The sequence below is a fragment of the Camellia sinensis genome, chromosome 15 (genome assembly GCF_055761805.1).
Source record: "Camellia sinensis isolate YWXY chromosome 15, ASM5576180v1, whole genome shotgun sequence".
NCBI classification, from domain to species: domain Eukaryota; kingdom Viridiplantae; phylum Streptophyta; class Magnoliopsida; order Ericales; family Theaceae; genus Camellia; species Camellia sinensis.
In genome coordinates, this window is record NC_138975.1 from 135,127,451 (window position 1) to 135,199,539 (window position 72,089).

The 72,089-nt window shown below is 33.7% G+C and overlaps 2 long non-coding RNA genes and 1 pseudogene across 5 annotated transcripts in view; 2 read left to right on the forward strand and 1 right to left on the reverse strand.

Annotated features, from left to right (window-relative positions):
- The window catches only part of LOC114322774 (uncharacterized), a 14,288-nt gene extending 9,569 nt beyond the window's left edge, over nt 1-4,719 (forward strand). The window contains exon 2 of the long non-coding RNA XR_014356421.1: nt 4,510-4,719. This is a non-coding gene — a long non-coding RNA (uncharacterized LOC114322774). The remainder of the gene's footprint in view (nt 1-4,509) is intronic.
- An 18,934-nt stretch (nt 4,720-23,653) lies between these two features.
- LOC114298487 (uncharacterized) lies at nt 23,654-52,473 on the forward strand. 3 transcript variants are annotated; one of them, XR_014357378.1, is made up of 5 exons: nt 23,654-23,799; nt 32,287-32,449; nt 32,522-32,668; nt 37,335-37,430; nt 52,345-52,473. It is a non-coding gene; the product is annotated as an uncharacterized LOC114298487 (long non-coding RNA). The 3 variants fall into 3 exon arrangements; XR_003641924.2 differs by lacking the exon at nt 52,345-52,473 and adding an exon at nt 49,539-49,743; XR_003641922.2 differs by lacking the exon at nt 52,345-52,473 and adding an exon at nt 47,409-47,674.
- Nucleotides 52,474-63,048: 10,575 nt separating this feature from the next.
- On the reverse strand, nt 63,049-66,850 carry LOC114322781 (cyclin-D3-1-like; annotated as a pseudogene). Its single transcript, XR_014356347.1, has 9 exons — nt 66,753-66,850; nt 66,579-66,654; nt 65,915-66,133; nt 65,658-65,756; nt 65,366-65,567; nt 65,130-65,253; nt 64,229-64,944; nt 63,980-64,091; nt 63,049-63,191 (listed from the first exon to the last, which is right to left on the reverse strand). The product of XR_014356347.1 is annotated as a cyclin-D3-1-like (transcript).
- Nucleotides 66,851-72,089: the final 5,239 nt, after the last annotated feature.

Below are 72,089 nucleotides of genomic sequence, written 5' to 3' on the forward strand. Positions count from 1 at the left end.
TCAACATCCACTTGCTCATATGGAATTGGCAAGGCCAATGTAACTCCAGCGGCAGCAAGGGCTTTGAGCCACCCATGTTTGAATCCCCGATTCTCGAATTTGGGGACCTCATTTACGTATTCCTTCAAGGCGGCGCTCTTTCCAGCCTCTAGCGCCGTAGAAGCTTCAGATTCGGCTTTTTCCTTGGCCGCCTTCAATTCTTCTAACTAAGCATCTGCCTTGGAAAGTGCCTCATGGGCTAACTTGAGCGACTCCCCGCTCGCGTTCGCCCTATCCTCGGCTTCGGATCTGAGCTGGTCAGCAGTCCGAGCCCTCTCATTTTCAGCTTCGGCTCGAGCACTTTCCATTGCGGCTCTCATCGCCTCGAACTCAGCCCTACTTCTTTCACCTTCAGCTTCAAACTTTAAACGGTCAATTCTTTCAATGGCATCACGCTGCCGGCGGCGCTCTTTCCAGCCTCTAGCGCCATAGAAGCTTCAGATTCGGCTTTTTCCTTGGCCGCCTTCAATTCTTCTAACTCGGCATCTGCCTTGGAAAGTGCCTCCTGGGCTAACTTGAGCGACTCCTCGCTCGCGTTCGCCCTATCCTCGGCTTCGGATCTGAGCTGGTCAGCAGTCCGAGCCCTCTCATTTTTAGCTTCGGCTCGAGCACTTTCCATTGCGGCTCTCATCGCCTCGAACTCGGCCCTACTTCTTTCACCTTCAGCTTCAAACTTTAAACGGCCAATTCTTTCAATGGCATCATGTTGCCGGCGGCCTAGTTCGGCTATCCTTCCAACCGTCTGCAAAACAAGTTTGGATTACCACACCAAGCAATATCGTATGCAAACCAAACCAAACGAGCAAAAAAGAAAGTATCGTATACATACCAAAAAGGTCGACTGGGCAGCGAACGCTATAGCTGCCAAATCCGGCTCTTCTCGAAAGGTGACCTTATCAGCTGGTAGTGAAACTGAGGCGGCCAAGCTCAACGCCATGGTTGGATCCTTCATAGCAGATGCATCAGAGGAGATTGGCGTGTCTTTGATCTTTGGTTGAACAACGAAAGAGACAACCATGTCGGACTCCTCTATGCGAGGTCGTTTGTCAGCAGGGCTATTCTCTGAGCCGGCCTCTCCCTCGGCAGAATGTTTTTCGCCCCGCTCTTTTGAAACCAGTCGTTCTTCCGTAACCTGCTGTTCAGCCCCGTCAATCTCGGCTACAACAACTTGAGCCATTTCTTCTCTAGTAACCACTTGTAAAGATTTAACCGGGGTAGGCTCAGAACGAGCGGCCTCGGCTTTCTTTCGGGCGACCATTCGCTCGGCATTTCTCTTTCTCGCCATCTGCGTGAGATTTTCCCTAGCCATGCCTTCAGAAAAAGCACTGGGTAGATCTCCTAAGTTTGTAAAAATTTCTCCGAAGGAAAACTCTGCCCAACCTGGAGTGGACGGAGAGTTAGGCTGGTTAAGACCGGCTGCCGCAAACGCTGATTTCAGAGCTTCGTCGACCTTTTCGGCCTCCGCAGCGAACACCTTCGTTGATTCGGCAACTACTTCGACCACCGGCTCTAAGTCTTGCTCCGAATCAGAAGCTTCGAGACCAATTTGCCTGAGGGTCTTGAAGTTGGGAAAGACAAGAGTCGTAAGGTGTAGTTCGCCGGTTGGGATCGGAATGTCGTCCGCGGCCGAGAATGTAGTATAGGTAGGCTCGTACTGCAAGAGAATATGGGCGGCTCTTCCTTGCTTATGTACGTTTGGACGGCCAAAGTACTTTAGTGCAGTCTTAATTTCCGCAAGGACTTCGTCGTCAGCCAAGGTCAGAATCCTCTTCAACTTATTGTCTGTAAAAACAAAGGGTTAGACTTCGAGAAAAAGCCGAATAAAAGAAAGATCAACAAACAAGGAGTTATACGGTAACCTGGTTCACCCCTTCGTTTGGGAATACGGTCTAGGCGATCTTCGCCTTCGTCGAATTCCCAGTTGCCTCGGGCATTGACCATTACATCATCAACTTGTTTGCCAGAGCTGGCAAGCATCGTTACCAAGTGATGGTCGATGTCCTTAGCCCTGAGAAAATAGCGCCCGAGCTGACCGGAGGATTTGGCTAAAGCGTAGCAGTGCCGAATCGCCGGAATGCCAAGGTTGATCCTGAGATGCCGATTCAACTCTACGATTCCCATTACAATTCGAAAAAAATTCACATTGGGTTGCGAAGGAATCAAACCCCAATAGCGGAGGACGGCCCTAAGAAATGGGTGTAGGGGAAAGCAAACTCCGCCCTCCGCAATGGATAGGAGAAGAAAGACGATTGTATTTTGCTCGTCCCTCTCCATATCAAGGGTATTGTCCGTTTTTAGAGATAGATGGATATCATCGGGGATAGAGAAATGTCTTCGGAACCCAGAAATTCGACGCTCAGAATGGAGGTCTTTCAAATGCTTAGCCATTCTGGTAAGGACCCAAGGATATTCTAAATCAAAGATAAATACGAAAAGTAGGGTTGCAAAGAGAAGAGAAGAAAACTTACGAAAGGCAAAGGAGAAGACGGAGAGGAGTCGCAGAAAACGCGTTGGAAGAGAGACACCGACTGGCAATCCAGGAGGTTCAAATATTTGAAAAAGCATGCATTCGAAGGGACTGAAGTTTCAAATCGTAATAAATGCGAGAGAAGCACGAATGAGGCGGGAAAGCGTTGCAGTGACCAAAAAGCATGTACGTGTTCTAACGCGCATCGGGAAGAGGGTTAACCGCCGAATTTTTGACTGCCCAGACTAGAAGCCAAACACGTTGACTAATTGATGCTAGTGGGGTGTTTGGGGGGCAATTGTGGGAGCCGGATAATTGGAAGAGTCAGAAGCGTACTCTGGAATACAGATTTTACTCGGCTCTATCCTGCACGATCAGAATGCCGAATAATACAGATAGGCCGAATAGATATTGAACTATGGCGCCGAGTAAATAAGAGGATAATGAGTGAAAAGTGGGCCTGGCCCCGAGGCCCAGGAAACAAGTATAAATAAAGGAGCAACAGAATAAGAAAGGTATGTGAGAATTGTTGTGCTTAACTTAGAATACAAGTATTCTTGAGTGTGGAGACTGACTTGTCCGTCGAAGTGCTAATTCCGGCACCCCCGACCGGAGTGTTTATTCCTTTTCAGGTGACTATCAGCGGATCACAAGCTCCCCCCAGGATCAGAAGAGTATTTCCAAACCACTTCTCCACATGTTGTAAATGTAAATCATGTGTTATGGGTGTTTTGTTTTAAAGAAATTTCACCATTAAGGTATATCATTGTGTTTGAAAATTCTACATAAAATTTATGTTTCTATATCATCACTCAATAAGAATATATTAAGGTAGAATTTAATGATGGAAAGTTATAAAATGTAATCATGATGATAGAAAGAAGAAATGGTAGGAAAAATGACAAGATGGTCATTTAGAAAATTTTAAAATATGACATTAGCAATTTATGGGACGGTTTGTAATGATATTATAAACCTTAGGGAAGGGAATGTAATTTTTCAAATGTGAAGGAGAATCTGTATTAAACAGAAACTTTAGGAAGTGTCAGTGTAATTTACCCTTGATTTTTGCAAACGAGGCTAATACAATAATTTTATTTATTATTTAACAGTGTTAAATAACGAGGAATGCCAATGATATTTCAAAAAATTAAGGGGATGACAGTGTGATTTCAAATAAATTCAAGAGCTGTCAGTGTAATTTATCATATTATTAAAGACGTTGATGATAAAATCGAATTAAAATTTTGAACAATGTTTTTCTCATAAATATGATCAAGAATGCTCATTCACCATCTTCTCTTTTTGCAAGCTAATATTTGACGTGTTTGTTGTAGATTTTATAAGTTGATTATACTTTATTTTAATTTGAGAGTTTGTACCGAACTGTTTCATTTAGTTTCTGTTTATAGTTTATTTGACAAAAATAGCTTAAATAAACTGAAAAAGAAATAGATTATTTAAAAACTGGAAAGTAAACACTTTTAACTTTTACTTTTTTATTATTAAAAAAAACTATATCAAATAAGGTCATTTTAGTTGACTCTTTTATCACTTTTTGTACGTCTTTTTATAAAAAATTAAAAAATAACTATAATAGTTAACTTCTAAACTAATATGTATGAGAAATTAATTTCTTGTGTTATATTTTATTCAAAATTTTTAATTTCATATTTCCACACATACGTTTCATAGATATTGGTGAGTGACTACTTAACTTTTTTCTATAAACTTAGAAAGGGTGACCATTTAGATGGGGAAAAAAAAAAAAAAACCGTGAGGGTGAGTTTGTATAATTTGAAAGTAATTATTAATCAATATTACTATAATAAATAGGTGTTTTGAAATCATAAAGAGGGCGCCACTTACGTAGTCCTTTTTAAGTCCATCCTTGCATACAGTATGTTCTTGTAACAAATCGTTTTGTTAAAGGAAATAATTTTAATTAGGTGTTTTTTTTAATAAAAAAAAATAATTTTGGGCAATCTACATGATTGTTGCAGGTATGAAAGGGGATCATATGTTCCGAAGCGTTAAAGGAAGGAAGGTCGGAAGTCCACCTCATGGTCCCAGCCCACCAGCCTATATCCCGGGGCCGCCAGGATTGTGATCTTCTATATTATGTGGTTGTCAACGGATATGAAAAATTATCTCAATAAATGTAATGACTCTTTCATAATTTAAAATAACAATAAATTTGTATTTTTATTTTATAGTTATTGAATATGGGGTAGTGTTTGGGTGTGTAACCCACTTAAGGGTTGCATACTATATGCAACTTTTTAGGAGTTTCCTTACGGAAAACTTATATTAATTTACGTGTTTTTGTTAGATTATTTATACGAGTTTGTGAAAATTTACATAATTTTATATTTTTTAAAATTTTTATGAGATAACTTATGTGAATTTGTGTTAGTTATGCATTTTGTGAGACGATTTACATGAGTTTATGAAAACTTACGTAATTTTATAATTTTAAAAATTTTTATGAGATAATTTACGTGAATTTGTGCTAAATTACTTGTTTTTGTAAAATCACTTATTTGAATTCGTGAAAACTTAGATGATTTTGTGATTAAAGTTTTTATGAGTTCATTTATGCGAAATTGTATTAATTTATGCATTTTTGTGAAATGACCTGTGTGAGTTTTTAAATTAATTTTTAAAAATAATTAATAAAAGGACATATAGGAGCTGTTTGGTAGAGCTGTAGAAAAGTGATTGTAAATTATAACTTAATAGATTTTAGCTTATAGCTGTGAACATAAGTTGTTAACCTATTTGGTGCAGCTGTGGGATTATGGATTTAAACAGCAGAGTAGTGTTTAGTTGATAAGCTGTAAAATAACTTTTTGCTGTGTAATTATCCTTTTTGCCCTTATACGATATGAAAATGATTATTTTGACATTTTTTCAGTTTTAATTTTAAAGAAGTTATTTCATTAATAAAAGTTAATATAATTAGTAATACAAAAATTATTATTTTCATTAATAGTGTCAATTAGTATAAAATTATTTTATTTTTTCATTATAAATTAATTAGTGTCAATTTATGGCTTAATTAGCATCATTACTTTTTTTTATTTAATTTATTAATTCATATCAATTAATATACATGTATTTATATTAATGTTGTGATGCCATTACATATTATTTTTCTTTATATTAATTTCAATTAGTTATTTAATAGAAATTATAATATTTTTTTTAAAAAAATTGTGATTCTGTTTTTATTAAATTTTTTTCATTACAATTAATAATATAACAATTGTGCAATTTATTTCTTTATTTAAATTGTGCAATTTATATCAATAATTGTGAAATAAATTGTGTAATTTATTTAATGGATAAAAATTGCACAATTTATTTCAATATTAATTGAAATATTTTTTAAAAAAATTAAATGGAAGTAAATTGAAATAAATTGTTTTTTTTTCTTTTTTTTTTAAATTTTTTTTCATTACAATTTTACAAAACCCTAGATTTGATTTTGCTGGAGTCGAAGTTGGAGCCGCCGCCAGTGGTCTGCAAGAAACCCTCTCTTAACTCATCCATCTCCTCCACCACCACGCAAAACAAGCATCTCAACATCCACTCATACAAGTTAGAAATTGGAAAAAAAGGAAAAACAATCTTCCATTAAAACCCACAAAAATTTACATTTGAAATCACACCCAGAAAAACAATAATCTGGAAATACAAACATATAGATATAGATACAAATGATTGGAGGTAGAGGAAACTACGAACTCGATTAAATGGTATCCTCTGAAGCAACTTTCTTCGAAGAATCTCCATTGTAACCTTTTTGCCCCTCCACGAATCTCGTGAACTTGGCTCCTACGTGTATATATATAACACATACAATCCTCGTATCAAAAATCTACTGGTGATGTTCTTGTTCTTGTTATGTATAAGTATTCTTAATAGTTAGGGATTTGGGTCCCTGGGATCTCTGAATTTGCTTAATCGCTCCTTGGTGACGGGAGGCGGCAACGGAGTAGATCGTGCCCTAGCCACCGTCTCTAGTGTGTGAGAGAGAGAGAGAGCTCTAGAAATCGCCTCCTCGCCGGATACCTCCCGCGCGAAAATTGCCTCCTCGCCAAAAATTGCCTCTTTTCTCTCTCTCAAGTGAATAGTGTTTGAGAATATGGGGTTTATATAGTTGGGTTTTTGGTAATAGTTGAGATTGGCTAGGGGCATTTAAGTAATTTTGCCCCTCAATTTTTAGCTACCCACTTAAGATCAATCCAGAAGCACCCCGAAGGTCACTCAGCAAAAAATCACTTTTTTGGCTTAATTTAAGCTACAAAAAGTGATTTTAAATTTTACCAAACACACCAAAATAGCTTAAAATAATCTAAAAGCTAAAATATGTAGCTTTTAAGTTCTACCAAACAGGCACATAGGTTGCACACCATATGCACTGCACACCCAAAATAAATCCATTGTAATAAAAATCTTTAGTACAATTGCATAATAGGGAAGATCAAAGCCTCCCTTGTCACTACTCGCTTTGTAGTAAGGGTGGATATCAGCTCGTTAGTTCACCTAACTCATCTAATTTGGTTTTATTTTTTTAGGGTTTAAGGATGTTGTTTTAGTCCATAGAGTTGAGTTGGGCTAACATTTACAGCCCAATATATTAATGGGCTAGACTGAGCTTAGGATTTATACTTTTAACCTAGCTTGACCCTCTATTAAATTAATTAATTATAATATATTTAAATATATATTTTTTATTGGGACTTAGACTTTATTTTTATTGATTTTATTGAAACTCACATTTGTGGTGATATTTGATTGAATTTATTTTAAAAATCTTCACTTTATAGATAAAATCTTTCAATTTATAATGATGTCAGTATATTTATTTAAAAATTATAATTTGATTGAATTTATTATGGAATATTTTAATTTTTTTTAACATATAACCTGATAGGTGAGTTTGGGATTTATAATTATTTTTTAAGCTAGGTTTGGGCAGAAGTAGAGGCTTGATGTTAGGGCTGGGCTAGACTTGAGCAAACACAAATCCCTTATTATATAGTGTCGGTTCGGCCTGACGAATGACCATCCCTAATTTATAGAGCAAACTAAAAAAAGTACAAATATTAATTAAGCCCAAAATTTAATTGTAAATTATAAAGGGCGAATTATATTAACGGTCCCTATCGTTTAGGCTTGTGTCACTTTGATTCCTAACTTTTCAATTGTGACATATTTGATTATGAAGTTTGAATCTTGCGTCAAATAAGGACAATTGAAGATACTATTGCTTAATTTTAAAGGCAAAATTGTCAATTTAATAAATATATAAACTAATTTAACAAAAATAAATGTCAAAAAAATATTTTTAAATTTTTAAAAATTATTTTTAACCACTAAAGATAAAATTATATAAAATTGATAAATCTTTTAGACATTTATCTTTTTTTTTTCCAAATTAATTTTTGTTATGTGTTTGGATGATGATCATGTAATGGGTAATTGTTTTTATTTTCATTAAATTAGTTTTTATTTTTTCAAAAGTCAAATATAGCGACAACTTTGATATCATTATCAATCCAATCCATTAAATCAAAAAATTCAAAACTAAAAATATTTTCTATATTAAATATATCAATTACACATTAAATTCCTAACAACTACCCATTACACAATCATCATCCAAATACATAATAAAAATTAATTTAGTAAAATAAATAAATAAATAAATGTCTAAAAGATTTATCAATTTTACATAATTTTATCTTTGGTAGGTAAAAAAAAATTTAAAATTTTTAATTTTTTTTGATATTTATTTTTATCAAATTAGTTTATATTTTATCAAATTGATGATTTTTCCCGTGAAATTAAGCAATGGTATCTTCAATTGTCCTTATTTGAAACAAGATTCAAAATTCAGGGTCAAATATGTCACAATTGAAAAGTTAAGAACCAAAATAATACAAATTTTAAACTATAAACACTGTTAGCATAATTTGCTCAATTATAAATGTCCAAATTTATAGTAGGCTGTTCAAGTCACTTATTTAGTTCTCCTTTTCTCTAATAAATTTGCAACTAACACATTTGAACCAAACCCACAGTACTCCCAACATACAATAATATTAGTGAAAAATCATATGTTAGGTTTTTATTCTTGGTAATTCTGTTTGACAAAACTCCTTTCAGTTGTAGTTATATTTGATCTTTTATTTCAATGAGGCTTTTAGATGCGAATCCAACCCAAATTGCGCTTTGCAGAGATGTTTTAGAAGCTTATTCTTTCATGTTTTCCACTTCGCTGACTATATCGGGGATCGAGATGCTTGTTTGTTCGAACGGCCATTTGTGCACTCGAGCGGAGAATCTTTGGTTCCAGAAGTTTGAACTGTCTGCAAAAGTACTGGAAGTTGTGTTTTTGGGCTCGAGCGGAACTTCCTGCACTCGAGCGTCAATCTGCTCGAGCGGCCATTCTTGCGCTCGAGCAGATATCGCAAATCAATTTTCTATAAATATGTGGTTTCATCTGTTTTTAGGGTTAAGGCTTTCAGATATTCTTCTTGAATATTAGGGTTTATTTCTAGAGCTTCTTTGCTAGTTTCTTTGATTTTTTTTGAGTTTAAATCTGGTTTGAAAAGTATACATCAAAGGATTGTTTGTTTCGTTCAATACGAAAGAGAGTGTTGTTCTTCAGTGGATTCTGTGGAATTCAGGCCTGAAACTTTGGTGGATTCGAGAGTGGCTCATCATCGTGATTCGACATCGGCGTTGTGGATTCAACATTGGGTAAGACAATTCCGAGGTGAAGACGGGACTAGAAGAGGCATATAGGTGTGGATTTATTAGGTAAGTGAGAGTACACTTGTGTAATTCCTTTATGTCTTATTAGTGGATTGTTTTGTGGCTTTTGCCCGTGATTTTTTTTATCACAATTGGAGGGGCTCCAATTATAGTTTTGCCACGTCAAATCATTGTGTTGATTTGTCTTTGATTGTTTGATTGAGATTGTTACTTACTCGTTAAAATTAATACATAATCACAAATCAATATCTAGGGGATTTCTAAATTTTTCATCATGTATATACCTAGTTAACAAATGATGGTTGTGTATATGCAAACGATAATGTTTTAAAAATTAGACTGGTGAGCAAATCAAAAAAGGGATCAGGTGGACGAATTACCGATTCAACTATCGGGTTGAACCGAAATCAAATCGTGACATCATAAATATATTAATATAAATAATAAAATTTAAATTAAAAAAATGAAAATATTAAATTATCTTAAATATTTCTCTTAATATTTTTTTACTAAAAAATATAATAATATATTTTAAAATATTATTAATTTTAATTTTGGAAGAGGAAACCAAATATTAAATATTTCCTCCATATGATTTTAATTTAAACAATTTAATTGAAAGAAGAGCAAAAATCTTGCAGGGATATCAAAATTTTAAGTTTTCCTCCAATAAATTTGATTGAATCCTACATGGATTTCTTGAGTTTTTTTGGAAGAAATTTTTTCTTATAAATAGGTAGAGACTTTCATAATAATTTCAAACTCTTAATATGATTCCTCACAAGAAGAGACCTTTGAAAGAGAGTTTCTAATTAAAATCTTCTTTTATATATATACTAGCGGTAACCCGTGCGATGCACGGAAAAATAGACTATATATATTTTGTGTGATAAATAAATCATCTTAATTTTAAATTATATCTTAATAGCGACAAGCTGTAATATTAAGCCATCTAGGTAGATGTTAACAATAATTAACCCACAAAATTTTACAATAAAATTTGATATGCGTAAGAAATTATTAATTATAAAAATTGTTGAGAAAAATAGTATCACGATCACTTGATAACATAAATAACTTGTATCAAACTAAACAAAACATTAAAAGAGAGAAATTCTATAAGCTCAGAAAAGTTATCATAAATTTACTTGGACTTTTAAATCAATGGTATATATTATTATGTGGGATCAAATTATGAATAAATATCAACTTTTAATTACAATTTATAAGTAGTTTTTTAAAAATTTTAATCTAAGTTTGTTGCCTTGCTTATAAAAAGAACTTTTCAAACAAATCATTAATTGATTATATTAGCAACTCTCTATCTTTGATTTCCTCTATCAATGACACACTCATATCATATCAATGGATAAATCATTCTCCATAGTTTGAATAATACTTGCATAGTTCCTACGTCATTTTAAAAAAATTAATCAAGATAAGAATGTCATAGTATTATAAAAATTATATAAGCGAATAGTTTTAATCCATTTTATTTATAAAAAAATGATAAAAAATTATTTGAATTGTTTTTGAAAAAATATAACAAATGATAGCTTTAATCATTATATACCAAAAAATAAAAATTATGTCGGTTATTCAACAAAAAAATGGTTAAATACAAATAGAGTTATGAACATTGAATTAAATCATATGGGCTCTAAATTGATAGTATAATCTAGCAAATCAACTAATAATAACATAGAGATATTGACAACTATGTAGTACTTCCCTACCATCTTTGTATTATATTCATTAATTTCATATATTATATGAAAGTTTTATTCGTCTCGATCCTTCAATCAAATAAGGATCAAGAAAACAAATTTGATAAGAAATTGATTCTAAACTTAATTATTGAAAAACAAAAATTTCAAAAAAAGGATTTAGTGATGGGATTGAAAAAATACTATAACGAATGACAGCCTTATTAAAAAAAAATTTTAAAAAAACATAACAATGATCTAATGCAAATTATTTTTAATAACTAATAAAAAGAATCTCAAATTATTACCTTTTATAAATATAGTGAAGAAATTTAATTTTGTGAGATTTTTGTGCTACCTTCTCCCATGTAGCCTTTATTATTTCATTATTAATACTATTCTCATTCAGAGCGATAATTTTTTATTTTATTTTATAATCTTTATCATTTGATAGATAATAACGAATAATAAAAATTATCAAGAGAAGGTTAAGAATTTAATAGGAGATAAAAAGTTATAGATAAGAGCATTTCATAAGATAAAAAATTTAAAATAAAAAAATATAATATGTGATAAGAGAAAAATAATGAGTAAATCAAAATAAAGATTTAGATATATATGTTTTTTATAGATATATAGACTAACAAATCATATCTTTATCTAAATTTTATTATTTTAATTTTGGAAAATCAATTATTTAATCTTTATCTCTATCTGTAGGCCATGAAATTAATCTTTATAAATTAGTTATCAATTTTTATATGTTTATTTATCTATAAGTCATGAAATTATTTTTTTAAAATAATTTTAAAAGTTTTTATTTTTATCTATAGGTCATGAAATAAATTTTCATAAATTATTTATGAATTTTTATATGTTTATCTATAATGAAATTAATAAAAGTATGAAATGAGGGGGGGGGGAAAGAGAGTAATTTTTTTTTTTTTTATAAAAAAAATCAATTATTTAATCTTTATCTTCATTTGTGAGCCATGAAATTAATTTTTATAAGTTATTTATCAACTTTTATTTGTTTATTTATGGGAAGAAATTTTAAATTATCTATAAGTCATGAAATTAATTTTTTTTAAATTAATTGTTTTATTTTTTATCTTTATCTGTAGATTATAAAATTAATTTTCTGTTTTTATATGTTTATCTATATGGACGAATTTTGAAATTCAAATCTTTATCCATAAATAATGAAATTAATTTTAATTTTAATTAATCAAACAAATAAAAAATGAAGAAAAATAGAAAACATGAAAAACAATCAAAGAAGGTTGCCATGTAGGGAAGAGAGTGTTTTAAAATTATGAGAATTTAAGAATAAATATTTATGTTATTTTATAATCTTTATCATTTGGTAGATAATCACGAATAATAAAAATTATCAAGAGAAAGTTAAGAATTTAATAGGAGATAAAAAGTTATAGATAAGAGCATTTCATAAGATAAAAAATTTAAAATAAAAAAATATAATATGTGATAGGAGAAAAATAAAGAGTAAATCAAAATAAAGATTTAGATATATATGTTTTTGATAGATATATAGATTAACAAATCATATCTTTATCTAAATTTTATTATTTTAATTTTTTGAAAATCAATTATTTAATCTTTATCTTTATCTTTATCTGCAGGCCATGAAATTAATCTTTATAAATTATTTATCAATTTTTATATGTTTATTTATCTATAAGTCATGAAATTATTTTTTAAAATAATTTTTAAAATTTTTATCTTTATCTATAGGTCATGAAATAAATTTTCATAAATTATTTATGAATTTTTATATGTTTACCTATAATGAAATTAATTAAAGTATGAAATGAGGGGGGGGGAGGGAGAGAGTAATTTTGCTTTTTTTTTAAATAAAAAAATCAATTATTTAATCTTTATCTTTATTTGTAAGCCATGAAATTAATTTTTAGAAGTTATTTATCAAGTTTTATTGTTTATTTATGGGAAGAAATTTTAAATTATCTATAAGTCATGAAATTAATTTTTTTAAATTAATTGTTTATTTTTTATCTTTATCTGTAGATTATAAAATTAATTTTCTGTTTTTATTTGTTTATCTATATGGACGAATTTTGAAATTCAAATCTTTATCCATAAATAATGAAATTAATTTTAATTTTAATTAATCAAACAAATAAAAAATGAAGAAAAATAGAAAACATGAAAGGCAATCAAAGAAGGTTGCCACGTAGGAAAGAGAGTGTTTTAAAATTATGAGAATTTAGAAATAAATATTTATTTTATTTTATAATCTTTATCATTTGGTAGATAATAACGAATAATAAAAATTATCATGAGCAGGTTAAGAATTTAATAAGAGATAAGAAATTATAGATAAGAGCATTACATAAGATAAAAAATTTAAAATAAAAAAATATAATATGTGATAGGAGAAAAAAAAAAGAGTAAATCAAAATAAAGATTTAGATATATATATTTTTGATAGATATATAGATTAACAAATCATATCTTTATCTAAATTTTATTATTTTAATTTTTTGAAAATCAATTATTTAATCTTTATCTTTATCTGTAGGCCATGAAATTAATCTTTATAAATTATTTATCAATTTTTATATGTTTATTTATCTATAAGTCGTGAAATTATTTTTTTTAAATAATTTTTAAAATTTTTATCTTTATCTATAGGTCATGAAATAAATTTTCATAAATTATTTATGAATTTTTATATGTTTATCTATAATGAAATTAATTAAAGTATGAAATGGGGCCCGGGGGGGGGAAGAGAGTAATTTTGTTTTTTTTTAAAAAAAAAAATCAATTATTTAATCTTTATTTTTATTTGTAAGCCATGAAATTAATTTTTATAAGTTATTTATGAACTTTTATTTGTTTATTTATGGGAAGAAATTTTAAATTATCTATAAGTTATGAAATTAATTTTTTTAAATTAATTGTTTATTTTTTATCTTTATCTGTAGATTATAAAATTAATTTTCTGTTTTTATATGTTTATCTATATGGACGAATTTTGAAATTCAAATCTTTATCTGTAAATAATGAAATTAGTTTTAATTTTAATTAATCAAACAAATAAAAAATGAAGAAAAATAGAAAACATGAAAGGCAATCAAAAAAGGTTGCCACGTAGGAAAGAGAGTGTTTTAAAATTATGAGAATTTAAGAATAAATATTTAGAGGCTTTTGACAAAATAACTACATTTGGTTATATATATAGTATAGATAGATAGATATATATATGTATATATAAAATAAGAGAGAATAAAAAAAGAGTTAAAAAATATCAACCGATCAAATCTGCCTGTCAAATCCCCTTTTTTAAACCATGTGATATATCATGTTGTACCTTAAATTAATTTTTATTTTTTAACCTTGGTTTTTTTTTTTCAAGAATGGTTTGGTATATCTTATATTTATATCTTAACATGAAAGAATTTGAGGGGCTTGTCATACTCCACTTTTTATGCCAACGGATATCATTATTAAATCCTTTATTATAACACAATTTTAGAGATCATGCGTTGAAATTCAATACAATAACGAGTATAATTATTAAAGGCTCTCTCATTCGAATATGAAGTGAACGCGACTTGAGTTAAAAATAAATAAATTGCCTATAGGCTTATATCTTTTAAATTAAAATAAAGGGTTTAATCTTTTTACATCAATGGCATTCCGCCCACAAATAAAAGGCCCCGTGGCCAACATATAAAGAAGATCCTTGATCTTGAAATACTTCTCGACGTTCACCTAAAAAATAATTACCAACGTGAGATGAACATAAAGTTCAGTAGGGATTCCAATATGATCCTAAAGAATAACAACATACAGATAACTATGATCATGAATATTTTAAATCGTATCATATACATAATGTGATGGTTTATACAGAAATATACTTATATAAGAACTTTTCTCAAAATCATTCATTTTGTTTTCTACTACACACACACTCTCTCTCTCTCTCTCTCTCTCACTTTCTCTCTCTTTGACAGAAATATTTATTTATTTTTGGCTTATTTTATATTTTAGTGACTAATTTAGCACCAGCCAAAATTGCCAAACGAAATTAGAAAAGTGATGTGACCAAATAAAAAATAAAAAAATAAAAAAATGAGTTAAAATAAGGGAGGCCAAACAAACCCTTAGTTCCAAAAAAAAAAAATCCCTTAGTTGTGGTTTTGTTTTCTACTACACACTCTCTCTCTCACTTTCTTTTTCTTTGACGAACAGTTAAGCCCGTCTGTTTTCAGAGGTAGAATGGAGAGGATTAATAATGAGGGAATTAATACTGAGAGAATTAAGTAAAATTATATTTGTTTTGATGATAGTTGTTAGTGTGGAGATTGTTGAATGATTACCCTATAAAAGAAATATAAAATATTAAAACAAATGAAACTATAATTTTTACTTAACAAAAAATACAAAAACATTAAACATTAATGTTCAAAAAAAAAAAAAAAGCCCAACATGTAAAAAAAAAAAAAAAAAAAAAAAAAAAACTACTACTACTAAGTCGGAGGACTAACTTCTAATACCAACTCTCCTACCTCCATTTAAATCCCCTCACCAATCTCTATTCTAATCTGGAGACCTATCTCAATCCCCTCTCCATCTCCTAAAACAAAAACAACATTAATAGGTCCACCTCCATCCCAAACCCAATCTCTCATCTATCTCTTAAAACAAACGGGGCCTTAGGGTTTTGTATTTTCTCTCTCACTCCTCCGGCAGCGGTGATCTCTAGTGGTAACAATTCCAACGGCCGTTATCTCGATCAGCTCTGACCACAATTTCGGCTAGGTGAGCCTCTCTCTCGTTCTCTCTCTCTCTCTAGCGCATAGTAATTGTTTCTCTGAGATGGAAGTGTTGAAGTTGTGGGCAATCTTCACTTTCCCTCTTGTGTTCTCTTCATGAGTACAAGTTTTGAATTCCTAAAACCTGACATGCAATTCGAATGAACTCAAGGCACTAGAATGAGTTAGTGTAAAAGTAAATTGGTTATTGTATGAATGGATGCTTCAATTATAGAATGAATATATTCTTTGAGTCTTGATTGGGTTCATCGAAATTTAGTTGTAGTGATTCTATTTCTCCGATTTTTTATTTTTTTTCTTTCAAATCTAGTAGCACATTTTTTTTTGAGCTGTATTATATTTTTTTCTTCAATAACTAATAACTTATTTGATTTCCTCAAGATTATAAATTCCATTACTTCAAAATAAGCTTCTTAATTAATTAACAACTAGCCTATCAGCCATGCTATGCACGGAATAATTATAGATATTTATATTTGTTTTAATTTTTTTTAATATATAAATTAAGTTTTTTAAGATTTTTTATAAAAATAATTTAATAATCTTATCACTAACCATAGTGTACAGGAGAAATTAAAAAGGCTACTGCAGTAACTATGCACGGCCTGTATCTATAATTATTTGTATGAAAGGATTTTAAATGCTAATTAGAGATTTTGACCAAATCAATAAATGCAGGCATGTGGATTGGAAAAAGTTAATAAATGTTGATCAGGGGATTTTGACCAAATCAATAAATGCTGAGTTTTTTTTTTAAATCAAAAATTTTAAAAATTAAGATTGAGAGATTGGAGCTCACACAAGGCTTGGGGTTTAGAAACCCCATTTTTCATAATATATTTACAATCTATACTATATATTAAGCAAAAGGGGATTTTTAACCCCAAGTCTTGTGAGAGCTCCAACCTCCCAATCTAAATTTTCTGATTTTTTGATTTAAAAAAAAAACTTAGCATTTATTAATTTCTCCCAACCCCCAAGTCTTACACTCATAATAACATTTTAATGTATTAAGAACAAGCATAAAAAAAATTCTTTGAAATCAAACACACATGAATTCCTTGAAAAGTGCCAACACATATGATTATTATCCCTTATAATAACACTTTAATGCGTTAAGAACAAGCATAAAAAAAAATTGTTAAAAAGTCCAACACATATGATTATTATCAAAATATTAAACTTTAATATAATATAATATAAAAAAAGATATTTAATTCCTTGAAAAGTCTAACACATATGATTATTATCAAAATATTAAACTTTAATATAATATAAAAAAGGAAAAAAAGAAGAAATCCCAGCCTCCAAGTCTTACCCTCATAATAACACTTTAATGCATTAAGAACAAGCATAAAAAAAATTATTTGAAATCCAACACATGAATTCCTTGAAAAGTGCCAACACATATGATTATTATCCCTCATAATAACGCTTTAATGCATTAAGAACAAGCATAAAAAAAAAATTTCTTGAAAAGTCCAACACATATGATTATTATCAAAATATTAAACTTTAATATAATATAATATAAAAAAAAGACATTTAATTCCTTCAAAGGTCTAACACATATGATTATTATCAAAATATTAAACTTTAATATAATATAAAAAAGGAAAAAAAAGAAGACATTTAGATATATGATAGAATTATGTGTTATGATATGTATGATTTTTTGATTTGTTATACAACCAATAATGTCGACTCCAATTTTATTATCATATCATTTTGGGTGAATTTATGAGTTTTAAATATTTCTTCCGAATTCATTAAAAAAAATAAATTACAATGTGTATTTGTTTTCAACAGATAAATATAAAGCAAATATTAAGATAATTCTCTCATCTAAAAAAAATACTAAGATAAGTCACTGAACTAATAAAGAAGCAGAAGAAAATACGTACATATACAAATGACTAATTTTATTAATACATAAATCATACTCTCACAACAACTGATCAATTTTATTAATTAGTAAATCATTAATAAATTAATAATTTTTAATGATATGAAAAAAGATTTCAGTTAACCATTTTGTTAATAAATAAATTATTAAGTCAATTAATAATTTTTTAATGATATGAGAAATATTTTTCAATAAACAATTTTGATAATTTATTATTGCATAGGAGATTAGTGTTTTTTTCTTTCTTTCTTTCTTAATTTTGATAATTTATTATTGCATAGGAGATTAGTGTTTTTTTTTTCTTTCTTTTCCTTGAGTATTGTATTAAATTAAAATTTATTACAAATGATAGTTATAATTTCTACTATTATATGACCAATTCATATTTTAAATAAATTTTATGGTATATTTGTAATTTGTTAAAAAATAAAAGATTTATGTTTCATAATTGACCAAGAACATCCCAATCTAAATTTCCTGATTTTTTGATTTTAAAAAAAAAACCTTAGCATTTATTAACTTCTCCCAACTCTTAAGTCTTACCCTCATAATAACACTTCAATGCATTAAGAACAAGCATAAAAAAAAAAATTGAAATCCAACACATATAAATTCCTTGAAAAGTCCCAACACTTATGATTATTATCCCTCATAATAACACTTTAATGCATTAAGAACAAGCATAAAAATAATTTCTTGAAAAGTCCAACACATATGATTATTATCAAAATATTAAACTTTAATATAATATATAATATAATAATAAAAAAAGACATTTAATTCCTTGAAAAGTCTAACACATATGATTATTATCAAAATGTTAAACTTTAATATAATATAAAAAAGGAAAAAAATAAGATATTTAAAAAAAAAAAGACATTTAAAAATACCAATTCACATATATAGATAATTATATACACAATCCGTGCATAGCACGGGTGATATGCTAGTTATCTATGTATGTGAATTGCGATTTTTAAATGTCTTTTTTTTCCCTTTTTTATATTATATTAAAGTTTAATATTTTGATAATAATCATATGTGTTGGACTTTTTAAGGAATTAAATGTCTTTTTTTATTATATTATATTAAAGTTTAATATTTTAATAATAATCATATGTGTTGGACTTTTCAAGATTTTTTTTTTATGCTTGTTCTTAATGCATTAAAGTGTTATTATGAGGGATAATAATCATATGTGTTGGGATTTTTCAAGGAATTCATATGTGTTGGATTTCAAAGAATTTTTTTTATACTTATTCTTAATGTATTAAAGTGTTATTATGAGGGTAAGACTTGGGGGTTGAGAGAAATTAATAAATGCTAAGTTTATTTTTTTTTAAATAAAAAATTTAGAAAATTAAGATTGAGATATTGGAGCTCCCACAAGGTTTGGGGTTTAGAAACCCCATTTCCTTAATATATTTACAATTATCTATATATGTGAGTTGCGATTTTTAAATGTCTTTTTTTTTTTTAAATGTCTTCTTTTTCTCCTTTTTATATTATATTAAAGTTTAATATTTTGATAATAATCATATGTGTTGGACTTTTCAAAGAATTAAATGTCTTTTTTTTATTATTATATTATATTAAAGTTTAATATTTTGATAATAATCATATGTGTTGGACTTTTCAAGAAATTTTTTTTATGTTTGTTCTTAATGCATTAAATTGTTATTATGAGGGGTAATAATCATATGTGTTGGGACTTTTCAAGGAATTCATATGTGTTGGATTTCAAAGAATTTTTTTCATGCTTGTACTTAATGCATTAAAGTATTATTATGAGGGCAAGACTTGGGGGTTGGAGAAGTTAATAAATGTTAAGGGTTTTTTTTTTTTTTAAATAAAAAAATCAGAAAATTTAGATGGAGAGATTGGAGCTCTCACAAGACTTGGGGTTAAAAACCTCCTTTTTGCTTAATATATAGTATAGATACTAGCCTATTACCCGTGCTATGCACGGAATAATTATAGATATTTATATTTGTTTTAATTTTTTTTAATATATAAATTATGTTTTTTAAGATTTTTTATAAAAATAATTTAACAATCTTATCACTAACCATAGTGTACAGGAGAAATTGAAGAGGCTACTACAGTAACTATGTACGGGCTGTATCTATAATTATTTGTATGAGGGAATTTTAAATGCTAATCAGGTATTTTGACCAAATCAATAAATGCAGGCATGTGGATTGGAAAAAGTTAATAAATGCTGATCAAGGGATTTTGACAAATCAATAAATGCTGAATTTTTTTTTTTTAAATCCAAAATTTAGAAAATTAAGATTGAGAGATTGGAGCTCCCACAAGACTTGGGGTTTAGAAACCCCATTTTCCTTAATATATTTACAATTATCTATATATGTGAACTAGCATATTACCCGTGCTATGCACTAATTGTGTTTACAATTATCTATATATGGGAATTGTGATTTTTAAATATATTTTTTTAAATTGTCTGTTTTTTTTTTCTTTTTTTATATTATATTAAAGTTTAATATTTTGATAATAATCATATGTGTTAGACTTTTCAAGTAATTAAATATCTTTTTTTATTATTATATTATATTAAAGTTTAATATTTTGATAATAATCATATGTGTTGGACTTTTCAAGAATTTTTTTTATGCTTGTTCTTAATGCATTAAAGTGTTATTATGAGGGATAATAATCATATGTGTTGAGACTTTCAAGGAAATCATGTGTTGAATTTGAAAAAAAAAAAATTATACTTATTTTTAATGCATTAAAGTGTTATTATGAGGATAAGACTTGAGAGTTGGTAGAAGTTAATAAATGTTAAGATTTTTTTTTTTAAAATCAAAAAATCAAGATATTTAGATTGGGAGATTGGAGCTCCCACAAGGTTTGGGGTTAAAAATCCCATTTTGTTTAATATATAGTATGGATAGATGTGAATTGTGATTTTTAAATATATATATATTTTTAAATTTCTTCTTTTTTTTCTTTTTTATATTATATTAAAATTTAATATTTTGATAATAATCATATGCGTTGGACTTTTCAATGAATTAAATGTCTTTTTTTATTATTATATTATATTAAAGTTTAATATTTTGATAATAATTATATGTGTTAGACTTTTTAAGAAATTTTTTTTTATGCTTGTTCTTAATGCATTAAAATGTTATTATGAGGGATAATAATCATATGTGTTGGGACTTTTCAAGGAATTCATATGTGTTGGAATTCATATGTGTTGGATTTCAAAGAATTTTTTTTTATGCTTATTCTTAATGCATTAAAGGGTTATTATGAGAGTAAGACTTGAGAGTTAGGAGAAGTTAATAAATGCTAAGATTTTTTTTTTAAAATAAAAAAATCAAGAAATTTAGATTGGGAGATTGGAGCTCCCACAAAGCTTGGGGGTAAAAATCCCCTTTTGCTTAATATATATAGTACTAGCTTATCACCCGTGCTATGCACGGGATAATTATAGATATTTATATTTGTTTTAATTTTTTTTAATATATAAATTATATTTTTTAAGATTTTTTATAAAAATAATTTAACAATCTTATCACTAACCATAGTGTACAAGAGAAATTAAAAAGGCTACTGCAGTAAATATGCACGGGCTGTATCTATAATTATTTTAATGAGGGGATTTTAAATGCTAATCAGGTATTTTGACCAAATCAATAAATGCAGACATGTAGATTGAAAAAAGTTAATAAATGCTGATCAGGGGATTTTGACAAAATCAATAAATGTTGAGTTTTTTTTTTAAATCAAAAATTTAGAAAATTAAGGATTAGATATTGGAGCTCCCATAAGGCTTGGGGTTTAGAAACCCCTTTTTCCTTAATATATTTACAATTATCTATTTATGTGAATTGCGATTTTTATTTTTTTTTAAATGTCTTCTTTTTTTCTTTTTTTATATTATATTAAAGTTTAATATTTTGATAATAATCATATGTGTTGTACTTTTCAAGAAATTAAATATCTTCTTTTTTTATTATATTATATTAAAGTTTAATATTTTGATAATAATCATATATGTTGGACTTTTCAAGAAATTAAATATCTTCTTTTTTTTATTATATTATATTAAAGTTTAATATTTTGATAATAATCATATGTGTTGAATTTTTCAAGATTTTTTTTTTTTTTTTTTATGTTTGTTCTTAATGCATTAAAGTGTTATTATGAGGGATAATAATCATATGTGTTGGGATTTTTCAAGGAATTCATATGTGTTGGATTTCAAAAATTTTTTTTCATGCCTGTACTTAATGCATTAAAGTATTATTATGAGAGTAAAACTTGGGGGTTGGAAAAAGTTAATAAGAGCTAAGGTTTTTTTTTTTTTTTTTTTTTTTTTTTTTAAAAAAACAAAAAACCAGAAAATTTAGTTTGGGAGATTGGAGCTCTCACAAAGTTTGGGGTTAAAAATCTCCTTTTGCTTAATATACTAGCATATCATCCGTGCTATGCACGGATTGTGTTTACAATTATTTATATATGTGAATTGCGATTTTTAAATGCCTTTTTTTTTCCTTTTTTTTAAATGCCTTCTTTTTTCTTTTTTTATATTATATTAAAATTTAATATTTTGATAATAATCATTTGTGTTAGACTTTTCAAAAAATTAAATGTCTTTTTTTAAATTATATTATATTAAAGTTTAATATTTTAATAATAATCATATGTGTTGGACTTTTTAAGAAATTTTTTTTATGCTCGTTCTTAATGCATTAAAGTGTTATTATGAGGGATAATAATCATATGTGTTGGAACTTTTCAAGGAATTCATGTGTTGAATTTTAAAGAATTTTTTTTATACTTGTTCTTATTGCATTAAAGTGTTATTATGAGGTTAAGACTTAGGGGTTAGGAGAAGTTAATAAATGCTAAGTTTTTTTTTTTTTTTAAATCAAAAAATCAGAAAATTTAGATTGGGAGATTGGAGTTCCCACAAAGCTTGGGGGTTAAAAACCCCTTTTTGCTTAATATATAGTATAGATTGTGATTTTTAAATGTCTTTTTATTTATTTATTTAAATGTCTTCTTTTTTTCCTTTTTTATATTATATTAAAGTTAATATTTTGATAATAATCATATGTATTAGACTTTTCAATAAATTAAATGTCTTCTTTTTTTATTATATTATATTAAAATTTAATATTTTGATAATAATCATATGTGTTGGACTTTTAAAAAATTTTTTTTTTATACTTATTCTTAATGCATTAAAGTGTTATTAGGAGGGATAATAATCATATGTGTTGGGACTTTTCAATGAATTCATATGTGTTGGATTTCAAAGAATTTTTTTTTATGCTTGTTCTTAATGCATTAAAGTGTTATTATGAGAGTAAGAGTTGGGAATTGAGAGTTGGGAGAAGTTAATAAATGTTAAGTTTTTTTTTTTTTTAAATCAAAATATTTGGAAATTTAGATTGGGAGATTGAAACTCCTACAAGACTTGTGTTAAAAATCTCATTTTACTTAATATATCTCGTTTGGGAAGTGGCTATTTTAGTAAGCTATTTTAGTTTTTGGCTATTTTAAGTAGGCTAAAATTTTTGTGTTTGGGAAGATGATTGGATTTTTTTGTGGTTGGATGTGATGTTTGTGAGAGAAAAAGTGAAATGATTATGGGTTTGATGTGCTATTTTGTCTTATTAGCTATTTTAGCCTATTTTACCTTTTTGTGATTTTTAGCTTAAATTTGGCTATTTTTTTTTTTCCTAAACACCACTGTAGTATAGATAGATAAATGTGTATTTGATTGTGAAAAGGGGCTCATGTCAGGTCGATTAAAAACAGAAGCCATTACGGGAGGGGAATTAAAATCCGCCCGGTTTTCCCATTGCCCTACTCATCGGGCAGGTCGGGTCGGACTCTCTGGGTTGGGTAAGCATACCATTTCTCCATATATTTTGACATACCGGTAAACAACAACTAGGGTTTTCATTTCTGTCGAAATATTCTCACTCCCACACTCCTCCAACAGCTGCGATCTGCGGCGGCGGCCACGATTCTAGCGGCGGTGATCTCCGTCGGCATTGACCACAGTGGTTCTCCAGCCTGGTGAGTTTCTCTCTCATACTATCTCTCTCTTTTAATTAGCACTTGTTTTGATTTTTTGTTGCTCTGATTGACCGTGTTTGCTTGTTTGTTGTTCTTTGTTTGTTTGTTTGATTTCTTTTGGATTTGTGATATGTTCTTTTTTTGTGAGATATCCAATCATCCATGTCTTTATTTTTATTTTTCCAAAACCAGTAGCACATTTTTTTTTCAATTATTAATAATTTATTTGATTGTCTCAAGATTATAAATTTGATTACGTTAAAATAATTTTCTTAATTAATTTACTAAATGTGTATTTGATTGTGGTGTTGAACCCCAAAAAATAAAACTGAATGTGTATTTGGCTGTGAACTTAGAAAAAAACGGGTTGGGTCAGGTCGGGGAAAACCTAAACCCGCTAGGGGATGGTGAATGGGGAAAAATTATAATCGGAAAATAGGGAAAGGGAATTAAAATCCACCCCATTGCCATTACTATTTGTGCTGTTGAAACAAAAATAAAAACTAAACGGTGCAGGTCGGTGAAAACCCAAACCCGTTAAGGGATGAGGATGGGGGGATGGGGAAAAATTATAATTGGGGATGGGGGGTGGAGAAATAAAATCCGTCCTGTTGTCCCCCCCCCCCCCCATTGCCATTCCTAAAAATCACATTTCAAGGGTCATAAGCATTGTTGTTAAATTGTGAATTATAAATCATTTTGCTAAAATAATGAATTTTTAATCATACGATTAAGTGGTTAATTGGGATGGAAGCCTAAGCGAATGCAATTTTGACATTGGTTGGATTCCCATCCAAAGGAATCCTAAACCCTAATCTAAACCTTATTATTGATTGTATAGTAGAGTTATAGGTGGTAGAGATGATATTTGCAATGGTGATGTGGGGGGGATCGTTTGTTCTGGGAAATGTTTTGACTGCGCAGGTTGAATTAAGGCATATTGTAATTTTGATTGATGATGCTTATTTTAAGGAAAAACAAAAAAACAAGCAAATTTAAAAAAGGAAGTAAAAACTTTTATTTTAATTTTATTTCCTACCCCGAGGAAAAACAAACAAGCAAAATTAAATAGGGGGCAGGGTGGGGAAGCTCGCTTCCTGTTTCAGGCAGGATGGTAACTTAAAAAAAAATCCTCATTGGGGAGTGGGGTGGGGACTAGGGAAATAAGGTACTTAAGAATCAGGAATGAGGAAAGCAAAATCTACCTACACCCTACACCCTACACCCCACACCCCATCCCATTGTTATTAGAGGCGCGCCTAAGTGCTCGCCTAAGCGAGAAGCGAGGTGAGGCGAGGCGAGGCTATTGTGTGTGGGTGAGAGGTGTGATTAGAGGTAGTCCGGGAAGATGGCGGGCACTTCAATGGCCTGAGATCACCGGAGGTGGAGAGGAGGAGGTCAAGGCAAGCTTGGAGAGAGAGAGGTTGGCAGTGATAGACCTTTGAACATTAATGTAAAGTATGATAGAGAGGGTGTTTAAGTATGAAACTTGGTTGTATTGTTGTTGTTATGTCTCGCTGCATATACGGTCCGTTATATAGGCCGCAGGAGTATTGGAGCCCAAGCAAACTGTTGGACAGGTGGCTCGTTCTCCTCAACTCTGCCAGAAGTGATATAAGCCCTTCTGCCGTCTGTGGCTTGACGGCAGGCGGAGAGCAACGTTTCATGGCAGGCAGAAAGTAACGTTTCGTATATGCATCGGATGACATGAACGTAAGGTCATTGTTGCCTCTTCTCCAAGCCTGGTCAAGATGGAGTTGTCTTAGCAAGAGGACAAACATCTCGACGATCCCATGACCTCAGCCACCAGTCCAGTATCCTCTAATGATCCCGAGCAATAGTGCCTGGGTCCTGCTCCCAACCTAGGCATCCAAGTAGATAAATGGGCCAGGGCCCACCTTAGTGTTTAAGAGAGCCAGGGGCTCGCCTCCAAGCGACCAAGTAGGAGAATGGGCCGCAGGCTTATCTCAATGTTTAGGAGAGCCATTGTTTATCAATCCAAGTCCAAGTGAGCCGGGGGCTAATTGTATTGTTGTTTGGCCTTGGAGCGAGGTATGAAGGACCATGGGCCCTGGGGCCATGATGCTGCCTGTTACAGGGCTCTTCATATCTAGATATATTTGGGCTTATATGTATGCTCCCGCTTAGGCTAAGCATATAGTCTTGGCTGCTTAGGCACATGACGCCCGTAGGGCTCGCCGTGTAGCAAACATACGACATGCCCGCCGTGGTGCCTTATTGGTCTGCCACGTGGGTGGGATTTTGGTGATGTGGCACCTGTAGGGCTTACCACATATTAAGCTTGATACAAGTACCCACATTGTGCTTCGTAGGGTTCGAAGCGAGGCGATATGGAGAGACGAGGTTGAGGCGAGTGAAGCAAGGCTTAGGCAATGAAGCGCAAGGCGAAACAAAGCGTCGCTTCTTGCTTTTAAGATATGGGCCCTTTATTTTGAGTTATTTGTGGACATGCATTGCACCTTAGAATTGCTTTCTACTATTTATTGAGTGTAAAACCCTAGTTTCTGGGGGTATCGAAAGGAAAGAGACGAAAAGTAGAGAAAGAGGAGAGGAGAGAAACGAACCTGGCCTTGCTTCGTCTTCTTCTACGACAACGTTTCTAATGTAAGTCTTCTTCTTCTACTTCTTTCTTCTCTCTTCCTGCTTCATCTTCTCCCTCTTCTCTTCTTTTCATCTTTCTGCTTCGTCTTTTTTTTTTTTTTTTTTTCTCTCGTTCTTGTCTCATCTTCTTCTTTCCTTTATTTCATCTCTTAGCAATTTTTTTTTTCCCTGTTGTTTTTTTAATTCGCTGTTTTTTTTTCTTCCCTGATTCTTGTTCTGTTTCTCTTTTATTTATTTTGCTGAAATTTTTTTGAATTAATTTTACTAAATTGATTTTACAATTGTATAATTATTTTGCTGTGTATTATACTGGCTAATAAATTTTATAACATTGTCTTACTAATCAATATGTCATGTACTAATAAAAATTTAAAATTTAAAATATAATTCACTTTAATAATAAGATAAGTGTCACATTATTGAATAAAAAGAATAATAAAAATTATTAAAGCATTGCATTGATTTTTGATTAAAGAAGGGGAAAGAATTATTTGGGATGGTTGATTGGTTTGATGTTTGATGTTTTTGATGAATATTTTAGTATTTAGAATGTTAGATTTGTTGGATATTTTGTGTTGTTTAAGGATATTTAGTATTTAGAATCATAGTTGTCAAATCGGGATTCGAATCGTGAATCGAAATGGCCATGTACCGAATCACGAATCGAATCGAATCGTGAATCGTAAAGATTCAGTTACTTTTTCTAAATTACATAAAAAAACATGTTTATACATTTAGATATTATAAATATGAAATATTTAGACTTAAAGTAATGAAAATGTTATTTTACATGATGATCACGTGGTCTAAATAGGTAAAACGCTTCTATGGCAAGAGATGTGGGTCCGAGCCCCACCATGATCTATCATCCTATATTATATTTATGTATTTATGATATAATTTATGTAAATTCACTTCACATATATGTATGGCAATCCACATTCATTATAATAAGATTCTATGAATGTATGATCATGAATGAGGCTCACAACTAAACAAGTTCTTTAATCTATACTTTTAAAGTAACTTGTGTCAAAAAGAGACCATATGAAACAAAAGTTAGATTAGACAAAGTTAAAAATTTCAAAAAGCCTTCATTTCTTCATTTCAATCTTCATCATCTCCAAGGTCAATATCAGAGTCATCGTCTTCATCATCATCTACCATAGTTACTTCATCAAACTCTTCTTCCTCTTTCTCTTCTCCACCTTCAATCAATTCAACTTCATCATCATCTTAAAATACTTTTCTTTTTCCTCTTATCGGCGGCATTTAAATTTCTTGGTCCTACATTAATAAAAATAAATAAGCTTATGAATGAGCAAGTAAAGTTGAAAATATAGAAACTAATTCTTTGAAATTAACTTATTTAAAATATAGAATTATACCTCTTTTTCTCTTTTTGCTACTTGTTGCTCCTGCATCATCTTCGAAACAATCTTGGATGTCCATCCATGAATGATCGTCGGGTAGACATGGATCCTCTTTCTCGGTAATCCATTCATCATTGGATTCCATATCCGATAAATAAATATGATCATTAGTCTCACCCCTTTCTTGTCTCTTAATTTGCCTTAACTCAAGTTGAATGTTAACCTTCACAAAAACCAAAGCATTCAATCGTTGTTGCTCCAACCGGTTTCTTTTCTTCGAGTGCACCTGATCAAAAGTGCTCCAATTTCTCTTACACCCGGTGGCACTACAAGTAAGGCTTAGCGCTCTAATAGCTAGCTTTTGAAGCTCTTTGCACTCTTCTCCATAACTTTCCCACCGTAGAGCTGTAATTAAATGGCAAAGAGATGTTAGAGAATAATGCATGCCAACATAATTGTTGTGAAATTGTGAGTATAAATATACAATTTCATAATCAAAAAATTTACCGGGTTGTTTTTTTTCCATTGTCAAGATGGCCATGCTCATAGCAAACATACCCATAGCCTTCTTGAACTTTTCTAATTGCTCATCAACCTTCATTCTATCCTCTATATCCGGATACATCCTCTCAATGGTTTTAAATAAAAACCTCCGTATCCGCAGTGAAGTTTTCTTGACAATGAAACCTAGAAAGAAAGATAACTTCATAAATAAATTCCATTACACATTTTGTATATAAGTCACACAACACAAATAATTAGACAAAAAGAGTAAAAAACTTACATCGGATTAAGGTAATATGCCGCCTCATGAAAAGGCCTACGAAGTTGTAAATCCCATCTAGTATCAATAATTTCCCAAATGTGCTTATATCTACCCCTCACATGGTTCAAGCTTGAAGCAATTTCTTCCTTCGCTCTATCCATAGCTTCATAAATAAATCCCATTGCCGGCTTTGCATCACCATCCACAAGCCTCAAAATTTTCACCAAAGGGAGCACACACTTCAAGCAATACTTGATTGCTTTCTAAAACCTAGCATCTCCCAAGACTGTTCTTTGTGCCTTTTTTGCATTAACAGATGTAGAATAGGTGCTTCTAGCCCACTTTTTCGTTGCAAACATAGCTCTAAGTTGGAGCTTTCTATTTTGGAAACTTTTTAAAGTAAAGAAGGCGGTGGCAAATCTAGGAACCGCAAATCTTCTCAACTCCCTATTCTTTGTAAATTTTTTGAACAAATTAAGCACCCAAGCATGCCTATAAATGTACACAGCGATTTCCTTGCCTTTAATTAATGTATCTTTGAAAACCGTCAACTCACCTATGTTACTTAACATTAAGTCAAGGCAATGTGCTGCACATGGGGACCAAAACAATTTAGTCCTCTTCTCTTCCAATAATCTACTAGCACCCACATAGGCCGATGCACTATCGGTTCTTAGTTTGTCTGAGATTGATGTACGCAGAGGTGGTGATGACACTAGTGATGTTGATCCTGGTCCGTCGATTTCGGAGGTTGGTGTTAGCAAAGAGGAAGTTGATCGTAGAGGATCAGTCGTTATGGACCCCGCAGAATTTTCTAATGTTTTACGAAATGTAATCATCAGTGTAAAAAATAGTGATGTGACTCAAGATGTAATACTTGATGATAAGGGAAATGTAGTAAGTAAATAAAACTTTCAGTGGTTTCATGCATAAAATTAATATTAATCATGGCAGTGGTTACATTAACATCAAACCGTTCTCTCATTTTTGGGGACATTGCATCTAACCAACTACTGTCTCCATTAAATGTTGGAAGTTTTTAGAAGGGTGCCATATATTTAGTGGTTACTACTGTCAGTGGAAAAGAATGCAAAATAACTTTAAGGAGTCAAATGTACTTTAAAACTGTTTAGAATTGTAATTTTATGTATTTTTATTTATAATGTTCAGGTTAATAGAGGTGGACAATATAAAAACTGGTGTTGTTGAAGGTGTTTCAGCAAGTGATTTTAGGTGTATTGAACTTGCTTTGCCTAATTTGTTTTCTGAGTTGAGATTGAGATACAAACAAAAGAGTATTAAGGTTGATAAAATATTGATAAAATGTTCTCCCCTTTGCGCACCCAATGTCAGTGGGTTGGTCAGAGTAAATGTTTATGATCGGAGGTTAGATGGTAATGACAGTCTGCACCCAATTTCATTGACAATGTCATCAAGCATCTCAAATAATTTCATAGAATTTTTAATTGCATCGGAGGTGTCTATTGATTTAATAAACACCGTTCCACTTGGACTATTAACAAGGAAATTAGTAAGAGAGCGAGACTTTCCATCGGTCCATCCATCGGACATTATAGTGCAACTCATCTTCTTCCATTCCTTCCTATACACTTCTAAACTTGCATTCACATGATCAACCTCTTTTTTCAAAAAAGATACTCTCACTTCATGATAACTAGGTGGTTTCAATCCCATACCATACTCACCAACCGACTTCAACATCTTTTTAAACAAAGGGCTTTTCACTAAATTAAATGCCAATGTATGCGCATAAATGACTACAAATATCTCTAATCACGGGCACCCTATGCTTTACCATTTGATTCAAATTTTGTTGCTTGTTGCTTTGCCCTCCCCTTTGTGACATATGCATCCATAGTTCCCCCTTTACTTTTCCCCTCAACATTTTTTTCTTCAAAATAATCAACATCTATAATATTGTCTTGTTTTTTTCCACTTAACAGTTTTGAAAACATATTCATAATATCTTCAGAAACTTGACTACAAGCACCAACATAATCATGAGTTCCGGCTAAATGATTTTTCATTCGAATCACCCCATCCCAATAATCTTTTCCATAATAATTACATCTCAAATGCATTCTATCGACATCTTTGACACGGGTACAATGGTCCCATGCCAGATCTTGTTTCCCACTTTTTTTTTCTTTTCCTTTTCTTATCCATCAAAGAAAGCAAAATATTTTTCTAATGTCCCAGCATAGCAGCAACTTCAATACAGTCCACAGTAGACAACAATAATAAATAATGGAAAATTTTAAAGGCAATATAGCATTTTATAATACCTATGAGGTTCGTTTGTCTGTTAGTTGCTCAAACAAAATTGAAGATCCAAGAAGAGGACAAACTTTAATAAAGCTTTGTGCAAGTTGAAGACTAGAAGAAGGACCACGAAGCATATTCTTGCAGCAAGGGGCCACGAAACAGTGAGAAGGACCATGAGCACTCCGTCGAACAGAGAGGAGAGTTGTTCTAGCATTTTGTCTTTTGGAAGTAAAAAGAGACAATGGGTCAACTATGTTGGACTGTCATTTGGTCTTAGAAGACTAGGCGACCCATCGTCTGCCAAGAAAAAGCAAAAAAATTGGGCACAAAAATCGAATTTTCTTCATTTGGGTCCGAGGAATCTGGGTCGACTGGCGACTGTCATGAATCGTGCAATTCAGCGATTCGTATCGTGAATCGATCGATTCGGCTGCGATTTTGTGCCATTTGCGATTCCATCTACTTGTTCGAATCGATCTCCAGGTGTATCGAATCGAATCGTACAATTCAAATTGCGAATCGTACGGTTCTAACAACAGAGTTTAGAATGATAAATGCATGATAGTTCTTGAAAATATTTATATTTTTGTCTATACTATTTATTTAAAAAAAAATCCTTTGTGTTCGCCTCGATTCGATGAAGCCCTCGCCTCGCCTCGCCTCGTCGCCTCGCACTTTAGGTGTTAGGAGACCTTGTCACTTTAGTTCGCTTTTCACCTTAAAAAACACTGCCCGATCCATTGCCATCACTAACTTATGAGGATCTTGTACATGGTGGCACATGGTGTTACTGAGGAAAGGGAGGTTTGACATTGTCTCACACTTAGAAATTTTTATTCTTTAGGCTATTGCTGTTTCTAAGCCTTTAAGTATTTGTCACCTAATTTTTATCACATATAGTTGACTGCCTGGAGGGGAAAGGGCAACTTATGGAATGCTCCTTACTTGATTTTAAAATATATTTATTATTGGGATTCTATTGGAAGGTGAGATGAATATAAACAGTTGAATCCCTGGATGGAATTAAGGAATCCAGTATAACAGTTGAATCCTTGGGGAAAGGGCAACTTATGAAATGCTCCTAATTTCTCTGTTATACTGGATGGAATTAAGGAATTACAACTTCAAGTTGGTTCTTTGGGCGGAGAATTGATCGAGGTAAATGGTAACTTGGACACTTTTGCGGGGAATGTGGATTTGGTTTAAATGAGAAACTTGATGACATTGTACACAAGTGACATTGGCAGTCTTTGAAAATTTAAAACGCACGTTGTCTTAGATTTGCTTTTTGTGTTATTTTTGAATAATGCTTGAATTTGTTTGCCTTATGCTGGTTGTTGATGAGAATGGAGGAGAAAGTATATTGTTAATGAATGATTGAAAATTTTTTTTTTATGAGTTTAATAAATGATAACAAATTTTGATGCTATGAATGAACAGTTGAAGCCCTCTACAGTTTATAACATGAGACCTGTTAGTTTTATGGGGTATGCCAATGTTGTGAAAAGTGTGCCTAGGCGTAAGGGCAGACCTTAATCCACCCAAGGCAAGGCACATTCAACAAGTTGTGCACCTTGGCCACGGCTTGGGCAGTCAATGAAAGGTGCAAGGCGCGAGCCTTATGGGGCTTTTTTTTGTTTTTGTTTTTTGATCGAAATCTGACCCTTTGATCTAGGTTCATATGAGGGGCAACTGCATAGGATTACAACTCTGAGGTATACAACTCAATATTCCATCCGGCCCCAAATCTATCTACAACTGAAAAAATCCCTTATCTTCAATGAAGAAATCTTGCAGCAAGACTCTTCCCTTCATCGACCAGGTTGGTTCTCCTTCTCTTCTTCGCTGTCTATGTTTTTTTGTTTTTTTATTTTTGTGTGCGTGTGTGCTTCTTCGATGCTGTCTTCTTCTTCGCTGTCTGTGTTTTTTTTTTTTTTTTCTTTTTTCTCTCCTACGGTCTCTATTCTTCTTCTTCTTCCCCGTAGCTGCTGTCTCTGTCTTCTTCTTCTTCCCCTTCACTGCTGTCTGTCTTCTTCTTCTTCTTCTTCTTTCTTTCTTTTTTTTTCCCTTCTTCACCTCCTCCTCCTCCTCCTCCTCCTTCTTCTTCTTCTTCGCTGTCTCTGTTTTTCTTTTCTTTCTGACGTCTTTTTTTTTTTTTTTTTTTTGCTTCTCTTCGATGCTGTCTTCTTCTGTCTCTGTTTTGAAATGTTAGAACTTATATTAGTATTTGTTGGATATTTATGTTTTAGATTTATTTATTTATTTATTTGAATGTGGATTATTTTACCTTAAAAATTGGAATGCTATGCAATATGTTATGGCTTTGAGAATTATTCTATAATTTTCCCTAGTTACTTATTTAAAAAAAATAAAATAAAATTCTGTCTTAGTATTTAAACTCTATGAATCATTAGTCTATGTTAATTTATCCATTTTTTTATTGAGACAGTGCACCTTACCTCAGTAAAGCCTGCACCTCGCCTTGCCTAAGCCCCAAGAGACCTTCGGCACCTTGGTGCGCCTTGAGCCTTTAAAAACACTAGGGTATGCTATGCTAAAACAGAAAATGGATGGGTTAAAGAAACAACAAGAACCTCATACGTGTGATAATTTCTATCTGCCTGTCTTTACTGAATTCCTTCGCTTTCTTCTGAAAGAATAAGGGTTGAACCCCCTAAGAGTCAAAACTCTAATTCTTTGTTATACTGGATGGAATTAAGGAAGGACAACTTCAAGTTGGTTCTTTGGGTGGAGAATTGATCAAGGTAAATAGTAACTTGGACACTTTTATAGGGAATGTATTTGGTTTAAATGAGAAAATTGATGACATTGGTCCTTAATTGCATGAAGTGAGGGCGGAAGAGTGACGGCATATAGAAGTTTTTTAGGTTGGGGGAGGGCCTATGGAACCGTATATTTATTTATTAAATAATAAAGATTTTCTAACACTTATTTTTTGCTGCCTAGTTGAAATGTATAATATGAACAAATATTAGAGATTCATGTCAAGTACAAATTGTTTTTATTAAATATAAATAAATATTATACAAATAAAAACTAATAGAATAAGTGAGCTGTTTTTCTTTTATTTCTATGATATGTTTGAGAGGTGTCTATCTCAATTGGGAGTGAGTTTCTTTGTCGATGGGAGCTCGTTGTTACAAGCTTCTTACTTGTGAGTGCGGAATTGTGTTTCTTAGTAAGAAACGCCACTCGAGTAGGAGGTTCCTACTACAAAGCATTGGACACAAGTGACATTGGCAGTCTTTGAAAATTTAAAATGCATGTTGTCTTTAGATTTGCTTTTTCTGTTATTTATGAATAATGCTTGAACTTGTTTGCCTTATGCTGGTTGTTTGATGAGAATGGAGGAGAAAGTATATTGTTATTGAATGATTGGCAATTTTTTATTTTATAAATAATGAATGATAACAAATTTTGATGTTTATTTGATAGTTATTATTTAATAGTTTTTGAATTACATATCTCATGCTAATTAGAATTTACTAAATAACAAATCTAAAATCCTCGTTTTTTTAAGGAAATTTTGTAGAAGGGCTAATTACATTTAGTAACTCTATATCCCTTCACTTTCAATTGTGACTTATGCTTTAAGTCAAGTTGCAATGTCACCCTTCCATACATCTAACATTACGAGGCCAATAGAAATTGGCATGTGACCCACATGACACATGACATTTTTCTCGCCTCATTAGCATCCCTATGCTTTCATTAAAATCTCACTTTGGTTCTTCGTAATACTCAAGGTGGGAGGCAAATAGAATGGCTGGCCCATGTTTAGTCAACACAACCATTACATGGTCGAAACTAGCTTGGTTCTAGATTTAGTTCACCTCCCACCTACAACCAGAAAATTTGTCATGCCATCTTGCAATATGTATTTGCAAAGTTGATAGAAAAAGTAATGATCCTAGTTGCATCCTTTTGTGTGTTGTACCTGGATGCACTATAACAATTTACACTTTTGGCAACCAAATTTGGCGACTAAAAAGGATTTAGTCGCCAAAAGTTAACTTTTTAGCAACTAAAAAATGTATTAGTCGGCGTTGGTCTAGATTTTAGGCTACTAAAATTTAGGAGCTAAATATGTCATGTAGGCGACTTAAAAAAATATTAGTTGGCATTAGTCTAGATTTTAGGCTACTAAATTTTGTTTGTCATCGTATACTAATTTTTGCCGACAAAAGGAAATTTAGTTGCCAAATAACAGCCATATTTTTACTGTTCCTCTTTGGCTACCAAAAAATTTCGTCGGCAAATATGCACTTTTGGTGACAAAAAATTTAGTTGTTATACTTAATTTTTCCGATGAAAAAAAAATTAGTCGCTAAATTACTAGTTTTGGCAGCTAATATTTTAGCCGCTGTTACTTAAGCTTTGGCTACAAAAGTTTTAGTCGTTATATATTAGTATTTGCTGACAAATAACTAATTTAATCACTAAAGGTATAAAATTTTTAGAGGGAAATAAATTAATATTGGTGCCCGCCCTTCTCTGTTTAGACAAACAGTTTGTTCTCTCTCTCTCTCTCTCTCTCACACAGAGAATCAGTTACCCACCAAACCTCACCCTACCTCACCTCAGCGCAGACCACCGTCGCTCACTGTACGCCGCACATCACCACCGCCATTGCTACCGCCGCCGCCGCCGCAAATCACAAGTTCTCTCTCTCTCTCTCTCTCTCTCTCTCTCTCACACACACACACACACACACACACTCTTGCTCTAGGGTTTTATATGATTTATTCAGTTTAATTTCTTGTTGATTTCTTAAAATGGGTTTGGTTGAAATGGTTTAATTTCTAAAGTGTTATGGGTTTGATATCCTAAATGGGTTTGATACCTTTCCCCTTCTTTTTCCTTTCTCTCTTGTTAGTTTCAAAGCCTAATCCATTGGTTGTGTATGTATTTGCATGTATAGTTGCTCATTGATTGTGTCTGTATTCTCATGTATTCTGATTATTTGAATTGAAATTTGATGCTATGATTGCGATAGTAAATAATTTATTTGGTCGGGTGGGTGCGATCGAGTGGTGGGGCTGGACTGCTCGATCGATGGGTTTGTGAAGTACAGTGGTGAAATTACCGGATACAAGAGTGTCATGGTTCAATGAGAGTATGAGTCTTGTTAAGTGTAGGACAGTGTGTTTGAAGAACTGTTCTCGTATGGGTTATACGGGCTCAAATATCAGAGGAGAGGGAAGTGGGTGTTTGGTTTGGTTTGGGGATTTAATTGATTTGAGGGAGTTTAATGAAAATGGGCAGTTTATATACACACATAAGGCTGCTTCAGAAACATGCGTGCAAAGATTTATCCATCTAATGTTGAACTAGAAGCATTGGTGTATGAGGATGTGGAGAGCCATGTTCCAATTTTTTTAAGGTTCTACTAGATTAGAATATCCTAAAAAATATTGAGATAATTTGTTTGCAAAACACACTAAATAGATTATTTATGAAAAAAATAGATAAATCTCAATAGTTTGGGTGAATTGCCTATTATGTTGGAAGAGATTTACATGAGTGGTTTCATGTATGATCATATCGACGAAGAACCTAATAGTTCGGAGAGGGAAAATTTATTGAATTTCATTAAGTTGTTTGATGATATCAACGTAAAGTATATCGAGGAGGAACTGTCAAGGCAAGTGCTTGGACAGAAAAAAAAAATACATGCGTGGATTTGGGATAGGCCTTTCGACATCTGATAGTGCAGCACGAGCTTGTGATAAACATGTGGAGGCAATGAGAGCTGAGATGGAGGTTCTTCGTGAGGAGCTCCAAAGAGATCAAAAAGAGTTGATGAGAGAGAAAGAGGAGTGCTAAAGAGATTGTGAAGAGTTTATGAGGGAGAGAGAGGAGATGATAAAACAAGTCAAAGAAGGAAAAAAAAGCACGGAAGGCACAACAAGTACAACTCAATCATTTGAATAACGTGGTTTTACGGCTCACAACCCTTTTGCAGGGTTTAGATGGTCATCCTACTATTTGGTAAGAAGAATTTAATTCATATGATATTAAAAGTTCTACAAAAATAAGATGATATTGACATTATTGTTTTGAAGCACCTGAAATTGTTTTGACAAGTTCCTATTCAAACTTGTTAGAAGGTTGAATTCAAGCCAATAGGAAACTTCATTAAGCAATACTAAGGTTTGAGTTCTCACTTTCATGTTAATATACTTTTGTTGTATTCATAAAATTTATGTTCTTAACAGTAAGAAGCATCAGCATCAATCAATTGATCTGACAATGCTTCATTTGCATGCCCAATTCAAAGTTTGGGGTATTGTCAAGTGAGACATGTTTTGTAGGACTCTAATTACACTGAGAATCAATTATCATCTTGGTGCTTGCAGGATTTTACCATAAGAATCATAATATTGTTGTTTATTAGAAAATGGTTTCTGTATGTCATTTTCACTATATGTTGATAATGGGTTTGTTCATATTGTTTTTGTTTCCAGACTCTGCATAGGTTTGGATGTGTAATATTAGGAGGCTTAGCAGCCAAGCACCTGGTGTTTGGATACTCTGAAGGACTTCATACTGATGTGGAAAAGGTAAGAACATGTTTTCTATGAAATATTCGCTTTCCCTGAATTGATTAGGATTACTAACTGGCAGTTTATCAATTATGAAACAATTGAATAGAGTACTTAAATGGTTGGGTTTTCACATAGAGCGAAGCTGATTCTCAAGTAAAACGGGTTGCTGTAAATACTCTCTTAATATGAGTTCGTCACCAAGAAGCTCAATCCAGAGAACACATTACGTTATGATTCTGCCAAAACTATTTTCAATGTTTTGTCTAGAATTTTGTTAACAATATCAAAGAAAAATCTTTCAAAAAACCTTCGAGTCAGAGTTGAAAACTTGCACCAGATTGTGTAAATTTTATGAAGCCTAAAAAGATTACTAATGCAATTCAATTTCCTTCCAACGTATTTTGAGACTAGGAACTACATACATCCATTTAAATTCATTAAAAAAAAAAAAAAATCCAACTTAAATCAACTTAGTTGAAAAAGGGCATTCGAGGGGCGAAAATGGAGTTTCTGATCTCCAATATCGAAGTGTTTACTTGGATGTCGTATGATATGCCAAGCATTGATCTGAACTTCATTCGCCACCAACTAAATGTCAACCCTCCACTGCCAGACCAGTTATACAGCGAACTCGAGATCGACACTGTATCATGCCGAGATAGTAACTGAAGAAATGAGAAACCTACTAGAAGCAGGGGCAATCAGGGAGGTCCATTACTGTAGGTGAATCTCCAATATAGTGGTGGTACCCAAAAAGAATGGCAAGTGGCGCGTTTGCATTGATTGCAAAACGGTCAACAAGGTGTGCCCAAAAGACAGCTTTCCTCTATCAAGGATTGATCAGCTGGTGGATCTAACTACAGGTCATAATCGACTTAGCTTTCTTGATGCTTATCATGCATATCATCAGATCGCTATGTATGAATCGGATCAGGAGATCACATCCTTCACAACTCCAAAGGAGCTGTACTGTTACAAGGTCATGCCCTTTGGCCTAAAAAATGTAGGGGTAACATTTCAGTGAATGGTCACTAAGATATTCGTGCCATTGTTAGGTAGAACAATAGAGGCTTACATTGAGGACATAGTGGTCAAAAGTAAGAATAAGTCAGACCATCTCAGAGACCTAGTTGAGATGTTTCAAATTTTGAAGACACACAAGCTACGGCTAAACACTTCCAAGTGCAAGTTTGGAGTGAGATCAGGCACATTTTTGGCATCTTAATAACCAATCGTGGTATAGAAGCAGATCCTTTCCAAATCAAGGCCATTCAAGACCTCAAAAGGCCCAACACGATTAAAGAGCTATAGTACTTGACAGGTTTAGCTGCTACGCTGAACTGATTCATAAGCCGGTTGTTAGACAGATGTTGACTATTCTTCCAGGCACTTAAGGCAAAATTTGAATGGGATGAAGAATGTGACCGAACTCTAGAAAGCTTGAAGGAGTACTTGTCCTCTCCGCCATTATTAGTGACCCTAGTGCCTGGAGAAGAACTTTACTTATACTTAGCGGTTTCTTAGCATGCAGCCAGCGTGGTGTTAGCATGCGCAGAAGGAATACAACACTTGCCCATATTTTATGTGAGCAAGACAATGCTGGGCGCCTAAATGCGATACTTGCCCTTAGATAAGTTTGCCTTAGCTCTAATAATGGCTTCAAGGAAGTTGCCACACTATTTCTATGCACACACTGTGGCCGTACTGACTGCATTCCCTCTAAAAGCCTTATTTCAGAGAGTAGACTTCTTTGGAAGGATATTAAAGTGGGCGAAAGAGTTGGGATAATTCGATATCAAGTTCCAACTAAGAACAACGATAAAGGCCCAAGCATTAGTAGACTTTGTGGTAGAGTTTTCTCTAAGAAGTCATTATGTTTGCCCAGTTGACTTGAATGAGGAAACCGAACAAAGCGGGGGGAGAGCGGGGGGAGTGCCAGGGGAATAGCGTAGCCTTCTACTACCCAACAGCAAGCGGGGGAAACTGAGCAATGTGCTATTGAGCCTAGCAGTGGTTGCACTGCCCACTATCATTGCTAGAAGGGGATGAATCAAGCCACGCAACTATAGGCTTGGTTTGCGATGACGTGCCTGAAAGGGAAATGGTAGGGCAACCAAGTAAAGAAATTAATGATCAAACGACAGACAAGAAATAGCTGAAGTGCCAGACACCAAAACATCTTCATACCCATCCACTTACTGGAAGTTGTTTATAGGAGAGATGTGAAAGCTTTTCATGGATGGAGCTTCCAATAGACATGGAAGGAGCTTCCAATAGACATGGAACTGGACTTGGGATAATCCACATATCGCCAGATAACCTAACCATTGAACAGGCGATCAGACTTGGGTTTTTAGCGTCCAATAATAAATCAGAGTACGAAGCACTTTTAGCCGGTCTAAAATTTGCCTTCGGAATGAAGGCTATCGGGCTAATGGTGTATAGCGACTCCTAATTGGTGGTTAACCATATATCTACAAGTATGAAGCGAAGGACAACAGAATGACCAAGTATCAGGAGTTGATCAGAACAAAGATTAAAAAATTTGAAGTCGTTAGGATAAATCTACGGAGATGAGAATAGCAAGGCGGATGAATTAGCCGGTTCCGTGTCGATGGTAGACACTTCTATGCCAGACCCTTTGCTAATTGACTTCTTGCCAAGGCCAAGCATTGAGAAACTTGAAGCGGTAGAAGTATTGTGTGCTTAGCTAGGTCCCTTTTGAATGGACCTCATTATTACATTCTTGAAGGATAGGATTTTGCCAGAGGACAAAAAAGAGGCGAACAAAATTCGAGCGAAGTCAACGGTTTTGGCTTTCCCCGTCGCTAGCGTTGTACAAGAAGTCCTTTATTGGACCATACTTAAAGTGTGTCCACCCCAACAAGGTTGATGTCTTCGTATTTGAAATACATGAGGGAATTTGTGAAAGTCACCAAAGAGGGAGATCTTTGGCGTACAGAGCTATCTCGCAAGGATATTAGTGGCCATATATACAGGTAGATGTAGAGAAGTATGTTAGGAAATGCAAAAAATGCCAAATGTTTGCGCATCAAATCCATCAACTAGCTAGAGAGCTCTTACCATGACCAACTCTTGGCCTTTTGCAATGTGGGGTTTAGACATAATTGGACCACTCTCAACCACACCGGGTAACAGGAAGTTCTTCATTGCGGAGACAGACTACTTTACAAAATGGGTGAAGGCAGAGGCACTAGCCTCCATCAAAGAAAAAGACATTAAAAAGTTTGTCTGGCAGAACATCATAACCCGGTTTGGAATTCCTAAGGCTTTGATATTTGACAACGGCACTCAATTCGATAGAAGAATCTTCATGGGCTTTTGTGAAGAGCACAAGATAGAGTTCTACAACTCTACGTCGGCATACCCTCAAGCCAACGGTTAGGCTGAAGCATCAAACAAGGTGATCCTGGATGGCTTGAAGAAGAGATTGGAAAAGGCAAAAGGAAAGTGGATAGAAGAACTCCTCCATGTCTTATGGGCCTACCGAATTACACCAAGGCGGTCAATCAGGAAAACACGATTCTCCTTGGCTTACGATATGGAAGTAGTCATCCCCTTGGAAGTCGGCCTTCCCACTATTAGGAGCGAGAATTATAGCCTAGACTTGAATGGAAAGGCAATAACCTTTGGAGCTAGATCTTGCCGAAGAATGGAGAGAGAAGACACTGATCCACATCGTCTCATATTTGCAAGAGTTGTCTAGGAAGTAGAACAAGACAGTACATCCAAGTCTATTCAAAATTGGAGATTGGGTGCTACACAAAGTCATGAGAATAGTTTGGTGCCTGATGATGGCAAATTAGGACCTAACTAGGAGGGACCATACAAGGTGGTGAGGTTAGTAGAAAAGGGAGCTTACCACTTGGAAGATGTTGATGGCCAAGCTATTCCAAGACCATAGAATACGGCCAATCTCAAGTTATTTTATTTTTAGCTTCAGCACTTGTAATTTTTCTATCTTTTTGCTTGATATTAATAAAATAAGTAGACAACTTTTTTTGAAGTTTTTCGATACTTGTTTTTATTCGGTCTAGATCTCGAAAATCTTTGCACAGCTAGTGAACTTGGCAAAGTAGATTGGCAGGTTTGACTAACGCATTTGGAAGTCTTTGACTGAGATGGTTATCTCAGCCAAAGTAGGTTAGCAGATTTGACCAACACATTTGGAAGTCTTTGACTGAGATGGTTATCTCGACCAAAGAAGGTTGACAGGTTTGACCAACACTTTTAGAAATCTTTGATCAAGATGGTTATCTTAGCCAAAGAAGGTTGTCAGATTTGACCAAAGCTTTTGGAAATCTTTGACCTAGATGGTTGTGTCGACCAAAGTAGGTTAGTTGGTTTGACTAGCTTTTTTGGAGACTTAGACTGAGTTTGTAGCTCGGCAAAACCATGTATACAAACTTGAATGAAATATCAAAAAACACTTGGCGTGTGAAAAGTTTTTTCATTGATGTCCAAAGCGATTACAAGAGGGGGGGCTAGTAGCCCGGTTACATTGCAAAACAAAAAGAAAAAAAAAAAATACAAACAAGAACAAAAGCAAAAGCAAAAGGAAGTTGTATCACGGTCACAGAAAGAGGCCATCTAGTTTGGCTTCGGCACCAACGCCGACTTCACTTTCAGCCAGCACGGTTCTAGCACCAGCTTCAATGGTTACATTGGTGATGCCTTCTTTGATGGTAATGCTTAACTGGGTCTGGTCGGGCACCTCTGGCCGAGCTGGCAGAGTCGGTTGGTGAATGGGATCAGCAGTTGCCAATGAAAGAGCAGTGTTCGGTGCCGGGCTGTCTTCCTCCACTTTAAGGAACTTCTGTTGCACGGCGTTGGCATACACTACCATGTAACTTGGGATAAAGTGGAGAGGAGGATTGAGGAAGACCTTAGAGTTAGAAGCCTGGCTGAGCTTCTCTGCAGCTGCTTTCCAGCTACACTTGAAGAAGATATCCTTGGCGGCCTTGCATTGTTAGACGTAGGCTTGCTCGCCTTTGGCGTAGCCCCGGTCCTTGGCGTCCTCCATCTTCTTCTTGAAAGCCTTTATTTTGGCGACTTTGGCTTTCTTGAGCTTTGATAGCTCATGCAGATACCGGTTCTTCTTCTCGACCAGGGCTTTCTGTTTGTCCTCTCCAGCTGTTTGAACCTGCTTAACCAGCTGATCCCAGTCGGTGCTGATCTCGGCCAGCTTCGCCTTCAACTCCTTTAGTTCGGCCTCATTGTCCGCAATCGCCACCCTAATAGCGTTCCTCAAGTCTAGCACACGTTGATGTGCCACTTGATTCTTTTGCATGGCTTGCAAAACACACTGGATGTTAGCATAACCAAGCAAACAGATGCAAAGAAAGTAGATGAAGACTTGTCACTTACTAGCACCAACGATTTGGTAGCCGACCAGATGACCTTCAGCTCGGTTAATTGCTCGTGCCTTTCCATGTTGGCAGAAAGGTAGAGGCTTTTAGCTAGGTTGAAGGCCAGTTAATGATCCTTCTCGGTATAGACCGAGTTTGATGTGGTCACAACACGACCCTTGTAAGTTAAGGCTGGTGCCCACACCGGGAGAGTAGAAGGGGTAGCTCGGTCAGTTCGGCTTCCCCTCGTGATGCCTCCGTATCAAACAGCTCGGCACCCAGTTGCTCGATTTCTTCTTCATACACAAGACGTCGTTGCTCAGCGAACGCAGTTCAGGCCCTCTTGCTGGGTTGAAATGAAGAAGCCCTAGTCGTGGGCAGGGCAACAACTATTTCAATCGTTTATTCGGCCTAACGTGGTTTGGTTTGGGCGTCGGTAGGTGCTGTGGAAGTTTGTTTGGTGATGAGGGCTCGGACTGCTCTTCTCTTGGCCATCTTTTGCTCTTCGGTTAGGGGGATGGGGTTGATTTGATGCAGAGAGGGATTAGGCTCTGGAGAAGGCTCAAGGAGAAAGTCTGTAAACTTTGCTTTTTCGCTTGCCGCTATATCAGTAAGTCAGCTCAAAATTCAACAGCTCGGTCTAGTCCTGCTATTAGTATCTCAGCCCAACGCAGAGAGCGTCTTGGTTGGCATATGCATAGTTCTTTTTTAAACGGTTAAAATCTACAAAAATAACAACGGTTAGCACGATAGTCATCAAAACAGCTAAAGAAAATAGAACCAAGCTACTCATACCGACTGTTCTTTTATTCCGGTTGATGTCGTAGCCCGACACTAGAGCATTTTGGTCTTCATAATTGCTAGAGACAAAGAAAATCGTCATCGTGTAACTCATTGTCTGGTGTTCTCTTGACGATTTTCTCTCGGCCTTTCTTTACTTTCAGGTAATAGCACCAACCGTCGTCACACTAGCCGAGAGAATATTGGTGGAATATCTTGGCCAGTCCTAAGTTGAACCGAGATGACGGTTAAGCTCGGCTATACCGTTTATGATCCTATAGGTGTTGGTAGAGAGCTGTGTTAAACAAAACCCTGTTTGCCTCAAGAATTCGTAGATAAAGGGTTGGACCGGGAAACGGAGTCCACCCTCTGCTATTAATAGCACGGTGAAGGGATAGAATCCAGTTTTGCCCCAGGGTATGGTGTCTTGCTTGACCAGTGTAAAGTGCACATCATCTGGAATATTGTACTCAGCGAAATTTGGCTATTGCGCCAGGCGAGCTAACAAGGAAACGATATTTGCCCATGTGAGTTGGTCTTAAGGTGATCAATTAAAGAAGTTGCTCGGCTTCCTAGTGCGGCGTTGATTTGGTTGCTCAGTTGAGCAGGGCCTCTAAGGAGCAAAGTGAAAGGTGTGCCTGGCCAACCTAGCGAAGTCTGCAAGGTTGAAAATAAATGGTGTTATGCTCAAGTGTTGACCGAGCTAAAACGATAGTGTAAACTAATTATAGAATGGTTTGCTCGGTCAGAAAAGTGTGTGCATATTATTCTTAGCTTGGTCATTAAGTTGGAGGTTATAATCCGACCTCACACATGAGCAAGACAGTAGCCCGGTCTGAGACTAGAGCAAGGTTTTAGATCGGCCATGAAAACGGGCATGGTTTTAGTCTGGTTTCAGCTAGGGGCAAGGTTTTATCCCAGTTCGGATTGCAAATAGGGTTCTTTGTTTGGTGGGTTTCCCTAGAGGTTTTACAAATAGGTTGCTAGCTCAGTTTCAGCGTGATTTTGGATCAAAATCACTGTTTTTGGCTGGTTTTTCTCAAGTTTGGTGTTCGTCCCAAAAGATGAAGTTTTATAGGGCATTTGAAGTCCAAATTCACTTATGGGCATAATTTTGAGCAGATTTTAGTGAATGCGAATGCGTTAGTGCTGTCTGGGCATGGATAAATGAACAAAAACACAAAAAAGGCCTAAAACGTGAAGAATGGGATTTAAAGGAAAATACTAGAAAGGTGTGGAAAACTTACGAATTCAGGCATGAAAATGAGTTCCAACTTGAATGAGAAGCTCTAGTCATAGCAACAGATCAATTGCAGCGAGAAATATGCTTCAATTTGGAGATGGTGTGACAGAATCCAAAGAGTTACATCTCTGGTTTTAAGGTTTGAAATGAAGAAGATGAATAGTGGAATGCTAAAGGTTATGCATATGTTATATATGCAATGGAGGCAAAAAGGCGCAATGATTCGAATTTTGGGAGAAAGTGTGCGACGATTGTGACAGAGATACAGGCACAATAGGGGCAAGCCACGTGTCCCAGAAAGGACATCGTGTCAAAGTAGTTGATGGACGTGCTGTACGATTGACAAGACTTCTTGGAACTGAGCAGGTTGAGCGACTGAGCAACTTTTATGGCTCGGCAGGATTGAGTATTTTAGCTTGGCTGAGGAGAGTAATCCCAATCATGCGCGACACATGGAATTGAGGGGCAATTAAGAGGGTAATTTGTGTAATCAAATTGGGTCGAGCTAATGGGAAGAGGCTTCAAGGTTTGGGCTTGCGTTGTGGGCTGAGCTACGTCTTGGAGATGGTTTGGTACTGGGCAAAGCAATGGTTAGGCCGGTCAAAAGTGCTTGACCGCGCCACCAGATGTCTATATCCTTGGACGTTGCCACCTTCAAATGACGATTAATGCTTTGACCGAGCTACGAGAAAAGGCAGTCAAACGGATCAAGATGGAAGTAGCACAGGCCATTGAACTGAGTAGCGACAGCATGGGGGTGTGTCATTCAAACAATGCATGGCGCTGGATGTAACCCGGTTAAATCAAGAATGGATGTATCAAAGGTAGTCCGGTTGTACGACGACAGCCGAACAAAGAGTTTAGCCATCTCACTTGGCTTGCAGTGAGGAGGGTGTTAAAGGATAAACATTATCCTTTAAGAATGTGATTCTTAGGAGGACTTTGCTAAGGAGAGTCTAAGTCCTACTGGGATTGAGCCAAGCAGAACCTACAAAAGCTCATGTCAAACCCTATTATCAGGTATTGCAATTCATACTCTCAAATTCACAGAACTTTTGTATCCTTAGTCTACTTGTTGACTTAGGCATCAGAGGGGTTTCCGGCAAACACCTGTCAGCTAGTTTACGTTTGTGTTTTCAAGTGATATGACGATGTTTGGAAGAGAGTAAGCTTGATTAACAGGATTATATGAGTGAAGATTATTTTTTGCTCATACAATATCCAAGAACAATTTGGTGCAATCTTGATGCCATGGAAGAGCATTTTGTTCCAATCTAGTGTGATTCTAAGCACATCTTGACGTCCAACTACTCTATGAATTATATATACCCAATTTTATCATAATCAAATTCAACTTGATCCTAAGCGCATTTTTTTTTATCATATATATTTATATATATAATACATATCATTTAATTTTTTTAACATTGTAAAATTAAAATCTAAAATATTACACTTAATATTCATTTTCATTAATTTATTTTCATCTTACATCTTTTAACTTTATTAATTATAAATTATTATTCATAATATATTATATTATATTATATATATATTGTTTATTAATATTAATATTTTTTTAAGGTATAAAATTAAGGATAAATTACCCGTAAGTCTTAATAGTTAGATTTAATTCTCATTAAGTCGTATCAATTCATCTTTGAAAGTTGGTCATAACATAATCATTCGCTAAAAACTAATGACTTTTTGTGACTTTTTTAAAAATCTGTTGCTAAAAATTAATAATTGGCGACGTTTTTTTTGAACATGTTGCTAAAAATTGACATTTCGCTATGCTTTTTTGAATTTGTCACTAAGAATTGACAACTAGCGATGTTTTTTTGAATCTATTGCTAAAAACTGTTAACGATTTTTTAAACTATCGTATAAAAACTAACAATTAGTGACTTCTTTGTATTTAAGAAAATGTCATTAATTATGACAGGATCTATTGGAACATTCACGTAAGTCTCCTAAAATTAACCCATCTCTTGCCTCGTCCTGCCCCCAATATGATATAAGGTGTGGGACTATAAACCCATCCCAAACTCGACCCATGGCCGCCCTGACTCTCGAATTAGTCAATCCATTGAGTTGAATACTGAGTTACTAAAAAAAAGACATAGTTAAATGTTATATTTTAGTTGAACCCAACACCTTTCGTAATGATAGATTTGATAGCCAAATAACTAGCTTACAACTCCTTACTTGGGTAGATATATATTTATATGTTCGTATGGTAAAAATTAAGACGAAAATTCAAGAAAGTAAAGCTTTTGAAATTCAAAAAAATGCGACAAAGATATCAAAGAGGTAGAAAGATTAATAAACAGAAAATTGTATTACCATGAAAAATAGAGTTTCGTGATTTTAATTTATGCAAAAGCCTAGTTCATCTTTTTAATTGTTTACAACTTGTGTTTTGTTTTAACTTAATACAATCTTACCTTCATGTCGTAGTCACATTCTTATTACATGACTAGATTCTGTTAAAGATTTTAACAATCGAGTAACAGAAAGAGGACATTGACACTTATATAGAGACCAAAGTGAGATTTGACTAAAAGTACAGGGGGTTAATTGCCACAATTTCATGTGTAGAGACCAAAATGGGATTTGACCAAAATTGCAAGGGATTGACTGTCATAACTTCATGTGTAGGGGCTAAAGTGAGATTTGGTGCAAAATGTAGAGGTGCAAAGTATAATTTACCCTTTTATTTCTTCTTCTTCTTCTTCTTCTTTGCTGCTTCTTCGACTTGCTCTTTTTTTTTTTTTTTCTTCTTCTCATTCTTGCTGGGCTGGTTGGCTGGCTAACTCTTCTTCTTCTTTTTGTTTATTTACAATGTAGTGTGTCGAGCTTTTTTTTTTTTTTTTTGCTTCTCTTACATGCTTGTCCTTTTTTTTTTGTGTGGCAATTATGTCTCTGTTTTGAGTCTGTCTTTATTAGGGAAAAAAAAGTTACAAATAATTAATTCATCATGCCTTACATTACACTGAAATTATTTTTCATTTAAAAAATTTGTTTTTGTAGAAAATGACATCTAAAAGTAATAGAAAAAATTTGGTGTGGGAACATGCACATTTGGTAGAGCCCATTAACTTAAACAAGTTTGAATGTAATTTTTGTGGCAAAGTATCAAATGAAGGTGTTTATCGGATGAAACAACACCTTGTGGGAGGTTATAGGAATGTTATTGCTTGCCCGAAGTGTCTACCTCATGTAAAAGAAATTAAAGAGTATATGTCAAAAAAGAATACGCAAAAAGAAGAAATAAACATGTTGCCTGATTTCGATGACATGGACATGGACATGGAATACGAAGATGAAGATGGTGTTGTTGAGATAAATGTCAATCAACGCCGTAAGTTGACCAATAGCATCCAAGATCCATCCAAATTCAAATAAAAAATGCCGAAGAGAAAAGGGCCTATGAATGTTTACTTCACACCCAATTCTGAATCAGTGGTAAAAAATTGAAGAGACCAAGCAAAAAGGATGCAAACACAAATTGAGGAGAATGACCCTTACAAAAAAGAAATGAGAACTCGAGCAATGCAAAGATTTGCAAGGTGGATGTATGATGCTAGTATCCCTTTTAATGTTGTAAATTATGAGAGTTTTGGACCGATGATTGAAGCCACTGGACAATATGGTCCTAGTATGAAGCCACCAACTTACCATGAAGTGCAGGTTACCCAACTCAAAAAAGTGGTGAAACATATTGAAGGTTTGATGAAGAATCATAAAGAGGACTGTGCAAAATATGGGCGTTCCGTAATGGCTGATGGCTAGACTGACAAAAGAGAGAGGACATTGATTAACTTTTTAGTGAATTGTTCAAGAGGAACCATGTTTGTTGAGTTAGTTGATGCTTCTAGCTATTCAAAGGATAAGAATAAGCTATTTAAATTACTAGACAAGTTTGTGGAGAGAGTTGGAAAAGAGAATGCGGTGCAAGTTATCACAGATAGTGCTGCAGCTAATGTGTTGGCGGAGAAGAATCTTTCCTCCTTCCTTGCTTCAAAATTGTTTGCTCATAATTTGTAGTTAAAATTTCATAACTTTTTCAAATAATTCTATCACATTATAGGGAGATTTTTGGAAGCCAAGTATGAACACTTGTACAGGACATCATGTGCTGCTTATTGCTTGGACTTGATGTTATAAGGCATTTTCAAGATACCCCGATTGAAAAAGACATTTGAAAAAAGTATTGCAATACATGACTACATTTACAACCGCCCTACTTTGCTAAACATGATGACGCGCTATAAAAATCTCAAGAATTTGATCAAGCCTGCAAAAACTAGATTTGTAACTGCCTTTCTGACTTTGTCTAGCATGCATTAACAAAAAAACAATTTAAGAAAGATGGTCACCTGCGGAGATTGGACCGCATGCAAATGGGCAAAGGAGCCACAGGGTAAAAGAATGGCACAAAATTTATTTATGCCTTCATTTTGGAACAACGTTGTGTTTTCCCTGAAGGTCTTGGATCCTCTCGTCAAAGTGCTTAGATTGGTTGATACTGAGAAGAAACCTCCAATGGGATACATTTATTATGAGGCAATAGATAGGGCAAAAGAATGCATTGCAAGTTTGTTTGACCATAAGAAGAGAAATATAAGGAAATCTTCGAAATCATTGACCAAAAGTGAGATGTCCACTTACATCGGCCTTTACATGTAGCTGCGTACTTTCTTAACCCAGAATTCTTTTATTCAAAAGCGGTACAGGTGCAAAAAGATCATGAAGTGATGAATGGATTTTTTGAATGCATGCAAAGGTTAGTCACAGATGTCACCGTTCAAGATTTGATCACTAGCGAGATGAGTATTTATACAAAGGCTGAGAGCCTTTTTGGCAAGCCTGTTGCGATTAGGTAAAGAAATACAAGGGCATTAAGTAATATATTATAGACTCAAAGAGTTTATTTTTAGTAATATTTTTAGTCAAACTCAATACTTGGTAACAATTATTTCTAACTAGTGATTATTATAACTGTTATGGTTTTAAAGCCCCAAACTTGCAAACTTTTGCCATAAAAGTCTTTAGCCTAACATGTAGTTCATTGAATTGTGAAGAAAATTAGATTCTAACTAATTTTTGGTGAACTCAAATGTTTTTTTATTCTCATTATTATATAGAATTTAATATCTTGCTACTACTTGTAGCTTCTTCATAGCAAGAAAAGAAATAGATTGGAACAAAATCTCAATGATTTGGTGTTTGTCAAATATCATAGAACATTGAGATCTAGATATGACATGCGCAATATTCTTGATCCCATATCTTTGCAAAATATTGATGAAAGCAATGAGTAGTTGCTTGGGAGGGTGGATAGCGAATCAGATGAAGATAATGAACCTGTGCTTGATGATAATGATGGCTTGACGTGGGCCACTATTGTGAGAGCTTCTAGAGTAGAAGAAAGTAGTCATGCAACTAGAGCAACAAGTTCATGCTCAAAAGCACAACCAAGGATATGTAAATCATCAAGATTAACTCCACTTCAATTAATAGATGAGGAGTTGGCAGGCCCAAATGACACAGAGGAGGAAGAAGTTGTTGGGAGATATAAATAAACTGATGGAGAAGAAAATGATGGTTTGCTTGCCAATGATGTTGAGGATGACGATTGACTGACCTAACTTTCTAGTGTTCATGCTTCCCCTCCCCTCCCTTTTGAATGTGGATTATTTTATCTTTGAAAATTAGAATGCTATGTAATATGTACATTCATGGCTATGAGAATTAATCTATAATTTGCCTTAGTTACATTCTTTTTTTTTTTTTTTTTAAGTTTTAAATTGTCTTAGTACTATGAATTATTAATCTATGTTAATTTATCTATTTTTTACTAGGACAATGTGCGTTGCTTCAATAAAGCCCACACATCACCTTGTGCCTAGGCCCCAAGAGACTTCGACACCTTGATGCGCCTTGAGCCTTTAAAAACACTGCTCAATACTAGCAAGAGATAAACTTCGCAACCCAGAGAACTAGATAACAGAGCTTCCAGAGAACCAGGGAGAGACAATCCACATAACCAGCCAAGATGAACCAGAGACGCACCAAAGAGCTTCGTGAGTTAATGGTTGCAAGTTGAATCGAGATGGGTCGCGAACTCAGATGATGATGAACTAGATGAGTCGACTTCGAGTCGACTTTGAATCAGACAAAAGAACCAAACGCAGAAAGGAACAAAGAACTTCTTTGAATTAGAGAGCAAAACCAAAGAGAGATTCGTGCTGACTTCTAGGGTTTCGAACCATGCTCTGATACCATGTAAGATTTTTGAATGTTTCTGTATATTCAGTTGTCAATGTAATAGAAGGATACATCTCATTATATAATAATCCTAACCATAAGAATAAAAAGGAGAGAATATTTAAAATCCCGCACAATCTCTCAACATATATACAAAATATATACTACCATATATAGAGATACACTAATATTCTAATAATAGCTCCATTGAGGTCATATTAAGGAAGGCTCAACAACAATGGTAATGCTTATGATATGATTAGGCTAGTATTTATACATTAAATTTGGTAGCTAAAGCAACCCAAAAATAAATATGAATTTTTTGTTTTGACGGGAAGGTGGCTCAAATCTACAGGCTGCAATCTTCTTAATTCAACCTGTGGAATTATAACCAACAATTCTACCATTCCTTAAAATCCAGCGCATTCGCTCGAACATATCAGCATCTACGCAGCCCAAACCAGGGGAAAATAAAGTATCAGCTCAATAAGAGATCACCACATATATAATAATTTGTAGATTTTTTTTTTTATTTTTAAAAACCAAAAATAGATGGAAGGGGAAAATCAGATTTATCTTTTTACTAAAAAAAGATACGATTAGGCTAGTATGTATGCATTCCCAATCAGCTCAAACAATTAAACCCCCCAAAAAAGGCCAACAAATTAGATAAAAAAATCACAGAAAATTATAGAGAGGGCAAAAAAAAAAAAAAAAAAGAAAGGCAAGAGAATTATGAAATCACCAACCTCAAAGGCAAGATATTCAAGGACAAAAGATAGATTGACCGAAGACCCAAAGCCACCTCACTAAGAATCGTAGCCTTGCTTTAGGCATTGAGCAACTCAGCCAATAGGAATTACATAACAATTTAATGAGATTTGATCAATAATTTGATTTTATGGTGTTATTTGAAGCTGCAATCTTCTCAAAAGAAAAAATTAATAAAACAAAACCCAATTGCAACTGATTATTAGACGAAGAGAGAAAAATTAAAGTACAAAACACACACTTAAGCACTTCATCCAGTTCTTTCCCAGACAGCCCATTTGACCTTGCTCTTATACATGCCATTATTATACATGCCGTTATCAATACGAGTATATTCGTACAGGGGGCATCATTCACTGGGTAAACTTACAACATGACCATTACAAATATCCAATAACTTCATTCACAGGGTACACTTAAAGTAATTCTCCATCATGGCATACCATGATATTGTCTTTTTCATTCCAGTTCTTATTAGTCGTAAATTCTTCAGGTTTATACACTACACAACTGAAGTTGAAATCTTGTCATCCAAGGTGCCACTCCTTTTACCAAAATTTTGTTATTATTTAAGGCTTAATATATGTATATATATAAAATAAAATAAATAAATAAAAAAAAACACTCTTCCATCATGGAGCTGAAGAGGTTTTTATAAGCTCAATTTGATTAGGGTTTAGGAGAAAAACTCTTTCATAGATTAATTGTAAATATCATCTGCACACATTTGAAGCCAACTCCACTACCACGATTTTGTCCAATTTCACATAAACAAAAAAAGAGTGTCAATACAGAATTCCAGAGTAAACCAATCATAAATAATTTTAAAAACCACACTAAACTTATTTCCTGGGAATCAAACAAAACAAAAGGATTTATCCTAGGCTTTATCAAACCTGTCAATCTACATAAAACCCCAATTTGCATAACCACCCAAACACTTCATTCATCTCAATGAATCATTTTCTCTACACTCAAATGAAACAAAATTATAAATTTCTCAACACTAAAACATATGAGATATGATCAAATATTACCTGTTTGACTTTTCACATCACAATTTGAACAAACATATCCAAGAAATGAGAATGAAAATCTGTGATACATAAATGTCATGGGACCAAAGCGAGAGAGAGATGATGGCAGGTTTGGCTGAATAAGTGGAGGTGGTGGGCGGATGGAAATGGTGGTGATGTGACATTGTGCCATAAGTCTTTGGAGCATGTGTTGTATTTCCAAAAGCTGAATGTTAGAAACACAAAAGGCTGAAGATATAATGACAAATTCTTGGTAAATCATCCTAGTCGTTCCCTCATCATGTTAAATAATCTGAGTTGTTCTAACCAATTGTGTTAGACATTTAAAAAAAAGAAAAAAAACTATGTTGCTTTATTATATAGACATATGTGTGTGTAGATATTAGATTAACAAACTACCTAGATTAAGTCAGTGAAGAAATGTGTGCGTCTGCCAGCTATGCAACTAATGATTAGCTTACATGTTAACTAAAAAACAAACAAACTAATGAAGTGGCTTACCAAACTATGTTTCCTTCTCTTCTTGGGGAGAAATCATTAAAACTACTTGAAAATTGAGGTAATAGGTACTCATCTAACAATTGTCTATAAGAAAATGTTGCTTCATTATGCAGATCGAGAATGAAAGTACAATATCTTGGTTTTCATTATTTTTTACCCAAAAAATGAACGTATTTGTAGTTGTAAGATTTGTGAATAAATTCTTAACCGTTGATAAATCATCATCACTGTGTGCAATTTGATGCAATCTAGCATGAACTTAAGTGCATTTTGTGTTGCACGCAACAAACTCAAGAAAAAAAAACTATTTATAACTAAATCCACTCAAACATGAATGATATTAAATATGAAAAAAATTAATTGTATCATCTTTAAGCCCATATTAATTGTACCAAGAACTGAAGTTATCAGTGTAGACATTTAAGCATTGATACATGCCATCATCATGTAGACCAGAGATAACTTAAGGGTAAAACGATTGTACATTATTTATTGCAATCACTTTCATGCAGAAAGTACAATCTTTTTAAACTTGTTAATAGGTGCCTTCGGACACACATTAACAAAATCCCTAATTTAATGATCCAAACATTTAGCATTAATCACACCATCAGACATTTAATCATTGATGATCAGATAATTTAACGAGACAAACTTATAAACAATAAAACTAACTAAAACTAACAAACATATGTCATGAATAAGTTTGGTTGGTATGAGTTTACAATAGAAGGCTTAGTTGTGTAAATTTCCAAGAGATATCTATTACAAGACTTTTCTAAAGAGAAAAATCGGATTAATAATAAATTAAGACTGTGCTTACAATATAGGGCTTAAAAACTATACAATTTAATTATGTGGGGTTGATGACTAATGTGTTTGAGTGGGTTTTGGTGTAAATATTTTTTTACAAGTTTGGGGTCCTGAGAAATATTTGTTACACAAAATGCATTCAAGTCCATGCAAGATTGCATCAAACGACATAAAAAAATGTTTTAGGCTTTAAAAATGTGTGAAACTTCCAATCTTAAGCATCTATCTAGTATACCCTTCATTGAACAGATCAAAATCTATATAAAGAAGTGAAGGTTATAAATTTCAAGCAGAAACTTATTTTGCAAGGCAATATAGTGTTGATTTGTCATGGTGAGCTATTCCCACTCCACTTTTGTCCAAATACACTCCATTTTTGTCATTATTATAATTTTAACGTAATATAAACATAAAAAAACAGAGTACATTTGTACAATATGAGAGGGAATAGCACCACCATTTATCAATTGTTAAGAATTTATTCACTTGAACAAACAAACCTTACTATAAGTACTAACAAATGCCCATTTTTTTTTGGAGAAAGTGTGTTTGGTTTCAATTTTCTGAAAATTGAGTTTTTTGTTTTTTGTTTTTTTTAGTGAATATTTTTAAAATTTTAAGCAGTTTTATTTATTTATTTATTTATTTATTTATTATTATACTTTTTTAGATGCACTTTATTTAGATGTATCTAAATAGTTATATATTTGTGAAAAAATATTTTAAAAAAATCATAAATACACAAAAAAATATGAAAAATGTACTGAAGCTATGTTTGGTTTTGGCTTTTTGGCTAAAAAAGCACAAAAGACAAAATTAGCTACATAAGCCAATAAGACAAAATGTCAAATCCAAACTATAATCATTACACTTTTTTTCTCACAAAAGTCAAAAAAGTCAAAAATAAAAACCAAACAAGACTAAAAAAACAGTTTAAAATAGCCAAAAAGTCAAAAAGTCAGGCTGTATTGAATTTTCATATATATATATATATATATATTCTTTTGTATTTTTGGTATTTAGTAAAATTTTAAAGTATTTTTTTTCAAAATATATACTTTTTAAGTGTGTTTATGTTAGGTGTGTCTAAAAATTAAAAAAACTGCTTAAAATATTAAAAAAATTCAGTGAAAACAAAAAAAATACGAAAAAAGAAAATGTATAATTTTTTGAAAAGTGAATCTTTGAAATAGAAACCAAACAGAGTAATATTACTTTCTTAAGAAGCAGAGGAACGTGACGTGACACCAATATGGCACGAACAAGATGGCGAAACAAAAATGGCATGAACAATCAGACACTAGGCCTTGTTTGGTTTGCTTTTGAGAGAGTAGTTTTGGAGAAAATTTTTCAAAATTTTGTTTGATTTTTAGTGATTTGGAAAAAAAATTTCCAAATCACTTTGTCTCTCCTACACATCAATCAATTACTTTTTCTCTTTCCTCTCTCCTTCTCAATCACTTTTTCTCTCACATACATCTACTCAACTACAACAAAATATTAAATCATCCTAAACTCCTATACTCCAAAACTATTTCCAAAATATACAACCAAACAAACAAAAAAAATTTCTAAACTCTCTCTCCAAAGTTTTTTTAAAAATTTATCTCCCAAAATTAAACTAAACACACAATTTTCAAAAATAAAATGCACTACAATACATATTGATAAATGTATCATCCAAAGTTAATAAAAATATGGAACATAACACAAATTTTTGTAGTTTAAAGGACATAGATTAATAGTAAAAATTTATATTCTTTTCCTTTTTTTTTTTTTTTAAAACTTGCAATGACTTTAATATATGTTTAACCAATAAAAAATACTAATAACAGCCATGTTTGGAGATGTGTCTTAGAGCATCTCCAACTCTTCACTACTTTTTTCACTAAATTTTTAAAAACTTTCACTACTTTTGACATCATAGTTTGTCAAGATTAAATTAGCAGTTGTCACTCCATTTTTCTTAATTTTCTAGATAAATTAAACCCATCCACAGCAAGAAGAGCTATGCTCATGGGCTGTGTACAGACAAAGATACAAATATGATTAATTGTTGATTAAAAAAAAAAAAAAGAACAATATGTTTAATGTATTGATGTTAAGGATTTTCTTGCTAAAAAATATACATTCACAGATTGCATTAATGTGGGTATTGGAGGAGCTAAATTGTCAACAAGAAGTCTAAACAAGATAATGAATGTAAGATTAATTGGAGATTCTATCCCAAATAACTATTTTGTATGGAAGTTCAAAAATAGATTAGCAAATTCTTGTACCTGACCAAATCCTTATACTTGACAATGTTGGAAAATTTATAAATTTATAAAAAGGTAGTTGTGAATTGAAATAGACTCCATTTTGAATGAAAGGGTGTAACATTTCATGGTGTCTTTTTGTTTTAAAAGAAGGGTCTCCATTTTGAATGAAATGGTGCAAACCTTTTCATGGTGTCTCTTTATTTTAAAGGAAGGGGTATGTCCCTTCTTCATACCTTTTCTATTCAATTTGAATAGGTGCCAACAAAGCCTATATAAAGGCAGCCCCATTCCAATTTTGAGGATTCCGAAAATTCATTTTCCTTGCCTTCATTTTGCTCTCTTGCGTCCTTTATTCTTCATATTATTTTAGGGTAATCAAAGAGAGTATAGATCGTAGGTTTGGTTCGCTGAACAAATTTATTTGAAGTGCTTCTATAAATTTGTGAAGATCATTGTATCCTGGGAGATAGACGCCATTCAACCGTAAGCACCATAGCGGGGCGAATCTGTCTTAAGGACAGAGTGTCACACACTCGACTTGGTCTTAATTTTAATTCGGTTCGATAAATAAATCCGGTATGTTATTTATTTATTTTGTTTGAATTTATTTTCAAGTTATTTTATTTTACACAGAAGTTTGTTCCAACATTCTTAAGACAGATTCGAATTATTCTGTTTACAGAATTTTTCGTTTGTTTTCTTTTTTCATTCTTCGTAAATAATTTCGGAAGAAAATTATTTTCTGTGAATTTACAAAATAATATTCTGGTTGGAAAAACAAATAGTGATTATATGCTATTTGACAGATAGTAGTAATATACTGTCTCTTTTCTTTGACAACAACTAGTAGTACGATATTGATGTCATTAATAATTCAGAATATATTTTTTGTGGAATTTTGTCAGAAAACTAATTTTGGTTTTTAGAATTTATTTTCTGAGTTTTCTTTAATTAGAATTATGTTTCAGTATTTTAATTATTGAAGTGTTACTGAAATTAATTTTCTGTGTGGAATTAATTTGGTTAAATAAAATTTTATTTTATTTCCAAATTAATTGAAAAATAAAAGTTATACTTTTTATTTCTTTTATTTTACAGAATTTAATTTCTTGTGTGGAATTAATTTGGTTAAATAAAATTTTATTTTATTTCCAAATTAATTGAAAAATAAAAGTTATAATTTTTATTTCTTTTATTTTTACAGAATTTACTTTCTGTGTGGAATTAATTTGTTTAAATAAATTTTATTTTATTTTCAAATTAATTGGAAAATAAAAGTTACATTCTTGTTTCTTTTATTTTTGCAGAATTTAATTCTGTGAATTTGGTTTAATTTTCTGTGTAGTATAAATTCTAATTATAATTTTGTTTTATATATTAGAATTGATGGCTACTGAAATGAATGCCCAAACAAGTACTACTGTGGTGGCTGCAATGATGCCAACCCCCTCTCCTGTTGTAACAGTACCGGTAAATCATGGTGAAAAGCCAGAAAAGTTCTTAAGAACAGACTTTAAAAGATGGCAACAGAAAATGTTATTCTATCTTACAACTCTGAACCTGGCTCGTTTTCTCCGTGAAGATGCTCCTATCCTGAAAGAGGATGAAACCGACCGGCAAGTGGTTGCTGCGGTTGATGCTTGGAAACATGTCGATTTCCTTTGCCGGAATTACGTCTTGAGCGGACTTGACAACACATTATACAATGTCTATAGTCCAATCAAAACAGCAAAGGAACTTTGGGAATCGTTGGAGAAAAAGTACAAAACGGAAGATGCCGGCTCAAAGAAATTTGTGGTTGGCAGATTCCTGGATTTTGTAATGGTTGATTCAAAAACTGTGATCAGCCAAGCTCAAAATGTCCAACTCATTCTGCATGACATTCACGCAGAAGGTACGTCTCTCAGTGAATCCTTTCAAGTTGCAGCCTTAATTGAAAAATTACCAAAAGGTTGGAAGGAATTCAAGAACTACCTCAAACATAAGCGCAAAGAAATTTCTATGGACGAGTTAATTGTGCGTTTGAGGATTGAGGAGGACAACCGCAATTCTAAAAAACGGGCTGGTAAGCTTCCTATGGAGTCTAAGGCAAATGTGGTGGAACATGCTTCAAAAACCAAAAAACGAAAATTTTCTGGAGAAAGTTCATCACAAGGCTCTAAAGGGGGGAAAATAAAAAGTACAAGTTTAATAGCAAATGTTACATCTGTGACAAAGAGGGACATCGGGCCAAAGATTGCCGCAGCAAAGGCAAAAGCAAAAGAAGAACAAGCAAGAAGCCTGCTCAAGCCCACATGATTGAAGTGGACAATATTTCCAATGGTATAGATGATATCAATCTTTCTACAGTTGTTTCTGAGGCAAATCTTGTCGGAAATCCTAAAGAATGGTGGGTGGACACTGGTGCTACTCGCCATATTTGTGCCGATAAAAAGATGTTCACATCTTATTCTTCAGTGGACAATGGTGAACAACTTTTTATGGGCAACTCATTAACTTCCAAAGTTGAAGGACAAGGAAAGATTATACTCAAGATGACATCTGGAAAGGAACTCACTCTTAACAATGTGCTGCATGTACCGGACATTCGCAAGAATCTTGTTTCCGGATCTTTGTTGAGTAAGAATGGGTTTAGGCTAGTTTTTTAAAGTGACAAGTTTGTACTTACCAAAAACGGGATGTATGTAGGAAAATGTTACATGTCTGATGGCCTTTTCAAGTTAAATGTAATAACCGTTGTACCCTCAGTTATTAATAATACTACATCTTCTTCTTACTTGCTTGAGTCTTCAGATTTATGGCATGGTAGACTAGGACATGTTAATTATGGATGTTTGCGTAGATTAATTAATATGGAATGTTTACCTAAATTTAACATTGTTTCAAATCATAAATGTGAAGTTTGCGTTGAGGCAAAATTATCTAAAACTCCTTTTCATTCAATTGAAAGAAGTACGGAACCACTTGAATTAATTCATAGTGACATTTGTGATTTTAAATCAATTCAAACTAGAGGTGGGAAAAAGTATTTTATCACTTTTATAGATGACTATACTAGATATAGTTATGTTTATTTAATTCGAACCAAGGATGAAGCTTTGGAAACTTTCATTCAATATAAGAATGAAGTTGAAAATCAACTTGGTAAGAAAATCAAGAAACTTAGAAGTGATAGAGGTGGTGAATATGAATCACCTTTTGGTGAGTTTTGTAAAGAACATGGAATAATTCATCAAACCACCGCTCCTTACTCACCTCAGCAAAATGGAATTGCTGAAAGGAAAAATAGGACTTTAAAAGAAATGATGAATGCCATGTTAATAAGTTCTGGATTACCTCAGAACTTGTGGGGGGAAGCAATACTTTCTGCTAATTATATTTTAAATAAAGTACCCCGAAAGAAAATAAATCAAACACCTTATGAATTGTGGCATGAAAGAGTATCATCCTACAAATACTTAAAAGTGTGGGGGTGTTTGGCTAAAGTGGCTATTCCTAGTCCTAAAAAGACTAAGATAGGTCCTAAGACCATTGATTGCATTTTCATTGGTTATGCCAAAAATAGTAGTGCATATCGGTTTTTTATTCATAAGTCAGAACATTCCGAAATGCATGTAAATACTATTATTGAATCTCGGAATGCATCTTTCTTTGAACATGTATTTCCAAAGAAGACTGGACAAGAGACTAGTACTAATAAAAGATCTTTTGATGCTATTACTAGTCAGGATCAAGAACATGATCAAGAACAAGAGTTAGATCAAAATGAAGAAGAGGAACCTAGGCGAAGTAAACGTGCTAGAACCTCAAAATCTTTTGGTCCAGATTTTCTAACATATATGGTAGAAAATGAGCCTTTAACTTTTAAAGAGGCTATGTCCAGTCCTGAAGCTCCTTTATGGAAAGAAGCTGTCAACAGTGAAGTTGAATCCATCTTGCAAAATCACACTTGGGAATTAGTGGACTTGCCACCTGGTTGTAAACCTCTTGGGTACAAGTGGATTTTCAAAAGAAAATTGAAAGCGGATGGATCAATAGATAAATACAAGGCAAGACTTGTAGTCAAAGGTTTTAGACAAAAAGAAGGTCTAGATTACTTTGACACATACTCACCGGTTACTAGAATCACATCCATTAGAATGCTAATTGCCATTGCATCTCTATATAATCTAGAAATTCATCAAATGGATGTTAAAACCGCTTTCTTAAATGGTGAGTTAAATGAAGAAATTTACATGGAACAACCAGAAGGGTTTTCTGTTCCAGGGAAAGAAAAGAAAGTGTGTAAATTGGTTAAATCATTATATGGTTTAAAACAAGCGCCAAAGCAATGGCATGAGAAATTTGACAAGGCAATGATGTCAAATGGATTTAAAATTAATGAGTGTGACAAATGTGTTTATATTAAAAACACAGATAAAGGTTATGTCATTGTATGTCTTTATGTAGATGATATGCTCATCATAGGTAGTAATAATGATATGATTAAAACTACCAAGAAAATGTTGAATAAACATTTTGACATGAAGGACATAGGCATTGCTGATGTAATTCTTGGTATGAAAATTACCAAAACATCAGAAGGATATGCTTTGTCACAATCTCATTACATTGAGAAAATACTTGACAAATTCAGCAAAGATGATGATCATCTTGCTAGAACTCCTGTAGATGTTAATTTGTATCTTTCTAAAAATGTACAGGAAAGTATTTCTCAATTAAAGTATGCCCAAATTATTGGAAGCTTAATGTACTTGATGAACTACACCCGCCCAGATATAGCTTATGCAGTAAGTAAATTAAGTAGATATACGAGTAATCCGGGAGTAGAACACTGGAAAGCAATGATAAGGGTTCTAAGATATCTTCGATTTACTCGTAACATTGGGCTTAACTATACTAGATACCCAGTAGTACTTGAAGGATACTGTGATGCAAATTGGATATCGGATACTAGAGACTCGAAGTCCACCAGTGGGTATGTCTTTACTCTTGGTGGGGCGGCTGTATCTTGGAAATCTTCCAAACAGACTTGTATTGCTAGGTCTACTATGGAATATGAATTCATAGCTTTAGACAAAGCAGGGGAAGAGGCAGAATGGCTTCGCTACTTCCTTGAAGATATTCCAATATGGCCAAAACCGGTGCCTGCTATATGCATACATTGTGATAGTCAATCAGCAATTGGTAGAGCACAGAGTCATATGTATAACGGTAAGTCACGACACATTCGTCGTCGACATAACACCGTACGACCACTACTCTCTAATGGAATTATTTCCATAGAATATGTTAAGTCTAAAGACAACATAGCGGATCCACTAACCAAAGGGTTAGCAAGAGAGTTAGTTGAGAATTCATCGAGGGGAATGGGACTAAAGCCTATTAAATAAGAGTTACCACAACGGCAACCCAACCTAGTTGACTGAAGATCCCAAGATCTAGGTTCAAAGGGACAACCGAGTTGTGATTGACTCAGAAGGATCACTGTGGAGTCCAACTCCTACCCATTTCTATGATAAAATAAGTGATGTCTGCAGCGTTTGAGGTTAAGTAAAATTTTAATGATTCTTATATCTAGGTAAACCTAGTGGAGTATGGCAGGATACTTTTCATAAGAATCACCTATGTGAGTGTGAACTGGGCCGGTTCTATAAGATTTGTGAAGGGCTACAAGTCTTTAGAGCACTCATGAAGACTAGGTTGTTCAGGGCCAAAATGAACACAATAGTGAGAACTAAACTGTGTCTGGGGATAATCTGTGTGAGTTCTATTGTCTTGGTTTACACAAACGACTGAACAGTTCAAGACATCATGTTCACTGATTAGCTAGTAAATCCAATAGTGTCTCACAAGGGAAGGTTCAAAGCCAAAAGCTACCTATCCTTTGCAGAATATTTCCAATTTCTGTACTCTCTGTATTTACATCATGTTATTGCATTTTCTCTCTGTCAATTTCATTCATGTGGGGGATTGTTGGAAAATTTATAAATTTATAAAAAGGTAGTTGTGAATTGAAATAGACTCCATTTTGAATGAAAGGGTGTAACCTTTCATGGTGTCTTTTTGTTTTAAAAGAAGGGTCTCCATTTTGAATGAAAGGGTGCAAACCTTTTCATGGTGTCTCTTTATTTTAAAAGAAGGGGTATGTCCTTTCTTCATACCTTTTCTATTCAATTTGAATAGGTGCCAACAAAGCCTATATAAAGGCAGCCCCATTCCAATTTTGAGGATTCCGAAAATTCATTTTCCTTGTCTTCATTTTGCTCTCTTGCGTCCTTTATTCTTCATATTATTTTAGGGTAATCAAAGAGAGTATAGATTGCAGGTTTGGTTCGCTAAACAAATTTATTTGAAGTGCTTCTATAAATTTGTGAAGATCATTGTATCCTGGGAGATAGACGCCATTCAACCGTAAGCACCGTAGCGGGGCGAATCTGTCTTAAGGACAGAGTGTCACACACTCGACTTGGTCTTAATTTTAATTCGGTTCGATAAATAAATCTGGTATGTTATTTATTTATTTTGTTTGAATTTATTTTCAAGTTATTTTATTTTACACAGAAGTTTGTTCCAACAGACAAAGCATCAGCTTTGGTCCCGCCAACTCCCAAACCAGCAACACCTAATCCACCTATCATAGTTCTGTGTGAATCTGTTCCGATGACAGTATCATGGTAAAACATGTTGCCGGTGTTAAACACCAATTTAAGGTATTCCAAGTTCACCTACAAATCGATCTTTCAAGTTTCAGTTGCTTGACATGGCCATCCAGAAATTGCAAATGTCACACAAAGAAACTTTGTACCCATTAAAAATCGTGTTCATTATTTAAAGAGAATGTACACTTTCTTAAACATGTTTTAATGTCTAAACCAAGCATAGGTATGTGCTCATGAAACACAAAAGAATGTTAATACTTGTTGGACATTCTCGGGACCAAGAGATTTTGGTTTATAAAAATGGGTTAGGCTTCTCTCATGTTCACATCTCAACATGAGAGAATTTGAGGGGCCTGTGGAGCCCACCACAGGTCTAATTTCGATAATCTGAACCGTTCACTTTTTAAGACTTGTTAAGTAGAATATTCATGCAAAAAAAATCAAGATGATCGGGCATCGATAGCTATATGTTGGAATCAAATTTGTATTACAAAAAATAGATGGTTATTCTTGAAATTATATTTGTCGTCTATTTTTTTAAAACAAATATTATTCAAACATATAGCTATCGATGTCCGATCATCTTTTTTTTTTTTGCATGAATATTCTACTCAACAAATTCAAAAAAGTGAACGGTTCGGATCACTAAAATCGGATCTAAAATGGGCCAACCAAGGCCAAATGATCTCCCAAGTTGAGATGACAACTTGAGAGAAGCCAAACTCTATAAAACAATATCGTTGACAAAAATAACAGCAAGGCAAAGATACAATGTTTGTTTTGAGAAAATCTCCAACATAAAAAAGACAAATATTTCTTATTTTCTACCCTAATCAATCATAACCACATCTTACATTTCATGAAGCTGGTTGAAAGGATTGTTTTATGTTGTCTCTCTTTTCCTTCTCTCTAGCACCAATGCAGATCAAAGCTGAAACTGAAAATAAATCCACCTTTGAGCTTTCCCTGTGAAGTTAATTCAAAAATAACATTAGTAATTTGTGTGGGTAGAGATGATTCTATACAAATGTGAACATCTTCACAAGTAGTTTTTTCAATAGTTCATTTTCAAAATAAATATTTTACCAAAAAGAGTAACCAACCTCCTCTACAAAGCAATTCTCAACAACCATGCCCGAAATTTGATTCTTCTTGTAGTAAGGATTTGTGGTAAAGCTTCTTCTGACATATTATAATAAATAAGTGCATTGAGAAGTTGAATACAAAAATTATACTTTTCTCTTCCTTCCCTCTATTTTCTTTATCCATCTAATGAACGGGGAGCGTAAATATCTCATAAAACAAAACAGATTCCGTAAACAAAATCACATCGAGTTTCTTTTCAATTTTTTTTTTCTTTTCCAACAACGCTCTCTTCCCTGTCCATTGTTGTTCATAAATCTAATATTTAACAACTGGTGACTTTACTTTATGCTAAGAGCACGAAATAATTTTGATGACATCCTCCATGCCCAAATTATGACCTAATCTCTTCATTACACTTCTTTTTCTTTTTCCTTTTTTAACAACATAAAAAATAAACCCTTTTTTCCTTGCACCAAAACTCCCATTCTACCAAACCAAACAGATTTGGATTTGGTTGAGAAAATGACCAATTTATGCCTCATCCCCCTCCAAATCTCTTCTCCAAAGGGTCTATTTAACTTCCTCCTCTTATGGTTTAGGGTACTATGAGAAGAACTTGGACAAGACCCAACTGTTGTGCCATCAGTTTTGGCTCAAACATGCAGCATCAAGCACACCAATGGGGCTTTGAGGCACAGATGGAACTGAACCACTTGGACCCTTCATGGACCCACTTGCCAATGATGACTCATTGAACAGTTTAACAAACTTGATCATTCTCTCCTGCATAACACAAACAAAAGAAAAGGGGGGGGGGGGGGGGGAATGCATATGTTAATTGAAAAAAAATTGTGGGCATTTAAAACACAAATGATTTGATTAAAAAGGCAAAATCATGATTCATATCACCAACTTTACCTTTTCCACATGTTGAATGAGAAAAGAAATTGCTTTCTCAGTGCCACAGTTTGAGTTTCTCTTGCAACAGATATTGTCACTGCTGCTGCAACCTCAGAATGCATGAACTCCAAGAAGTCAATCTCTGCATTGAATTCCCACCCACTATCATTGGTCAATCTGGAAATGATTGTACATTCTTTATAAATTGTACAACTATTTAAAGTTTCATCATTCAACAGTGAGTGAGAATTTACCTTTTATTAAGCTCAATATGAGTTGGGTTGATTTAAATACTGAAGACCTTAGCAACACTATACCAGCGTTGATCTTTCGAAGCAAATTGTCTATGAAAGAGAATGGGGTGACTGCTTGCTTTCTCCACTTCAATGTGCTCAAGACCAGAAGCTCCATTTTCTGTATGGTTCTATCTTCAAACACAAATTTAGACTCACCCACCTGTCACGTTCCTCATTATGATTAGAACAATTGGATCTACAAACAATAACAAAAGACGCATGAAGATTCATTGAATATTTTTTCTTTTACCTGCTAGTCTAGACATAAAGGGACCTCAGTGTCCTCCGTTTTAGCTGCAAGAGACAAACAAGCCACAGCCAACAACTGCATCATCCAAGCTTTGCCCTTCTGCAAGCACCCCAACAATGCAATCACCAATGTTACTAAACAAATACAATTGAAATTAAAATCACCAAGGTTGTGTGCTCATTCAAATTCTTGATCCACACACAGCCTAAATGACTTGAAAAAGGACAAGGATCAACAGAATTTGACCATGAACTTACAGGTAATTCATAGGCTGAAAGGAATCTATCCAAGTAGCTAACAGACAAGTAAGCACAAAGAGGTCCAAAATTGAAATGGTCATGAACCCGTTGGATCAAGAAGACTATTAACATTTTATCAACTGCCAAGGAGAACACAGAAAGGATGTCACTACCAAATCCCCTCCAAAAAATTATAATATTATTATTAATAAATTGAAATGAAGTTCTTAGCACAAAAGGGGATAAAATAGAGGAAAGGTAAATCCAATTTTAGCCAGCTATAAAAAGGCATACAAATACAATTAACATAATCTGCACCAGCTAACTCAAAACCAAAAAAAGAGAAGAATCCCAATTCAGGTTATGTATGTGTGAAAGCAATAAAAAGAAGCAAAAACTCCAATCTACTCCATCAAACACCTCATAGTTAATGATAGCCCCAACATTTAATTCAAAAACAACGAGAAGAGAAACTAAACATCATAAAAACAACACCCCAAAAATTCTATATAAAACAAATAAATAAATAAAATGAAAATCCAAAAAACCCAAGTCATTGATATCATCAAAAACATATAGGAAAACAAATACCCATAAAAAAAAAGGGAAAAGAAAAGAAGAAAAAGAAGAAAAGAAGCCCATTAAAGAAGGCTCATGAACCAACCTTTCCAATCTAATCAACAGCCTCTTTTCTAGCCCCCAAATCCAAGTCCCCATCCCTCAATCTGTTCAAGTAACCACTGTTAATGCTCGAATTCCTTTTTGACCATCAAAGCCAAGCACATATTTTAGAGAAAAATTAAAAAAATAAAGGTTCAGGTTTATTGGAAATTTATATATATATATATATATTTACATATTCTTTGGCATTACATCTTTCGTAATCCAATGAAGGCAAACAGAGTATAAGGTTTCATGTCGATTTTGTTGTTCTTTGCTCTCTGATGACTTCATTACTCTAATGTGATTCTCTCCGATTATGGAAGGTGGCATTGTGCACTGTGGTGTGTTGGTTTAAGTTTTTTGTGTATGTTGCTATGATAAGCTTAAATTGAACACCAGTATGTTCACATCTTAAGTCTATTCAAAGTATAATTAGAACAAGAAGTAGTTATAATGGGTAGCTCAATGACACAGGAAATTTATACAATTGATTTTTATTGCTCTCAAGGGCATATTGTCAAACAGATGTTGCGTAAGGTCTATCAATGCATAGACAATCAGCTACACAACAAAGAATCATACACAGCAACCAGTAGCAGATTATACCAGACCAAAAACCGCAAAAGAACAGAGACTACAAAAATAAAAGAAAATGCAAAGCAACAGATTGTACGTGTAACGCCCTCAAAATTAACCCATTATATATCATTGACATGCATTATTTAAAGAAGACAATTTATTAATTCATTCATCAGAGTATTACTAAATAAAGCATTACATGTAACATCGAATAAAATGCCCTACAGGCTTACATCTTTCCAAGCCAACACTTGGATACAAAAATATGAGTTCTAACTCAATACAAGAAAAGCCCTAGGCTTGAATGTTTACATGTACTAATAATTAAAGACAATTAACTAAAGGTAGTCTTCTTCAAGCCAAAAGCCAAACCCTCCCAAGCTAAGTCCTTGGAGGTAGTTTATCGCCTGAACCTGAAAATGATGTTCCCATAAAGGGTGAGCCACAGCCCAGTAGAAATATACTAAACCACATATAAGCAATGAATAAAGCAATAGCATTCAACAGATGGTCAACCAAAATAATCAATTACTTCATTTTACAGTCTCATGACACTATTGCCAAAGATACGTTTTACTTTCCAATTTTATCAATATGGCTCAGAACCTGGCCAAACTTACAACAGTGAATCACATATATCATATTCACATCCTTCCATTAACAACAACAAATGAGACTCAAGCTCATATCAAATACTTCATACTTCCAGATTGATACACATTTTAGTGCTGTATCAATAAAACACTTCTATATAAATAAGCACACATAAAAGTGATGCTAATGGAGTCCATCCCCTATCTCCTCCCAAACAAAATCCGGTTTAGAGGTCCATCCCCTATCTTCCCCTAAACCGTGGAGTACATCCCCTATCTCCTCCCACACACAAAACAATGTATGCAAATGCAATGCTCAATCAATACACGTATTTTCTGTATCAATGCCATAGTCAAAATTAATGATTTAACCAATGTGATTAGTTTCAGTTATTCCTAATCCACATGCAATGTCTACAACAATCACGACTATCCTCCACCGATAGCCCAAAACAGTTATTTCTAAACTGAAAATAACTATGTAAACAATTCAATAGACAAATGATACCAATCACCCAATTACGCCATTTAATCAATAAATTCCATGAATTTAACCCTCCTTTCCCAATTCCATGAATTACTTATACAAATTAATTCAATAATACAACTAGGGTTTTTCCCAAAATTTACCAAAGTATTCCCAACATGTCAAAATACCAAAACTTAGAACAAAACCTATAGAATGGAGTAGGAAATCCCTACCTCGAAGAAAACAACACAAATGGTGAAGATAAAGATGAGTGCCCAAATACCAAAGTGCTCCAAATCGCCAAATGTCCAGATTAAATGGAAGCCCTCGACTCCCTCAATCTTTTTAATGAAGGATCTAGGGTAGAAACACACCCTAGGTGGATCAAATCTAAGAGAAAAGGTGAGTAGGGAGAGAGAGAAGTCGAACCTAGGGTTTGGGATCAAAAAGAAGATGAAAAGGACTGATCAAAACCCGCTGCTGAAAATATATACTGGACAGGCTCGCTCGAGCGAAGACTTGGTCGCTCGAGCGACCAGACACAGAGAAACTATGCTCGAGCCAAGGAAACCTTGCTCGAGCCAACAACCCAAAAGCTTGCTCGAGCGAAAGAAAGCTCGATCGAGCGAAGAACTCAAACCCTCAGGTCTGTAACCAGACACACGCTCGAGCGAAGGAACTATAGCTCGAGCGAAGGATGAACTAACTCGCTCGAGCGAAGAAAAGCTCGCTCGAGCCAAGAATGCAAGGCTACAGGTCCAAACCAGACGCAAACTCTCGCTCGAGCAACCAAACCCCGGCTCGAGCGAAGAACCAAAAACAACATCTCGCTCGAGCGACAAACTCCTCGCTCGAGCGAAGATCCAAAATACTGGACAACAACACTTGATTTCTAAACCCAACCAACCTGAAACAAACCTGCCCAACACATCCTATAATTCCAAATGAGAAAATAAGGGACAACAACAACCATTATACAATGACAGAATCTACGGAACCTATGTCCGGACACAATAGTCAAATGGGAAAAGACCGGGGTCGCTATAGTACGAGTCCAAAGAGAAAATTACCCCGGTATAGGTTTTGGAAAATTACTCCGATGATTTCCTCATAGTTAGAGCAATGGGGGATGATTTGAATACCACACATCCATAGCTATCGTAGCAATTCTTATGCGAGCGGTACACCCAACAAATGAAGGTTCAAGGAAGAGAAATCTGTTGGAAAATTTGAATTTAAATTTACTCTAAGGGTTGTGTCTATTGAGATGGAAGGGTGTGCCCTTTTGAAGGGTCACAACCTTTCTGAAGAGTCACATAGAAGTCTATATATTCCATCTCCCTCACTTCAATTTATAAAGAGAATTGTCATTTTCTTCTTCACTTTGCATTTATTCTTCATATTTCTTGAGTCTAATTTTCTTATAAAGAGAGTACATACACAGCGAAGTTCGCTAGGCTTGCAATAGTAGTGCTGCTAGTGCAAGACATTGATCGTTGTATCCTGGGAGATAGACGTCCATTGAATCCTAAGCACCGGTGGGAGGACGAATCTGTCTTCAGGAAAGAGTGTCACACACTCGACTCGATCAGGTTTTATCAATTCATGTACTGCAAGTTTTGTTACGTTATTTTGTCAATTTATTTCAGTTTTGGTTTTGTTCAAAAACCGTTTACATATTTTTAATTTATATTTTCCATATGGTTTGGTACTATTTTTTCTAACAATCTTAAGACAGAATATGGTCCTGTTTATGGTTTTTGAGAAAATATAATTATTTGTTTTTGTATGTGTTTGGATACTTATACTGTGCAATTATTTTATATAGATTTGATTCTTGATTTAATCTTCGGACACCAAAGAATTCTTTGGGATTTTGAAATGCTTATACTAATTGAAGGTTTTAATTGAGAGATACCTGTATGCATGAGAATATCAGTATTTATATATGATCAAGATCATATGGTGATACACTGGATTATAATTCTTTTAAGTGGTTATTACTTATAGTTGCTGGCAGTTACTAATAGAAATTCAAATTATAAAGGCACCACTTCAAGTTGTAAGACATGTTTTCAGAACTTGAAAAATTCTGAAAATTCAGACTAAGGGTTGTGTTCTCTCATAAAGAAAACTCTTTTGAGTGGGGGCATTTATCACCTTAAAGAAAGTGTCCGCAACATGCCTCAAAGTATATGAGCATTAACACAAAATATTTAGTCACACTCTGTTCTTGCTTACTTTTTTGCTCTTTGCTACGTTTCGGTTTCATAGTCTCTGGCCTTTTTCCGTGTTGGGATCACCAAATTATACTGTGCATTTCACGGATCTGATATTTCGTATCTGAGAGAGAACTAAATTTCTTTGTCTCTGCTATTTTGAACCGAATTTAGAGAATGCGAAGTGTTAGAATATAATATGTAAAGTGTTTAATAATTATGTTTTCTTCTTTCGGTGTGTGTTAATTAGTATCCTATGTGTATCACCTTTCCTCTCTATAAATGAGAGTGTTGTAAATCATATCAATAATAACATTCATCAATACAATTTATTCTCTCCTTCTCTCTCTATCAATTTATCTTACATGGTATCAGAGCTATAAGATTTAGGCCTATATTTCTTTCTCGCCGGCGGGCAGTCGGCCGGCAATCTTGCCTTCGCTGCCCGCTGGTGTTTTCTACACATACTCACTTGACGATCTGCGTTGATTCATGATCAGACAGTCCAATTTTGTTGCGGCCCAGTTTCTCTCTCTACATCTCACTCTCACTCCTCTCCAGCCATGACTGCCTGATAAAACCATGCATTCAAACTTGGCTCTCGCTCTCTCTCGGCAGTTTGATTGAAAAAAAAAAAAAAAAAAAAAAGAAGATACACACACACTTCAACTCTTTTTCTCTTTTTCTCGGTGCATGGCAAGAGAAGGAATATAGAACATGTTTTTGGGGTAAGAAATCAACAAACCCATCTCTGGCTCTCTTGATCCTACCCACCAACTTAGCCACTTCTCTCACCACCACCTGTCCAACCCAAATGCTGATTGATATCCATTCTTTTCTCCACCGCTGCTGCGCCGGCGACAAACACTCACACCACCACATGTTTTTGGGGTTCTCTGATTTTGGCCCCTCTTCTCCCTCGGTCTCCACACCTCATTAGACAATTGTCTCATCATCACTCTTCTCATCCTGAGCGTGTGCTCGCGACCAACCAGCTCGCGCGCCTTACGTCCGTCACCTGCAACCTTACCACTGCTTCCAGTTGTGACGGACCAATGCCGACCATGTCGCCTATGCAACGCGGCGTCGGTCTACCCAGCAGTTTTGCCGATTTGAGGCCTGCCTTCTATTTCCACCGCCAACCTCGGCATTTGCTCATTCTGGCGCCTCTCGTGTTGTTCTGCTCTCCATCCCCTTGTCTTCATTCGATTGGCTTCATCTTCTCTATAGCCCCAGATCTATGAATGAACTATTTATATATATATATATATACGTGGGTGTTTTTGATTTTCACTCAACTAATTCCAATCCTTTCACTGTTGATTTTTGGACTTCAAGATCTAGTCTTCAATGGCTGATTCATCTTTATTTTAAGCTCCACAGGCTGTTAAAGCTCCAAAGCACTCTCTTCCGTCTCCAATGGACACCCTGGCCTTCCATCATTTTCTTCCACCAAACACCCACCTTTATTTTAATATTTCCAACCATTTATTTTAATCTTCCCCTTCCTCGCTGGAAACCTCATTCCCCACTGATTTTATATTTTATTTTATTTTATCCCATTCCCCCACATTATTTCCTTTTTCACCTCCACATGATTATTATTTTCAAAAAAAAAAAAAACAAAAAAAAAAACAAAAAAACAAAAAAAAAACCAACAGAAGCTCAGT